The 72,089-nt window shown below is 36.9% G+C and overlaps 4 protein-coding genes across 8 annotated transcripts in view; 1 reads left to right on the top strand and 3 right to left on the bottom strand.

Moving 5' to 3' along the window:
• Window positions 1-505, top strand: part of LOC111480028 (protein GAST1-like) — an 869-nt gene extending 364 nt beyond the window's left edge. The window contains exons 2-4 of the mRNA XM_023124986.1: window positions 1-43; window positions 125-158; window positions 236-505. The exon at window positions 1-43 is cut by the window's left edge and continues 23 nt beyond it. Of these exons, the coding sequence (XP_022980754.1) occupies window positions 1-43; window positions 125-158; window positions 236-417 (259 nt within the window). The 3' untranslated portion in view covers window positions 418-505. The remainder of the gene's footprint in view (window positions 44-124; window positions 159-235) is intronic.
• Window positions 506-9,230: 8,725 nt separating this feature from the next.
• LOC111479870 (PH, RCC1 and FYVE domains-containing protein 1-like) lies at window positions 9,231-15,875 on the bottom strand. 5 transcript variants are annotated; one of them, XR_002717715.1, is made up of 11 exons: window positions 15,730-15,875; window positions 15,356-15,594; window positions 15,163-15,249; window positions 14,520-14,609; window positions 14,082-14,168; window positions 13,877-13,978; window positions 11,000-13,075; window positions 10,733-10,879; window positions 9,994-10,454; window positions 9,505-9,804; window positions 9,231-9,394 (listed from the first exon to the last, which is right to left on the bottom strand). XR_002717715.1 is itself a non-coding variant. In XM_023124726.1 (10 exons), the coding sequence occupies exons 2-10, from the start codon at window positions 15,401-15,403 to the stop codon at window positions 9,627-9,629; spliced, it is 3,276 nt and encodes a 1,091-aa protein (XP_022980494.1). In that variant the 5' UTR covers window positions 15,404-15,594; window positions 15,730-15,875; the 3' UTR covers window positions 9,231-9,626. The 5 variants fall into 5 exon arrangements, 4 of the variants coding, with proteins under 4 accessions (XP_022980494.1, XP_022980496.1, XP_022980497.1 ...); XM_023124726.1 differs by having other exon boundaries at window positions 9,231-9,804; XM_023124727.1 differs by lacking the exon at window positions 9,231-9,394 and having other exon boundaries at window positions 9,712-9,927; window positions 10,058-10,454.
• Window positions 15,876-26,049: 10,174 nt separating this feature from the next.
• LOC111479978 (rhomboid-like protein 20) lies at window positions 26,050-43,115 on the bottom strand. The gene is made up of 8 exons (XM_023124914.1): window positions 42,867-43,115; window positions 42,640-42,740; window positions 41,223-41,363; window positions 40,984-41,050; window positions 27,779-27,930; window positions 27,591-27,692; window positions 26,839-26,961; window positions 26,050-26,583 (listed from the first exon to the last, which is right to left on the bottom strand). Exons 1-8 carry the CDS (start codon window positions 42,889-42,891, stop codon window positions 26,419-26,421), a joined length of 876 nt encoding a protein of 291 aa, XP_022980682.1. The 5' UTR covers window positions 42,892-43,115; the 3' UTR covers window positions 26,050-26,418.
• A 4,986-nt stretch (window positions 43,116-48,101) lies between these two features.
• Window positions 48,102-51,762, bottom strand: LOC111479908 (CDPK-related kinase 7-like). The gene is made up of 11 exons (XM_023124814.1): window positions 50,999-51,762; window positions 50,710-50,840; window positions 50,584-50,625; window positions 50,387-50,495; window positions 50,135-50,213; window positions 49,747-50,043; window positions 49,565-49,677; window positions 48,992-49,099; window positions 48,848-48,910; window positions 48,577-48,744; window positions 48,102-48,494 (listed from the first exon to the last, which is right to left on the bottom strand). The coding sequence occupies exons 1-11, from the start codon at window positions 51,449-51,451 to the stop codon at window positions 48,357-48,359; spliced, it is 1,701 nt and encodes a 566-aa protein (XP_022980582.1). The 5' UTR covers window positions 51,452-51,762; the 3' UTR covers window positions 48,102-48,356.
• Window positions 51,763-72,089: the final 20,327 nt, after the last annotated feature.

The following is a 72,089-nucleotide window of genomic DNA, read 5'->3' as shown; positions in this document are numbered from 1 at the left end:
ACAGCCCCAGAGTGGCGGCAGCAGCAACTATCCCGATCCCATGGTACCATCAAAGTTTATTATCATTTTATAAGAATATCCAATTTGGAAAGTAATGTATGCAATGTTGGGTGCCTAATTTCAGCATGGAGTGACTGAAGGCAGCCTGGAACCTGAAGGTAAAAACAATTTGGTTTAGTTTAAAAAAATATGGGTTTAGAAAGAAAGGAAAAAGGGTAAGAAAATATGGTTGCAGAGTGTGGAGGTCGATGCGCGGGGAGATGCTCAAAGACGGCGTTCAAGAAGCCATGCATGTTCTTCTGCCAGAAATGCTGTGCCAAATGCTTGTGTGTGCCGTATGGGACTTATGGAAACAAGCAGTCTTGTCCTTGCTACAATGAATGGAAGACTAAAAGAGGAGGCCCCAAATGCCCTTGAATACTTATACCATTATACTATTACTTGGCTCTAAATTACAGTTTTATAATTTACCTCTTATCAATCTTTACCTCCTCCTACTTGTAACCTATTTCTTACTTGCACTTTAATTAATTACTTCCAACAATAAACCCATTAAAGGGGACCTGTCGTTGTCACGGTCGTGTTCCTGATTATATGCATTCCATGAAATAATAGCTCAAAGATGAAAATTGAACATAAAGTTTTATGTGGACAAAAAAAAATTATTAAAACTAAAATTATAGTTATAATTTCTTGACTACAACGCTTAAAAATATAAAATTGGCTAAAATGAAAGTTACATTATCATGACTAAGATGTATTTAGCAATCATTGTGAGTTGTTTAGGATGTCTTTACTCTTACGTGAAAGAAGCTTTGAAAAAAGTTTGTATTAAAAATACCAAGTAAATGACTCCACTTCAAATAAGGCGGTGTATCAAAAACATCTTATTGGCCTAAGTCAAAATCATTAGATTTTCTGAATCGATTATTGGTCTAACAATCCTTGAGCTTCTACGGCTCCGTGGTCATGGTATCTGGCTTCACCCCGACCAAGGTTCGTAAAGATCTTTCTAGTATAGATAATCTTCAATCTGTATCACCTAAAAATCGAAATTGAATCCATCAAAACTTTTCAATTCCAATATTTGAACTTTTCATGTGAAATGTCAGTGGTTAGGATTGCACAACAACCCACATAATCAATAAACACAAAGAGAAATAGGAGAGAGAATGTAATGAGAAATATTGGCTAAAAGATTTGTATGGATGACTGTACACAAACAAAATACATAAAATAAATAAAATACACTGCCTAATGGATTATATTATGGATTCAGTTTTATAAATAATGTAACCAAAATATCTACCATATATCTCTATACAAGATTTTTTACTATAAATAGTCATGAGGCTTTATATACCAACACTACCCATATGAAATATCATAGATATCTTTTATTATAAATAGTCATCATTCCATATACCAACAAAAGACTCCATATACCAACAAAAGTTCCAATTTGAGACCTATCTTGCTAATCGCGACTTGAGTTTTTTATATGATCCCTTAGGGAAGATTCTCCATAATTGGTGAAAGAACTCATAGAGATTTTGATCCAAAAACAGAGTAGAGCGTGTGAAGTCCAACAAAGAATGGTAAGAGAGAGTAACGTACCTAATTTGAACGCTCGTAATTCAGTCCATGGTTGCCATTTAATTTCAAGAAAAATGCTAGGGCATTTCCGGATCTATGCTCTATAATCTTGGTGAATGAACCATTTCGATTTGAGTTTGTGTTATAAAATGTGAAATTAAAGGAAAAATCTAATCGGAATTCTGATTTGCGATTGCCCGGAGGAGAGAGAAAGTTTTCGGCATGCCACATGTTGACCAGTGAGAGGAAACAGGGGCTCTGCCAGGTAGAGGACACGCCTCAAGCGCGGTGTGGAGCAATGTGTCTCCATCTAAACGAAGATACGAGACCTCTCTGCCGACCCAATTCAACATGCGGTCTGACTCGAACCAACCATGACTCGAAAACTTAATCAATCTGACCCATAATCCAACCCAAACGTAGATCGGTGATCTGTGACTATGGAACTTTCCCTGCATGTGGCACCTAGGCATGATTTCCACCGGTGAAATCACTCCCGGCACGTGGACCACATGTGTGAATCTCCTTTTAGTTCGTTCGACTTTCATTTGCTAGATTTTTGTCCCAATTCTAATACTATATTTTTTCTTTTTATGTGAAATAGGACCTACTTTAGGAAATTCAATTCTTTTAGACACTCTCCTAATGAAAAATGGTGGGTGACAAGTACGCAACAAGCATGTAAATTATCACACAGATTTAGGAAAAAAAATACTTGTGGGATTCAGTAAACCTGCCTGAGGTGGTTAACTCCTTCCTGTTATATACTTTGGAGAAATGACTAAGCTAGAGAATGGTAGCATTAAATGTAGAAACTCTGAGCATTGTTTACCTATCGTTATCATGCTTTACATTCCGTTGTACATATGTTATATATTATGTTGAAAGGAAGATGAGAGAGATTTTGTAGTTTGCGCAGTACTTAATGGATTTTATCGCCCCATTGAGCATGTGTGAGTGTTTTGCATGAAATGTTGTAGGATGACCTTAGGTGGGAGAATGTGTACTCTTCATTAATTTAAAAGAACTAGAATCATATTAAGAATACGAGTTATGATTAGGTTGGTTCATCACTAAATTTAGATCACTACGCCCTAGTAGCTCGAGCTCATAAGGTTGCGAGTCATTGACGAAGGGTGGAAACCCTAGTGCACGCGATAAAGGTAGAAACCTCATAAGGACTATGACATGAACTCAAAAGGTAAGGGTTTTGAAGGCCACCTAACCTCTCTAGGAGCCTAGTAGACCACCATGGGAGTTTTCTTAGGCTGCGAGTTTTCTTAGGCTGCGAGTAGTGTGATCGGTGTCAACAGGTGCCCCACTCCCCTTTCCCTACTTCTAACGAGAATATAAGATTTAGAAGGTAAGTATGACCCCAGCTTCGTGATATGACCAGGGTTTTTTTTATTAGGACCCAATAGATGCTAAGCCATTTCTATAGAGGGAGGTGAGACCATCTCGTATAGCCCAACAGCTGGATGGGACGAGATGGTCCCCATTAACCGCTCGGGCATCGACCCGGGAAGAATCAATTCCAAGCTTATTGATAATCCATGATCAACTTCCTTTCGTAGTACCCTACCCCCAGGGGAAGTCGAATCCCCGCTGCCTCCTTGAAAGAGAGATGTCCTGAACCACTAGACGATGGGGGCATACTTGCCCGACTGCCATCATACTATGATCATAGTATGAATAGTTTTTTGAAATTGTCAATATAAATATAATCGACTAATATGATGCAATTCGAAGGATTTTTCTGTCTTTCATTATTCCATAGAATTTTGTGATTTGGGATTTATATTTATGAATCGTTCATTCTAATCACTATTACCCATATAATTCTATATAGAAATTCTTTTATTTGAAATTGAATTGCATTTTTTTTCTTTATTAAAAAATAAATAATATATTCAAGCTTCACGTTCGTTTAAATCCGACGCTTAGCTTGCGGTGGGGTGTTAAGGATATCAAATATAATATATATGGTAAACTATAATTTATTACTAGATATCCTTAACACCCCACCGCAAGCTAAGCGTCGGATTTAAACGAACGTGAAGCTTGAATCTGAAAAATTCAAAGAGGTTGAGAAACACTTTTCATGAAGATGCTAACAACCCGGTTCTTGGCCATAAAAAATTGCAGAGGGATCGCCGCTCAGCGGCGATGCTGCCTTGGCTTCGGCGAGAATATGTCTAACCCATGAAGAGGGATTGTCGCTTAGCGACGATGCTGCCTTGGCTCTGGTGAGAATATTTCTAACCCCAAGAAGTAGAAGGGGAAACCTAGAGCAAGGGACAAAGACAATGTTGAAGCTTGAAGAGTCGCCACATTGGGCGAAGGAGCCAATTTTGGCGAGAAGGGCAGTCGGAAGAGTCGCCTCATCGGGCGAAGAAGCCAATTTTGGCAGGAAGGGCGGCGGCAACTTGGTTGGCGAATAGGCCAGTGCGGCACCCAGATTCCGAAGGTAACTCTCTGCAAAAGGTTGATAGGTTTAGGTTAGGGTTTATGTGAAGGATGAAGGTTGATTGGAAAGAAAATGAGAGAGACTATATTGGCCAAGGGGAAAACCGATTGGGTTGGAAAAGGTGAGGTTGTATGTACAGAGTATGACAAAAAGTGATTTGGAGGTCAATAGGGTGGAGCCGAAGAGTAATCAATCGGCTCCAACTACGATAGCCATGAAGACTGCCCCTGCGGCGTCAAAACCAGCAGGGGTGGTGGAGAAGAAGATTAGAGGATTCAAAAGCCATTGAAAAGAAAGGATCGGGGTTGTTAAACCGAGAGGGCTCTGATACCATGTGAATGTTTGATTAATCCACCACACCATAATGGTGTGAAAGTTATCTTATTTATAATCAAATAAATTACAAGGATATGGAAATAGTAATAAATGGAAATAACAATAAATGGAAAGATACCTATGATAATAAGGCAAATATTAGATATTTGCATTATAATAAAATATCAAATATAATATATATGGTAAACTATAATTTATTACTAGATATCCTTAACAAGGACCCAATAGATGCTAAGCCATTTCTATAGAGGGAGGTGAGACCATCTCGTATAGCCCAACAGCTGGATGGGACGAGGGAGGGGTCGCAACCCCCGAACGAGGGTGACTTTATGGACGTGTGGGAGATGCCAATTAACTTCCTAAATATGATGCTATATAGTCTCATAAGAATGAAGCCACAAGAGACCCTAAAGGAGAGACTAAACCTTGATGTCCTAGAGTCAAAGAAAAGTTCATGGGAATCTATTATGCTAAGAATACGATAAGAGTCCATAAGTAGGTGGCTTACTAAGTAACTACACTTTTTTTTTTTTTTTCAGGTGCATAACACTACTGGTCGAAGAAAGGGCGTGTTTGGAAAATGTGGAGGTTACAGAGGGAAGCAGTTTCAGGGCGTTTGTCTAATCCTCTTTTCTTTTATAGTTTGACTTTCATGACTCTTAAAAATTAAAACTGGTAAACGATTTGTTACATTGTATTGAAACTTTCTTCTTTTGAAATCTAAGATTATTGTGTTGATGTTAACCGTTTTCTTGCATACATATTACTCCCACCTTGCCTTTTGGCCATGACCCATGGTAGAAATTTTGGGTCATGACAAATTGGTATCAGAGCACAAGATTTTTTATATTGTAGACATTTAGGTTAGAGAGTCGTAACTTCTATGGCCATGCTTGCTAAACACGTCATTTGCGACCAAGTAGTCATCCGGATTTGGACCGTAGAAAAAGGGGTTGAAGATGTTGTTTTAAGAGTCTTACTCTTTTGTATGACTTCGTTATAATTGCTCATTTTTTCGTGGAGACATGTTAAAGTGATTAGTAACTGTGCTTGTGGTTCTCATGTCGCCAAAGGGGCGAGGAGCTTATGTCGGGCCTGGACCCAGGAGGGAAGAAGAAGGATCGATAATGACGCGATAGTCCCAACATCTGAGGTGGAACAACTTGCACCCTAGGAGGAGATTAGAGAGTTGCCTCAGGAGGACGACAGGGCTATACCGCAGGCACCTGCGCCTAGAAGGGCACGAAGGAGGGCGGTGACCCGTGATATTCCTGATGCGGACTCTTCGGCACCTGTTTCTGAGGTAGTCCCATTAATGCCAGTGACGAACACTGAGGTGCCTCCCAACAAGCCAACAACAGCCTTCATCTTGGAGGTGTTGTAGGCTATCATGAGGACCTTCGTGGAGAATCAGCAGACATTCATGAGGACCTCTATAGAAAATTAGGCTCAAACTAGCTAGTTGTTGCAGGTCTTAGTTGCCAATCAGACCGGATGAAATTTTTTAGACTTGTTAGATCATAGTTTAGAAGCTTAGGGTCTGGAGTCCATCATATCTAATGAAATTTACTTGTCAAAAGAGAAAGAAATTAGTTAGCAAAATAATAATAATAATAATAATAAATAAAATAAAAAATTAATTGTCCCACGCAACACCGTTATTTTGACCTTTCCAATTTGACTATTGAACAGGAGCCCTCTAAACTATCAAAGCGATGGGAACTACCTAGTGTGGATGATTTATTTTGATGTTGTTGCCTGTTGGGATGAAGGAGAGAAATTTGATTTACCTAATTAGAGTGGAACACAGGAGTCTTGCTGTGGAGACGTTTACTCTTGAACTTGAGATTGCTGGTAGGTTTCAAAGTGAAACTTTGTACGGTGAGAAGCAGGTTGTTGCTGTTGGATTGTCACAACTTGGACATTGTTCCCCTACGTCCCCTTTTGTTGTCTTGAAGTTGGTGGGGAATGGGGAGGATGAGAACGTAGAATATTGATATTAATTTTCAATCATTTTCAGTATAGCTCTACTCTCCAGATGAATGAAAGAAAAATGGATAACGATCCATAGATACGAAGGGGAGAGTAGAGTGTAGATACAAGACCCGAAAGAATCAGGGGGCATGACAATTGAATCCCTACTGGGATTTCTAGAAGTGCAACCCACCTTCCTTATCTACACCCCACTATGATCCGCCCATGATGCATTTTCTAACTAAAGCTCTTTCATGAAACTTGCTCAAAACCTTGAAGAGATTAGATGTGAGCTTTTGAATCATCTAAAATTCTTGATTTTTTAGGTTTTAAAATTAGTTCAAAATATTTTTTGGAAGCAATTTTGCACAACTTTAGTAAAGAAATTTTGAGGAGAAACTGATTGAAAAGATAAAGTTTCGATCGAACATCAAAGACAAAAAGGTTTTACTTTTTGGCCAAATTCAAAGGCGTTTATTTTTCTCTATGGTTAAATAGCATAGAATGAAATTAATTTGTTGCATAGCTGGATTAGAACTCTTCAACTTTTGTGAAGGAACCAAGTTGAATCAAGTTCCATAGAAAAAAATATGAAGATCTAAAGAAAATAGAAAGATTAACGAAAACGGAATTCTAATTAATCAAACGAAATTTGAAAATGCAAGCGATAGAGTTGAAGATCAAACACGCGCCCTTGAGGAATCTCGAGCACATGCGTTAGCCAAAAGAAGGAGAAATGTGGCACAACCTCAAAAATAAAGGAAAAGAAATAGCTCGCTAGATTCAAAATTGTGTGCTCGGGGTTGATTAATGAAAAATGAAGGAATCCTTCGTACACTACGCTTTGAACACGAGATGCAAGACTCGGAAAAGTATTGATTTTAAGTTAACTTGAATTAGGATCTACCAGAGAAATTTTGAAAAATTCAAAGCTCCTAACAAGCGGAAAAGTAAGCTAAAAAATACACGCACGCCTAAGTAGCCATTCAAACTTTAATCGCTAAGACATACAAACATATATTGCTGTATGGTAAACTAATGAAATGTCTTAGGGTGAGATTTTAAGATGCATGTTGTTTTAGATGTTTTCCATTATGCTAGAAAAGAAGGATAGGATCATGTGATCTATGCTCCAAGTGATTGATGAATGTTATCTCCCCGTTGAACTTGCATGAATGTTGAAATAAAGTATTCTATATTTTAGGTGATTGATAGGATTATCTCCTCGAAAAAATATGAATGTACTCAGTTAAGAATAGGGTGTAGAGCTAGGCTAGTTTATTGACCTGGGTTAGAACATTTTCAGTGGATCAAACATCTAAAAATCGTGAGCAGTGATCCATGGTCAAGACTATAATACTCCAAGAAATTAGATTAGCCGTAAGGAGCTAGTCTCGAGTATCTTGGAAATGTGAGTTCGAGATTTAATCACCTAAACGCCTTAAGAAGCTAGTAAACCTCTATGGTGCCCAACGAAATTTAAGAAAGTATACAAGGTTACTAGTAGCGTAAATGGTATCACTAGAGCTTGATTGCATCATATTTTCTCTAGTACCTCAATAACTTTATTTGGTGACCTAGGTTAGATCTAGTAGTACCCCTGCCAAGTGACAAGCATCTAGGAACTCATACCGTCAAGTCTGACCAAAGTCAAATAGAATGGCACATCGTGGTTTCTTGAGAAATTACTATTGTGAGTAGAAACAAGTCGAGAGCCTAGGCCACTTTTCGTAAACATGTCCTGAGAGTGGATGAGGGACTACATAAGTAGTTTAGCTCATGATGAGTGTCATTATTGTGTGTGAAAATGATCAAGTGCTCCTTGAATAAGGTCGTTGCACTGTAAAACCGTCTTGAGAGGGAACGAGGGACCACACAGGTAAACTTAGTAGCTGATCGGCACACAGAGTCACTCTCCTAGGTTTGCTCCAATGGTGGTTCATGTGAAATTTCTGCCAGTTAACCTTACATAACGATGTTTAGAAAGATACACCATTCTATTTTATTAGATATGACTATGTTGCGCCTCAACCAAGGACATTGATTGTTCATTGCAAAGAAAAGTAACTAAGTATGAGAATAAAAACGTTAGTTCACCCGAGAGATGAGATACGCCATCCAATAAGTCTGCAGCACTAGAACCCTATGAACAACTTCTAGACCTTGGTTGAGTCTCTAACAAGTGAGAGAATCACTTGAAACTTCAAGATCTTCTTAGAAGCTTAAATAGCTATAGAAATATGCCCAAACTTTCTAGAGCCTAGAGAAGATACAATGACAACTTACTCGAAATTAGATGCGATAAAAGTCTATAAGTAGACAACTTACTAAGTACTTTTATATGCATTGATTCTACATTTCTTCTACAATGACATGGAAGTGCGTTTAGGATCGTGCAGTCATAGAGAGAGTCGTCCCGATGCGTCATTCTGTTTGGGTATTTAAATTTTTTTATTTTTATTTTTTTTAAATTTATATCCCTAGGACCCCAATTTGTAATAAATTTGAAAAATACTTGTTTATACATGATTTCAAATTGTTTTAAAATTGTGGTGTTATTTGTCTTTAAATTAGGCAAAATTTTACCATATGCTATCTTTTTTTATTTAAGGCCAAGATGAAAATTAGGTTGTAAACTCACTTGCAGTAAGAATTTTCGCATGCCATAAGAAACCGAAAAGCTTGAAGTGCATATGTTGTTTTCCTCAGGTCAACGCAATGCCAATAATTTGTAGCAACTACTCTAATGGTCATCTCTTTTGTGTGTAGCATCAGCTCTTATCAATGATTAGTTGTGTTAACGTATCATTTTGGAGGGTGTTAAAACGAAATTTCTCAATATCTTGCATGCTAATGAAAATCAAACATGATTGTTATTAATAAAGTAAGAACAAAGATTTAGAAAAAAGGGGGAAAAATGCTGAAAGAAGAATAAAATCAATGCACAAACAATGAGAAGGAATACATGTTCGCACTCCACACCTTAAGGATGGCATTTCCAAGTCCCATATGCATTCCATTCTACAACAGTACAGTGAACTTAAAAAGCTATAATAACTCTATTCTAATAAAATCATCAGAAACTGAAAAGAAAGTGGTGGTGCATCCAAAAATGAAATGAATTAACAAACCTTCCATGGAATTCACGTTTATCCTTGCCTTCTTCTGGACTTGAATCTTCTCTCCTTGCTTCTGTTGCTAAAAATTAATTCTACCAATTCATCAAGATCTATTGCAAACCTCATCATGCTGGCTATTCTAAAGTCCTTTGGATTTCTTCATTGCTGCTTTCGCTTTCCTCGGTAGATTCTTGAGTTTTAGGTGAACCCGTTGGCGTGGAGCTGCTCGTTGATGGGTTGTATCTCTTAAGGAGCCTATCTTTGTTTTTACTCCACCAATCTTCTGCTTGCTGCCCATCAAACCTCCTCTTGCTGCAACGCATTGTAATTTTCAACCAAGTGACACAAGCAAGGAAAACTAAAATACCAACATAAACTTGTGCTACATTTTTCCAATATGGAGGAGTTTCCAGAGTGGTTCTCATACATCTAAACCTGTAGAGATTTAAACAAAGTGTTGCATAAAGAAGAGATGTTATGCATCTGAGAGAGTAATGATACCTGAATTTAACGCGTTTGAAAATCTTGGTACCATTTGAAAGTACAACTGAAGTTACGTAAATACCAGGTTCAAACTGCTCGATAACTTGCTGTTCACCTTCAGTCAGTGGTGTTGAAGCTACTGGAGATATCGAGCCATTTTCTGTACTCTCAGAAACTGCCTCCCTTGTATTAGCAGAAATTTTCTTACTTTCCAGGAGACTATTCACATTGTCCTGCGTTAAGACCTTCATTCCCAAAGCATCTAAGTGGTCTTCTATCCTATTTGAAGAATCATCAAGTGAGGGAGTAGATCCATTATTGAGTGTAGTTACATTGTTAGCTTTTCCATGACTCGTAGGCAAATAGGACGTTTTTGATGTCTCAACCATATTTAAGAAAGCTTCAGCTTGGGCATACATGGCTTTAAAATTTTCACCATCGGAAATCTCAGGTGGCAGCTTCTCTTTCATTTCCTTCAACTGAAGAACCAAGTGGAACAAATTTACATCAATCAACATGCGTCACTAGTATTTGAATTATTGGTTATCAATTCTAAATGAAGGATACAGAAATCAAACAATTTGACATATTAAGAGCTTAGAAGATTGCTTATCTTATCTAATAAAATAACAGCTCTCCAAAAACCTGTAAATAAACTTAGCTAGGCTACCAATGACGTCAAAAGCATTCTTTCTGGTTATTTGAACAAGCTATTAAACAAACTGAAGTAACTAAAACGGTGAAATATTTGGATCACCTGGTCTGTTATGGTTGTAACTAATTTCTTTGCTACTTTGCACTTGGAGGACTCTTCTTCAACTAATGAAGCTGCTTCCGTCGCAAGTTTTTGCCAATTTTGAATTTCAGTACCTTGAATATCACATTTCTGCTTCAAACTCTTAACCTGAAAAACAGGGGAGGGTGTAATTTATATGAATGATACAAAGTTTCTTTGGGCGTAGGTTTCTTTAGAAAAGACATACGAATCTAAAAAATATGGATTCACTAGGAGTCAAGTTAATACTTGGCTTTGAAGCTTAGATTTATCTTGAGCTAACGTCTCATTTGACTTCCTCAGAGAGTCAATAACACTCCTTGAAAATACTGGAGTAGTTAAGCGTGGTGGGCTTGGCCTCCTTGAATATGGTGATGCAGGTCTTGAGTTGCCCATTGGTGGTGAATGCAGTGCTGCAGCAACTGCAGGCCTCAAAGCATTTTGAATAGCACTCAACGAGCTTGGAAATGCAATGTCTTTCAGTTGCTGAAGAGATGGCACCTGAGAAGCTCTGATCATAGAAGGAGAAGTTGGTCTACTCCCTGTTCTTACTGATTTAATCTCATGATATTTAACAGGCTCTGTGGTGGGAGACAATAGGATGCGAGAGCATCTCACCTCCACTCGATCAAATTTTTCCTTGTAATCTGTTGAACGACGATTGGCCGTCAATTTTCTATTTACAGCCAAATTGATGCCAGCGTCGGCAGCTTTAAGTTTTGCATGACATGAATCACAAACGCGATGTGGTTTGCCTGGGGTAGGTGCCAATGCTGCTTTCAAAGCTTTCTTGGAGCTGCATGAATGACAATGCACCAGCCCACAGTTATAGCAATTGTGCCTCTTCCTTGTGAAACCAAATGCTTGACGGCAACCAGTGCAAACTGACTGATCTGCTCCACTAACCCACTTATGAATACATATACTTGAAGTAAAATTTGACCCACAAGATATGCTTTTAACATGCCTGTCCTTCAAAGCTTCCACGAGTGCAGGGGCCTTCCTGTCCTCTACATCTCCATGTCCTAATCTTCCATTGGAACCCCTACCCCAAGAAAATACTTCATTTCTTGATGTGAGAGCAATTGTGTGATATGCACCGCAGGAAATTTCTTCAACAAATTCACCAACTAATCTATCCTGCACTAAGCAAGGAATAACTCCATCTGCACTTGGATTGCCTAGCTGACCATATGCAGTCCCACCCATGGTAAACACGTGACCTGATGTGGTAAGAGCCACAGTCATGTAGTGTCCACAAGCTAACTGGTGGAAATTGTAATCCATAAGCGAAGGAACGCAAGTAGGAAGCAGATAAGTTTCCTTGTTTCCATGACCCAATCGATATTTATCACCATCACCCCAAGTGAACAACTTCCTAGATGACACATTTGAACCAGTCTGACCCATAACCTCAACAATAGCAGCAGTATGCCAGACTCCACAAGCAACTTTTATGGTCCTACGTCCACTCAATTGTTGCACCTCTCTTGGATATGCCACGCTCTCCCTATCGCCATGGCCTAATACACCATATGTTCCATCACCAAATGTGTATAGTTTTCCATTTGAAGTTGCCAGTGCTGAATGCCACGTGCCACATGCAACAGATAAAACTTGAAGCCCTTCCAGTGGACCGACAACTCTTTTTGGTATCCAGTGACTAACATCAGTGCCATGACCAAGAATTCCAGAATTAAAGATACCATCACCCCAAGTGAATAAATCATTTGAAGAGGTTACGGCACATGTATGGTACTCGCCACAAGCTATAAAGTCTACATTGCTAACTGCTAAAAACTCAACAAGATGGGGCCGACTAAGATCTCTATCAACTCCATGACCGAGACGTCCCCCACATTCTTCACCCCAAGTGAAAACCTCACCTTGCCTCGTTACAAGAGCAATGTGTCGGACACCGCAAGCAATCTGATGAACATCAAGAACAATGTTCGTCTCCAATGGCTTAGGAGTGAGCACATCATTTTTAACTGGCATTGGACTTGAACTTCCATCTGGTAAAACTAAATCAGACCAAATCTCTCCCCATACGTAAACATCACCTAATGACTCTATATCATCTGGTCCAGATCCTCCACTTGAACAACTAGGAGTGCTTGATACACTGCTGCGGAAACCATCTCCTCCACTTGGTCTTAGTTGCATATTTGCACGTTCCAAACCCACATCTGAACTTACCAGATGCAATGGAGACTCACGAGAATTTAAATCAATAGAATCCCTTCCATGAGCTATGCTGTTACTAAATTCTAAAGTTGCACCAAAAGGTCGACTACTTTGACAGAAGTTGCTAGCATCCTGAACCTGGAAAATAATAGTCAATCATAGGTTACAAACTTTTTTGATAGGATAGCATAGAAATTAGGTACATGATAACCAGCTAAAAAGCGTAATCGCCCAACCCAGGTGATCTATGGTTATATAATAAGGAATCAAGATTGTAAACAATACTGCCCACATTTGGAAGATTTTTAATCACGTTCTACAACTTGGGTAAAACATCCACTTTATAACTTGGAAAAGAGAAAAATAAAAATAAAAGATCAACATATATAGTTTGAAATAAGGCTGTATCTACTTTTAAAACAGTTTTATTTTGAGAACAATGAATCACAGAAGATAAATTAAATCTAAAATTATGACACTGTTTTCATATATTCTTTAGTGTGCTAAAGAATGAAAGAAATTGTAGACTTTTGTTTTCCAACAAACCCTTTTATTCTATGGCTCCTGAGTTCTCAATCATAATTTATAGGCTAGAAGTGGTAGGGCAAAGTGACGCCTTTCCAACTTTCCTAACATATTGCAGATAATGTGTGAGAAAATATTGACTCATCCTTGAGCAAGCATTAGAGGCTTATCCATAATATGATGCATCGAGTTCCATCTATATTGCAAGTATGACAATTTTCTGCAGGAAGATTTTCTCTATGAAACCATCGTGCTGTTGCATTAACCTGAAGAAATAGCTCCGTAATGATGTCTTTCATGTGAATTCAACATTGATGCAAGAACAATACCAGAAAAAATCTAACTGCCAAGGATAAAAGCAAAATTGAACAAGACCATGCTCATTATAGAAATGAATGAAAAGTAAAAACTCACAACTGAAAAATCACACCTAGAACGTCCATGATGTGGTCTTGAAGAAATTAAATTCTTAAGTCCAACAAGCCAGACTTCAGCTTCACTTTTGTCCTTGCAGATCTATAAACAGGTAGTAGATGACAGAAATCATTCGATTAGTCTCCAATCAGAGATACTACAAATAAAAAGATGAAACTTGAATATTTTCTTGTGGTTCACTAACCAAATCAAGTGACCGCTCTCCGTTTCTATACAACAATGAAAAAGATAAGTAATCTTTTTCGGGCCTCAAATACCTTCTGAATACAGCCTGTAAAGGGAAAAAAGAAAAGAGGAGAAAAAAGAAGAAATCTCATTGATATTCTTTCAAGTTCAAAACGTAAATTCTAGTAATATGAACGAAGATAAGAGAACAAGGGGCGAAGAAAACACAGCAAAAGAAAGAACACAAGTGGCTTTTGATGTAAGTTAATAAAGCTAATTAAGGTGACAAATTAAGTCATTGAACGAGCAAACAAACAAAAAACTAAATATAGTAGAAATTCTTATTTAATAATAACCAAACGAAATGCAATTCTAAAATTTCCCACATGCTAGAACTGAATAGGATTCTGACATAAATGAACTTCCTAATAAAACATAACTTGCAATTTTAACTCACAGTTCTTTGTCCTGGGATAATTCGTGAGATGCTAGATAGCTTCAAGGTTCTTTCTTCCCCATGTGAAAACCAGATAAGCGTGGTTTCGTCCTGAAAATTAGTTGCAGTAAAATTAAATTTTGAAGACATACATAACCTGACATCGTGATGCCTGTGGACAAGATGATCAAACTGATGAAATGGTCAATAGATGTATTAGTTTTATTATTTTTGTCTATGGTCCATCATCTCGGTCACATGTTGCCACATATGTTGAGCCTGCTATGACCCTAAAATCTGAAATACATATCTTCAACTATCGATGAAGTTACGAAATGAAAGTATTTGGAGAAGCGAAGACAGAATTGCTGAATGTAATATGGAAACTTATTTACGATTTGTACCGAACACACCAGAAATCCAGAGAGTGAAAATTTGTATTGTGTTGGGCTAACCACCAATATGTTCTAATAAATCTAGTTGTTCATCTCATACACGTTCATCATTCATAATAGAACTGAGGGGAATAAAATTTTAATAATGCATTATGCATGTAACGAGCACCACAAATAACAAATCCGTTACCTATGACACTATAGAACAACCCTCAAAAGGAATTAAGTAATAAATATGTTTGAGTCTCAACAAGGAAACTATTACTTACAGTAGAGATTCTGAATGGGCAGAGCTTGGGTTTTCCTTTTCGGCTATACTTGATTAGTTGAGTTCCTTTTTTCAAAGCGATGAGTGCCTTGAAAATGATAAACAAAGAAACGCATTTAAGAGAAAAGAAAAGACAAAACAGATCATCGAGGTCGGTAGGAGATGTATATGAAGGAAGCATGAGAAAAACTGACTTGCTCAATGTCACGCTCGTGATTCCCATAGCTAGCAGGATCTGCCATTCCATCTGAGAAAATCGTGGGGAAACCGCATGAAAAAGAAACACAATAATGTCGACAAGCGACAATTGCATGAGGTAATGCGGTGGGTCTTCTTCATAGATGCATGTGCTGCTTCCTTCTCTTGTGACCTCTCATCAAAATTCTCCAAATTCACGTTTCACATAAAAACACACAAAACGCGATTTGAAGCTCTAATTTGCACAACCGCGACGCCATCGCCAATTCAATGAAGATCAACATTCATAGATCAGACAGTTCTCAACAATACAATCGATTGAAAATAAGAAATCCGGAAAACGAAACGAAAGAGGAAGGAATAATATTACCTGTTATCATGCGAAATGAAAACCAGAGACTGCAATTGTGAAAAGAATTCGGGGAAGAAACGAAGAAGAAGCTGCAATGCAATAGAATGCGTGTGGATTCATGAATTTCACTATTTTTTCGGTTGGAAGAGGAAAAAGTGGTTTCTCGGCCGTGGCGCGATTACGGAAGCCATTAAACAACACCAAAACTAATCATCGTTGGATTTTAAATATTCTATCTTCGCCCTTCGTTCAAACATCATATTGACTTCCCAACCTTACGAGTTTTACTTTTATCTTTTCAAAAAATTTAAACTCATTAGCTAAGTTTAATTTTTAATTAGAGGATATGTTAGTGGGTAAAAATTATTCCGCTAATAAAAATACTTTGTACTAATGTTTAGACGATTTTATTGAAATGTGACTTTGGTCCTAGATCACGAGTTCTTAAGTTCATAAGGCTTCATCAGTCTGATGCCTAGCCCTGGTTTATGCATTTAGTATATGACCTCTCATCCTTGGACGAGTATAAGAAGAGTGAATCCCATTGGGTTGTCCACTTTCATCCTATATAACACTCCCCTAAACGGTCTACTAGGTCACATGGGCTATAAACAACATGAACCTGAGCATAAAATCTGTCTAAGATGCAAACTAGAATTCATAATTTAAATTTGGCTCATGGTTACCCCAACATTCCCCTGCCTCCTCCACGACCTAGTCTAAATTTTGGCATCCTACAAAGCAGTGCATCTTGTAAAGAGTTTAAGTAGGGTATCCCCCGAAGTGAAGAAAACATGTGATCGAGATGTACCGTGTATCAGGAGATTTAAAGTGACTTAAGGCATAAGGCGAGTCTGAGTAGAGTAATACCTAGCCGTTTAAGTCATGATAGGCTTAGAGCTTGAGTTGTGCACTTCTAAGAACAATCATAGAGTAATATCATAGGTGGTTCATCCTAAGAACTTAAAAGGCACCACCTAGACATATGTCATACTATGAGGTTTATAAGCTCTAATACTATGAGGTTTATAAGCTCTAGTCCAAGCATAAGCATATAAGTCATAAATATATCAACACTTCATAATCTCATGCAAACATTATGCAATACATTATAAATTATAAATGTCATGCAAAGTTTCATAGAAGTTCATTAGACTATAAATTCATTGGTGGCATTTTGTCATTTTTTACTATAATTTTGGTTTATGCACTCAATACTCCAATATCTTTGAAATTATTCATAGTAATTCATTACAAATAGACCTCATCTAAAATTTCAAGTCATTGCAAGTTCTTTTGGGCCGAAAATATTGTAGAGCCATTTTGGTCATTTTACCTTTATAATTGGTGTAGGTATTAAGTTCCACAACCTCACTAAGAGAAGGTGGGTTGTGACCCACCATCAAGACAAACCAGGGGCGACCCACAAGTGGCGCCCATCCAGTCAAGTTTGGGTCAAGATTGAGAAGTGTCTTGATGCAACCGAGGAGGACGGTGCATCATCTAACACACTAAGAGTGTGCATTGAATCTAAGTCGAGGCATATGCAAGGTTCAAGAGAACGAGCCGACATAATTGTCGAAGACAAGCTCGAAGAGGGTCGGGTAGGGCCCTGAGCCATAACCTCAAAAGTTGGGGTTTCGATATGAGTTTTGGCATGCGTCTCAAGAATTAAGTCCGTCGATATGAAAGATGAAAACTCACCAAATTTGCAAACAAATACTTGACGGACTATGCACAAGGGCATATGTCTGCTCGCCAAAATGATGTCTACTCGAAAAGGATTGGAAATGCCTCAAAATGTACTATAGGGGGGAAGCACGGTGTTGACTCTCCGCCACCCCTAGGCTCTGTGGCACACGTGGGCGAGCGTCACGGGATGAGCGTCTCGGGGATCTTCCTTTAAAAAGGGTCTTTAAGGACAGTACCAGACGACACGGGTGTGCTGGTATTGCGCCCCAACCCATGTGTTGGAGGTTGGATTATGAACCTGCTATCTAGAACGTATGTCGTAAATGGTTTAACATAGACACGAGAGAGTCTAATGCTCGAACAAACTTGGATGGATGGATGTTTGAAATGTCTCGATGAGATGAACGACACATGGGAACGTTCCCAATGAATGTGTCCTGAGACATGGGATGCCATCACGTTGCATGGATCATGTTGTTGGAAACCGAGATGACAATGAGATGCGACGTTGTGTCGCACACGATTGAGTATGCATGCTCGAGCATTGTGTGTGGGTGAACAAGCTTGAATTCCACACAAGTTAAGTTGGCAAAGGCAAACCTCACTGACGATCTAACGATGCCACAAAATCGAGTGAAAAATGTGATTGGGGATTGAGTTTCCCCTTAATGCTTGTTGTGAGTGTGTCAAGATCACGACGCTGCACGATTGAAGATGTACGACCATGATACTAAGCATGCTCTTATGTCCCCTTTATAATATATATATTTTTTTTTCTTTTTTTTTTAAAAAAAAATGAATCAAACTTTTCATACATCCTTATTAAAAGGTATTTGGCCAACTTCACGGCCACATGTCAAAGCTCACTCCAGAATCCTGACTGTGGTATCTAAGCTTGCTTATGCCTCAACTTCGAAATTACGCATAGTCTTCTTAATGTGTTGGATGATGAACTGTCATTCATGATCGCATCATGACACTTGCCTAGAATAGTGGGCACCAGTTACATGTTGCCTTCTAACTGATCACATTAGGCAGTTACAACCTACTCTCTTCTTAGCACGGTTGTGACAACCCCCCAATTTAAACTTGGCATTATTCTTGATGACTTTGTAGTACGTAGTTTCTACATTCATCTTCTTAGTACGGTTGTGACATTTCTCCACTTAAACTAGCCATTATTCTTGATAAGTTTGTAGTACGCAGTTTTTGTATTCATTTTGAAGCACAATTATTTCTAACCGTTCATCTAGCAGCCACTCTAAGATTTAAATTGTCTTTAGGATGATGCCAAAATTAAATGGCGGTGAGCGTCACAATCTACAATGTGGTTGTGCCCTCAAGAAAGTCGTTAAGGATAATGACTTGTTTAAGTGGGTGAGAATCTCATAATTGTACTTTTGAAGAGAGTAGTTTGTAACAACCCAAGCCCACTGGTAGTAGATATTTTCCTCTTTGGGTTTTCCATTTCAGGCTTCCACTCGTTTTTTAAATGTATCTGCTACGGAGAGGTTTTCACACTTTTATAAATAATGTTTGGTTACCTTCTCCAACCGATATGAGATCTTACAATTCACCCCCTTACGGGTCCAACGTCCTCATTGACACTCGGTTCTCTCTCCAATTAATGTGGAATCTCACAATTCACCCTCCTTCCGGGCCTAGCATTCTCGCTAGCATACCACCTAGTGTCCACCCACCCTTCGGGGCTCATTAGCTTTTCTGGCATACCGCCCAGTGTCTGGCTCTAATATTATTTGTAATAGCCCAAGCCCACCGCTAGCAGATATTGTTCTCTTGAGACTTTCCTTTTCGGGCTTCCTCTTAAGGATTTTAAAACAACAAATTTCACACCCTTATAAAAAAATGATTCATTCCACTCTCCAATCAACATGGGATCTCACAATTCACCCCCTTCATGATACAAACCTTTCTAAATCTAAATACCATCAATACATCAATTAACATTCATATTCTAAGAAAGGTAAGTCATATCATATTCTATATTATAATAAACATAGAAATAAGTCAACAATAAAGCAGTCAACTATAACACAGTCAATGTGTCAAAATTCAATTATGAGTTATATTTGATAATGACTAATCAGTAACAACGTTGTTGGTTTCAGTTTAATCCCAAAATTAACTTCCATCTCTGGTAGCAAACAAGGTAATTCATCAGAGAAGACATCCAAGAACTCTTTCACCACAGGTACAACTAATTCATTTGTATCAACTTGTCTCACTTCTGTAACTCTAGTCAAGAACACCACAACATCATGACTAATCAACTTTCTGGAATTGAAAGCAGCTATCATCTTGGGAATACTGCCCGTTTTCATACCCTGAAACCAAAAGCTATAAGCTATTTTCCATTGGAGGTTGGAATACTATTTCTTTCTTGTAACAATCAATGCTGGCATGATAAGCAGATAGCTGATTCATGCCCAAAAATAACATCATAGTTGTACATATCTAGTACCATTAATAATACATCTAATGGTTGACCAGATACTAACACTTTATCAAATTTCACTTTTTCACATGTCATTAGTATTACTCTTGAAGGTGTAGATACAAACAACTCATAACCTAGAGGTTCTACCTCAAGTCGAGCTTGATGAATAAATGAAAGCGAAATAAAAGAACGTGTAGAGCTAGAATCAAATATAGTGTATGCACAGTAGCCACAAATAGGTGAAGTACCTGTCTCTACAGTGTTGGCATCCTCCACTTCCTTGCTCGTTGTGGCATAGGCTATAAGTCTATCCACCAACACTTGACCACACAAAATTGTCGATGGTAAGCACCTAAATCATCGAATTTCAACATTCCGGACAAAATTGTCGAAAAATTATTGATTGTGAGTTAGTCTTTTTCAAATGACCCAACCAGGGTTTCAAAATTAGGTTTTCAGATTTAGCCCCATACGTATAGTGCTACAGGCTCTCTTCCCTTGAGATTCAAGTCTGAGTACTACTTCCTGGTGGAATATTAAGATATTGTAAAGAGAAGGTAGCTTTTTGGAACTACCGAAGAACACGAGCAAAGAGTCGCCGATGGTACTCCGACATCGGTCGAATGAATACAAGCTAGGAACGAACCATTTTTGGCTGCTGACAGCCAATCATAAGCGTCGAAATCGTTGATTTTCAACACTCTCAAAATATTCGATAAATTATTGACCGTGACCAAGTTTTTTTCAAATGGCCCAACTAGGGTTTCCAATTAGGGTTTCGGTTTTAATCATGTATTTACAGTGTTATAGGCTCTCTTTCTTCAAGATTCATGTCTGAGCATTGCTTCCTAGGGGAATATTAAGATAATGGAAAGGGAAGGAAGCTTTTCGGCACTGCCCTGGAACTCGAACAAAGTACCTTGATGGTACCCAATGTCGGTTGAACGAAAATTGGTCTTGAGCAAAACCATTTTTATGTGTTGGCTACCTACTATGAGCATCAAAATCATCAAATTTCAACGTTCCTAACAAAATTGTTAAAAATTATCGACTGTCACTTAGTTTTTTTCAAACGGCCCAACTAGGGTTTCCAAATTAGAGTTTCGGTTTTAACCCCATACTTATAGTGCTATAGACTCAGCTTTTCAGAACTACCCTAGAACAAGAGCAAAGAGTCGTTGATGGTCCCTTGACATTGATTAAATCGAAACTGGTTGAAAGTGAAACCATTTTAAGGTGCTGGCTGCCGCTCGTAAGCATCGAAACCGTCGAATTTCTAAATTTCTAAACAAATTATCGAAATATTATCGATCGTAACTTAGTTTTTTTCAAACAGCTCAACCAAGGTTTCCAATTAGGGTTTCGGTTTTAACCCCGTACTTATAATGCTACAACTCTTTTTCTATGAGATTTAAGTCTGAGCACTCCTTCCTAGAGGAATATTAATATATTGTTAAAAGAAGGAAGATTTTTGGAATTGCCCTAGAACAAGAGTGAAGAGACACCGATTGTACCTCGACGTCAATCGAACCAAAACTGGCTGAGAGAAAAACCATTTTAAAAGGTGCTAGCTGCCGCATGTAAGCGTTGAAATTTTCGAATTTCAAGATTTCTAAAAAATTGTCAAAAATTATCAATCGTGACTCAATTTTTTTTTTTTCAAACGGCCAAGCCAAGGTTTTCAAGTTAGGGTTTTGGTTTTAACCTCATACGTAAAGTGTTATATAAACTCTCTTTCTATGAGATTCAAGTCCGAGCACTGCTTCTTGGGAGAATATTATGATATTGGAAAGAGAAGGCAAGTTTTCGGAGCTGCCCTAGAATGCTAGCGAAGAGCCTTGATGGAACCCCGATGCAGTCGAACGAAAACTACCATCAAGAAAAAACCATTTTTGGGTGCTGGTTGTCGATCGTAAGTATTTAAATCATCTTATTTCAACGTTCCTCACAAAATTTTTGAAAGATTATCGATCGTGACTCAAATTTTTTCAAACGACCTAACCTTAGTTTCCAAATTAAGGTTTTAGTTTTAACCCTGTACGTATAGTGCTACGAGCTCTCTTTCATTGAGATTCAAGTCTGAGCATTGCTTCCTAGAGGAAGATTAAGATACTGAAAAGAGAAGGTAGCTTTTTGAGACAGATCTAGAACACGAGCGAAGAGCCACCGATGGTACCCCGATTTTAGTCGAACGAACACTGACTTGGAGCGAAACTATTTTTGCGTGCTAGTTGCCAATTGTAAGGGTCAAAATCGTTGAACTTCAATGTTCCTTACAAAATTACCGGAAAATTATCAACCATGATTCAATTTTTTTTTTCCAAACCATGGTTTCCCAATTAGGGTTTAAATTTTAATTTCGTACATATAGTGCTATAGGCTCCCTTTCATCGAGATTTAAGTTTGAGCACTGTTTTCTATGGGAATATTAAGATATTGGAAAGAGAATACAACTTTTCAAAACTTCTGTAGATCACGAGTGGAGAGTCTTGATGGTAGCCCAACGACAATCGAACAAAAATTGGTTGGGAGGGAAACAAGTTTTGGTTGCAGGCTATCGATCGTAAGAAACAAAATTGTCGAATTTTAATGTTCCTCACAAATGTGAAGAAAAATTATCGACCGTGACTCAGTTTTGTTTCAAATGGTCCAAATAGGAATTCAAAATTAGGTTTTGGTTTTAACCCCGTACCTATAGTAAAAGAGGGTCTTTTTTTTTCGAGATTCAAGTCCTAGCACTACTACCCAAGGGATTATTAAGTTATTGGTAAAAATAAAAATAAAAATAAAAAACCTTTCAGAACTTCCGTAAAACACAAGTGAAACCATTTTTTTTTTATGCTGGTTGCCAATTGTAAGCATTAAAATCATTAAAGTTTAACGTTCCCCATAAAATGATCAAAAAATTATCGACTGTAACTCAGTTTTTTTCAAATGGCCCAACTAGGGCTTTCAAATTAAGGTTTCAATTTTAACCCTATACGTGCAGTTCTATAGGCTATCTTTCTTCGAGATTATGTCTGAGCACTTCTTCCTAAGAGAATATGAAGATAATAGAAAGACAAGGCTACTTTTTGGAACTTCCCTAGAACGCGAGCAAATAGTCTTGATTGTACCCCGACGTCGGACAAATGAAAATTAGTTGGGAGCAAAAACGTTTTTGGGTTCTGGCTGACAATCGTATGCATCAAAATAGTCAAATTTCAATGTTCTTCACAAAATTGTCAAATAGTTATCGAACGTGACTCAGTTTTTTTAAAACGGACCAATAAGGTTTCAAAATTAGGGTTTCAGTTTTAACCCCGTACGTAAAGTGTTATAGGCTCTCTTTCATCGAGATTAAGGTTCAAACACTACTTTCTAGGGGAATATTAAGATATTGGAAAGAAAGCAGCTTTTCATAATTGCCCTAGAATGTGAGCAAAGAGTCTTGATTGTACCATGAAGTCGGTCAGATGATAACTAGTCGGGAGTGAAACCAATTTTGGGTGTTGGCTTCCGATCGTAAGTGTCAAAATTGTCAAATTTCAACTTTTCACATAGAGTCGTCAAAAAATTATCGAATATCACCCAATTTTTTTCAAACAACCCAATGAGTGTTTCCATATTCGGGTTTCGGTTCTACCCGTATGTACAGTGCTATAGGCTCTCTTTCTCCAAGATTTAGTCAGAGGGTAATATTAAGATATTGGAAAGAGAAAGCAGCTTTTCGGAACTGTCCTAGAATGCAAATGAAGAGCCTCGATTGTACGTGTCATCGGTCGAACAAAAACTGGCAGAGAGCAAAACTATTTTTGGATGCTTGTGGCCAATCGTAAGTGTCCAAATCGTTGAATTTCAACGTTCCTCACAAAATTGTTAAATAAATATCAACCGTGACTCAGTCGGTCGAACGAAAACTAGCTGAGAGAGAAATAATTTTTAGGTGCTGGCGGCCGATCGTAAGTGTCAAACTCGTTGAATTTACACTTTCCTCACAAAATTGTCAAATAAATATCGACCATGATTCAATTTTTTTCAAACGGCCCAATAAGGGTTTCCAAATTATGGTTTCGATTTGAACTCCATACGCATAGTGCTACGAGCTTTCTCTCATCGAGATTATAGTATAAACACTACTTCCTACGGAAATATTAAGATATTGAAAAGAGAAAACAACTTATCGAAATTGTCGAGCGAAGAGACTTGATTGTACCCCAACGTCGATTGAACGAAAATTGATCGAGAGTAAGCGTCGAAATCTTCGAGTTTCAACGTTTCTGACAAATTGTTGAAAAATTATTGATCGTGATTCAGTTTGTTTCAAACAGCCCAACTAGAGTTTCCAAATTAGGGTTTCGATTTTAACCCCGTACATACATTACTATAGGCTCTCTTTCTTCGAGATTCAAGTCCGAGGACTACTTCCTAAGGGAATATTAAGATATTGCCTTAGAACGCAAGTGAAGAACCTTGATGGTACCCCAACGTCAGCCGAACGAAAACTGGCCAATTGCGAAGCCATATTTGGGTGTTGTCTGCCGATCGTAAGCGTTGAAATTGCCTAATAAATATCGATCGCGACTAAGTTTTTTCGAACGGCGAACCAGAGTTTCCAAATTAGGATTTCAGTTTTAACTCCGTACATACAGTGCTATACACTCTCTTTCCTTGAGATTAAATCCAAGCAATTATTCCTAGGGGAATATTAAAATATTAAAAAGAGAAGACAAGTTTTTTCATAACTGCCCTAGAATGAGAGCGAAGAGCCTTGATTGTACCCTGACGTTGGCTGAACGAAAATCGGTCGACAGTACAATTATTTTTGGGTGTTGACAGCCGATCGTAAGCGTCAAAATCGTTGAATTTCAACGTTTCTCACAAAATTGTCGAATAATTATCGATCGTGACTCAGTTTTTTCAAATGTCCTAATTAGGGTTTCAGTTTGAACCCCGTACTTAAAGTGCTATAGGCTCTCTTTCATCGAGATTCAAGTCTGATCATTGCTCCCTAAGGGAATATTAAGATAATATTTGAAAGAGAATGCAGATTTTCATAATTGCCCTAGATTGCGAGCAAAGAGCCTTGATTGTATCTTGACGTCAGTTGAACGAAAACTGGCTGAGAGCAAAACCATTTTTGGATGCTGACGGGCGATCGTAAGCGTCAAAATCGACTAATTTCTATTCTCCTCACAAAACTGTCGAATAATTATCAACTGCGACTCAATTTTTTTCAAACGGATCAATTAGGGTTTCGATTTTAACACCGTACATACTGTATTATAGGCTCTCTTTCTTCAAGATTAAGTCCGGACACTACTTCCTAAGGAAATATTAAGATATTAGAAAGAGGAGACAACTTTTCAAAATTGTCCTAGAATACAAGCGAAAAGCCTTGATTGTACCCTAACGTCATTCAGACAAATACTGGCCGAAGCCATTTTTGGGTGCTGACTTTCCATCTTAACCATCGAAATCTTCGAATATCAACTTCACTCACAAAATTGTTGAATAATTATCAATCTTGACATTTTTTTAAAACTATCCAATCACGATTTCCAAATTAGGGTTTGAGTTTTACCCAATACATACAGTTCTATAGGCTCCCTTTTATCAAGATACAAAGTCCAAGCGTTGTTTCATAAGAGAATATTGTTCATAACTGCCCTAATGCAAGCAAAGCTAGGGCAAGCAAAGAGCCTTGATGGTACCCCAAGTTGGTCAAACAAAAACTAGTCATAAGTGAAACCATGTTTTTTTTGTGCCGGCTGCCCATTGTAATCATCGAAATCATCGAATTTCAACGTTCTTCACAAAATTGTCGAAAAAATATCGACCGTATCTCAATTTTACTCAAACAGCCCAACTAGGGTCCCCGTACGTACATTGCTATAGGTCTCTCACGATTTAAAGAAACAGCTTTTTTCCCGACATGCATGCATACATACATGCATACATATATATATACTTACATACATATATATATACTTACATACATAATAAATGAAGTGTTGCTCATTAGGCTATGCAAGGCTCAGTCTCATTCAAAGAAAAGAACAGAACAATGGAAGGATTGCGAGGGGCTGAATCAAACATTTTATATACCCAACACAAAACAGAATTCGCATTCTTTGATTCCTAAATGAAAACCGAAATTTCAGTTCAATATCAGAGCGCAGTAACAGAGGAAGTTTGCACATAGTGAGTTAATCACGATTAGCAGCCAATAAAATTTCTGTAAGAATCTGCAACTTTTATAGCTACCACAGAACAAAAGAATTCTGCACATTCTGCTTCCACAAATATTTCTACCAGCTTAACTTCATACGTACAAACTAAGCAATCTTCTGTAGTCAGACATCAAGTACTAAGAAAATTTGACAGCTACGATACGAACAAAAGGGAAACCGAAAAGAGTTAAGAGAAACAGCCTGATGAGTTTCTGCAACCTATCAAAACTCAGTTGTCAGCAAAAATGCAAGTGTGTCGGACCATAAACCCTGGATACTGAATTTGACTGTTCTCAGAACTGGGGACATCAAAGGTTTCATATACCGAGAAAAATTTTCATGAATTTAGTGCGATTGTGATTCGAGAAGCATGTTTGTCGCAATGTTAACGTCATTTCCAGCATGCACAAGGGCCTGCCTCGCTGAGTTTCTGTCGAACCCCATCGAAACAAGTGTGGCAATGGAGTTCTCGGGTGGTTCTGTGGCAGTTGGCACAGGAGGATGACTCCTCTAAAGTAGCACAAGAGAAAGCAAACCAGTTTAGAGGACATAGCATCAAACTTACAATACCAACATTAGCCGTACAGATTATTCAATGGATTATGCCAACATTAGCCGTACAGATTATTCAATGGATTATGCCAACATTAGCAATACCAACATTCTTATAAATACCAAGGCACAGTAAGTTCATGCTTAATCGTTTAGCTTATCAAAATGTGTTTAAACTAACAGCAAATAGAAGCATTCGCCAAATGTACTAACCTCAACCTGGCGGCCCACGAAAGATGGCATGTTTCCTCTAACATTTCTAGTTGGGGCTGCTGGAGGATTTCCCGCGGATGGCAAAGAAAACCGTGAAAAAAATGAACTGACGAACTCTGGAAACTGTAAGAGCCAACAAAAATACAATAATACATTTTTTTAGAGAACTAGAAAGATCTAATGATTGAAAACTAAGTGAACCTACATCAAAATGAAGATGAAATCGTCACATAAAAGATCAAAATTTCGAACATCAGAATATTATAGAAAATTTTGAAGGAAAAAAAAAGCTCGTGTATATACAAGTTTGTCTGTCAATATAGAGGATAAGACTTGTACAAGTAATCAAATGAGCACGAAGGAGACTTTTTTTTTTTTTTTCTTTTCTCGGATAAGAAAAGGCATTATTCTTATATTATATAAAGGATAGATGAGGCAAAGCCAAACCAGTGATTGCATAATCAATCAGAATATTGAAGATAAGACAATTTCAAAATAGCAGTTAGATCTTCGAGCAAGTTAGAAGCATCTAAGTGTAACAATTGCATTCGAAATTTTAAAAATAGGAACAAATTATTGTTGAAAGACATAACCTGATGGCTGATGATGGTAGCTAATCAAAAACTCAATACAAGAGAACTCATAAATTAATCATAAGAATCTTGGATATGCATGCAGAATTAGAATTTTACTTTTGATCCTCTAAATTAGTTTAAAGGAACCAATTTGATTATGCAAATTTTGAATTTAACCTTGGCCTTTCGGATGCCAAATACATTCAAACGATATAAGGAACCAGCAAGAATTCCGCATATCCCTGGTAAGATGGATCTTCTCCACGAGGACAGTAGGAGCTGGCAACATCAACAATAAAACTAGATTAGACAGCAAATAAAGTAAAGCAGGTATCACAAAAAGTAGAAATCAAACAGTCCTTAACCTGAAGACCAGCCAGATATATGAAAGACTTGTCAGAGAAACGAACTCCAAATACACGGAACCGAGTTGAAACAGGAATATCAAAGAAGAAGGGTACGAAGGAAGCAAATAAAAGACCATAAGGTCCAGAAGTAACTAGATTCGCTGCAGGATCTGCTCAAAAAGAATGAAATATAAATATTAACCAAGTGAAAATCATAAGAACATAACTTCTGATTCTGAATCTAAGATACAACAGAAATGAACTCCTATGTTAGCAAGATGGCATAAAATCAACAGTCAGTCTCATATTGCAAAAAGTAATTTGGATAATGATATCATGAATCACTCCTCTAATTTTAGAAGCAAGAACCACAAAGATAGCTTCATATGACCATGAGAAAGGCTAAAGAAATGAAGTCCCCAACCTAGATAAAATCTGTTTTTCAAGGAATGAGGCGTTAACACCCGCTTCAATGTCCATGTGTTTTTCAAATTCAAATAACATCTACAAATAACTTCAACCACTCCAATAAACCTTCATAAATTTTCCAATAAACCATCCAGGCAAAGGCTTGATCTTCAAAAAACTTTTACAACTAATCAGACTATTAAAGAAGAATTAGATGACTACTCAACCCTTGGAATAAGGAAAGAAAGATAAAAAGAACCCAGTCTTTCTCTCCTTCGATAAACTGTTGCAAGCTAAGCTGGCTGTTTTCCTTATTTTATTTTCAGAGAATAACATATCTCTATGTAAGGGAGAAAAGCTTCTGTAAAACCCCCAAGTAAGGTTAAGATACTTGGGTAAGTTTAAGGGCCCAAAGAAGAGATTTTCAATACCCTAACAAAGGATTATAAACATTCAAGGTCTTTGGAAAAGGTTTGGAAAGAAAAAGCAAAAGCATAAATGGCAAAAAGATCATTTTTCCAATTTTTGAAATATGAAGTTTTGGACAATGTTTTGAGACAAGAATCGAGTAACGAGGATTCCTAAAACTTGAGTTTGATGCTTTTGGATTATGGATTTTGTTGCTCTCGAGTTTTCCGAAGTTCAGGAGCTATATTCCTTCAAACCAATTCCTACAACTTCTAAACAAATCCCCCAACAAGTTTCATGAAGGATTCGAGAGCTAAAAGTGGTCCACATCCCCCCATTTGAGTATCCATGGTCGTAAGAAAGGAAATTTATTAAAATACAATTGGAGCCTACGGGCAACGTCGTCCCTCCAAACCAATTTCAAACAATTACTAGGCACTTAAAGAAGTAGTCTCATGAAGACCATGAAGGCTAACAAGCTCGGGAGTGAAAGAAAATTGAGTTTTTAAAATACAGGTAAAATTCAAAGTAATTGGGGGTAACTCCAAATTCCACTCTACCATCCCTTTCGTCCCAAATGAACGGATCCTTTAGTTTTGTGGCATTGAGAGGAGAAGAATTCAGGAAAAAGTCGAGGGTTGTGGAGTTCTTTATTATGTTGCCCAATAACCTCTAGTATCGGCAGAAAAATGGGTTGAATGTCGAGAGGAAGAATTGTAAAATTGAGGGGCATCCACTGGAAGTCACTCTTCGAAATCTATTTCTCAAGCTTGAAGGGAAGATAAGGAAGAGAATTGAAAGTGTCTGGATCATCCCAACCAATGACTAGTTTCTAGGTTTTAACTCCGGCGAAGAACTTGTATTCCGGCAAACTTTAACGGCTTATATCTTGAGCTGTGATACACGAAAAGGTATAAAGCCAATCTCTATGTCTTCCTTGCAACACCATCATTAAGCATCACGAGAAATCGAGGTCCAGTAGTCATTATAACTAGCTGTAGAGGTCAATTTTTAGAGGAAGCTCGAAAGGGATCACATGTCTTGTTCCCCTTGGGGAAGAAGATAGATGACATGGCTGGTACAATTGAACCGGGCACGCCAACCCAAATTTTGATTTTCTCACAATTTTTCTCAAAATTAAACTCCTTCCAAACCAGTTCTCACATGTTATCAAGAATCATGATCAGGTGTGTTATAAACTTCATGTTATACTTAGGACCTAGAAAGCTACCCAAACTCAAGATGAACTCTAGCTTCATCCTTGATTTTTAAATAATCTAAATGTTACCTCATGATAAGCTTTAAAGATGGCTCTTTGTTTTTAAGTAACATAAGCTTTAAAGATAGCTCTTTGTTTTTAAGTAACAAGGAAGCTACCCTAACTAACTCAAGAAGAGCTCCAAATTAGCACTTAATTTTTAGAGAAAGCTCGAAAGGGATCACATGTCTTCTTCCCCATGGGGAAGAAGGTGACGACGTGGCCGATACAATTGAACCAGCCACGCCAACCCAAATTTTGATCTTCTCACAGTTTTTCTCAAAATTAAACCCCTTCCAGACCGGTTCTCAAGAAACTCTTGATGGTTCCAAAAAATAAACTAAAAAATAGATCTACCAAAGAAAATTTGAAGTAATTCAAATACCGAAAGTTTGAGATCATAGGACCTGAGCGTCAACGATAGGGTAAGCAACCAATTTGGACATTTCTTAAAAAATACTTGATGGTTCAAAAAACTAAACTAAAAAATGGATCTGCCAAAAAAATTTTTGAAGTAATTCAGATACCGAAAGCTTGAGATTATATGACCCAAGCGTCAATGATTGGGTAAGCAACCAATCTAGACATTACTTAAGAAATACTTGTAAGAATCACTTGGACTTCAATATGAACCTTAAGTATGATTTAAAGGAATATGGAAGAAATAAGCAAAGAACCATGAGCTAAGGACCTAAACAAAGCGTTTTGCTCGAGAATCAAGTAACGTTAAAATAACCCACTAAACAAACTTCGCTTCTCATAAAATTTTAATACTAGGCATAATACGACATATTAACGTTACATATGAAATTTAGTAGTCGTGGGATAAAGTTAAGTAGCTACACCATGTAACGATACAAATTAACCATAATGCCCCTATGGTAAACTACCTCTAGTTCATGACCCAAATGACCTCCAAATATCATGAAACTATATAATAGGCCTTATTTTATATTGTTTAAGGATTATACAAACTTTTAGAACCATTGAAGCAAAAACCAAATTTAGGATGCAATAATGCCCCTAAGGTTCTTTTAAGACATACACCAATGTACAAACACCCTCCAAATGACTTAAGATTTTAAGTTAAAAGCCTATGTGTAAAGACATGAAAGATCACCCAAATGACTTAAGAATCATGATCAGAGTGTGTTATAAGCTTCATGTTACACTTAGGGATGAACCTTGATTTTTAAGTAGAAAGCTACCCGAACTCAAGATGAACTCTAGGTTCATTCTTGATTTTTAAGTAATCTAAATATTACCTCGGATAGCTCTTTGTTTTTAAGTAACCAGAGGGCTACCCTAACTCAAGAAGAGCTCAAAATTAGCCCTTAATTTTCAAGTAACTAGGATGCTATCTCAAGTTAAGCTTTAAGACACTTCTTGGTTTTTAAGTAACAATGAGGCTACTCAAACTCAAGATGAGCTCAAGGTTAACACTTGATTTTTAAGTAATTAGGAAGCTGCCTCATAATAAGTTTTAGGTAGTTTTTGATTTTTAAGTAATCAATATGCTACCTGAAGGTCGTGATTCAGGTAAGCTTTAGGTAGCATTTGATTTTTAAGTAATCAATATACTACCTTAAGGCCATGAATCAAGAAAAGTTACCACACACCAATGTCCTAAAGTAGCACTATATAAACCCCAAGTCCTTTAAGATAGGACGATGGCTGGATACCACTCAAGAGACAAGAATGAAAGACAAGAACCAAGAACTTTGAATCAAAGACAACAAGAACCAAGAACAAGAACTAAGGACATGAACAAGAATTAAGATCAAAAACTAAGAACAAAAGGATAAGAACTAGAACATGAACCAAGATCCAAGTTATGAGATTTAAGAATCGAGAACCTCAGAACTAAGGTTCTTAGATCAAAGTTAAAGATTAAAAATTCAAAACCCAAGACCAAGGCCCTTGGATTAGATCATAATAAAAACTCAAAACCCAAGAACAGACCCTAAGCACCTAAAATCTCAGACCAAGAACAAGAATATGACAAGTTAGAATGTGCTATACTAGCACACCTTAAGGACACAATTAAGAACCTATAAGTAGGCTACTTACAAAGTCTTTGTACTCATTCAAGCTCTCTAATGTTCGAAAGTAACAAGGAGCTAATCGAGGATGGAATCGGAGCTGGAGCATGTGCCATACAGAGTGGCACTATGTTAACATTTTACGTTGTTTTGTTTTACCATGTCCAATGTATTCAAACTTTAATGGGATTACACAAATATCCTTCGACACCCTTCTCAAGCTGAGTAATAGATATCATTCATCCTCAACTTGAATTGGATAGGTTCATGTCCAATATTCTTTGCATGACTGCAACTTCGAGGCATGATTCAATGGTAGCTATGAAGGCTTTAAATAAACTTATTAGCAGTAGCTAGGAAGGCTTTAAATAAACTTATTAGCAGTAGCTATGAAGGTAATTTGAAACTGACTATCCAAAGGATTATAAAAAACATTTTCAACTGGCTATAAGGTAGCTTAAGCAGTTATTAAACAAGGAGAAATGACTTTACACCAACTAAGAACCGTGTAAGTAACACAAGAAGAAAAAAAAAAATCGAAGTCTTGAATCGTATTGGAGAAAATGAGAGAATTCCTTTCGAGCCATAACAACCAAAGGAAGGCCCTTGTGTAGTTAAGCCAAAGAGTCTCCTTTCATTCTTGAACAAATGACCACGGAGGACAATACTAAGTAGAGCCCGAATATCTGTCGGAGGAGTGACTGACCAACCAAAACTTTGGAAGATAAATTCCCAATAAAATCAAGCAAAGGAACACAAAATGGGAGGAGATTGTGAGTGCCGGACCCTTGTACACATAATGCAGCATGAGGGTGATAGAGAGATGCCCGGAGTTCTTCTTTGCAGCTTATCCTGAGTATTGAGACAAACATGGCTAAGTTCCCAAGGGAAAAACTTTAATGTTTTGGGATATTTTCCAGCCAAATCATCTTATACAAAGCTTCTGCGCCTTGGATACCTGCAGTGGACTGTGTTTCGGCCAAAGATTTAGCGAAGAAACCATTATGATATAAATTCCAAACCCAAACGTCAGCTCTTTCAGCGAGAATAATATTAGCAAACATGTGCGAAAGCCTAGCCCACTCATTGGTTTAAGACTCTGTAAGGTGTCTTCTGAGATTGAGGCCCCATGATGCTTATTCAGAATGCCAGAGGTCAAAGATGACAGCATCTTTGTTAAGAGATAGAGCAAAAAATAATGGAAAATCATCCTCAAAGCCTGTTGCCAATCCAAAAATCAGTTCAGAAACAAGGATTTCCCCCAGTGCCAACCTTTAAAAGTGATGTTGCTGTAAACTGTACTTTTAAAGCAATCACTATGTTTCCAGTGAACCTTGGAAGATACGATGGAGGAAAACCCAGGTTGTTGGTCGAAGTGAACCGAACCATATTTATAAACAATCACTTTTCTCTACAAAGCTCCCTTTTCATTGTAAAATCTCCAAATCCACTTAGCCAAGAGAGACTTGTTTTAATGTTGGATGCTAATGATGCCAACACCATCTTCATCAATTGGCCGGGTGAGCTTATCCCATTTAAGTAGTGGAAACCAGTTTTATCTTTGTAGCCTTTCCATACAAAGTTGCAAACAAATCTTTCAAGCATCTCTTAAATTTCGTGGGGAACAGGGAAAATTGATAAATAATATGAATGGAGAGATGGGCCAACGTGGATTGTAGAAGGGTGCGACAGCAACCCTTTGAAATGTGGGAATGGCCCCAATCATTGAAGCACTTTTCAATCTTTTCAACAATGGGAGTCGAAAAGAAGAAGATTTCGGTTTGTCATTGAGAGGCAATCCCAGATAAGTAGTCGGCATAGCTTCTTTGACCCATAATGAAAAGCAATAGATGATAATATAGGAGATTCGATGCACACTCCCAAGATTTCAGACTTGTGCACATTATTGTTTAAACCCGATGCCTCTTATAAGGATCTTCAAAGGACTTGATGGTAGCAAATAGATTATCAATATGGGACACTTCTAGGGAAGAGAAGAGAACTGACATGAACCACGACCAAGGAATTTATATACCTCAAGGTCCAATTACAAGGATGAGAGCCAAGAAGCTACAACAAACCTTGTACACTTATATTCAAGCTATGGTGAACACATCAAAGGAAATTCTAGAAGACGTTGGAGACCTCCCTTATATGTTGTGCAAAGTTGAGCTTCAAGAAAGAGATGCGTTAAATGCACTTTATGTTGCATTTAATGAACTCAGCTAAATTTATGGAACTAATCCAAGATGACTAATAAGCACATTTCATTCATTGCATTATTTAATTACAATTTAAATATTTGTTTGTCATAATTTTTAATATAGAAGTTAAGGTTATATTGTAACCCACATAGGTTACCATATTCCACCATTAACTAGCCATTTTAATATGGAGGTTGTGGGTATTTCTCATTACTAGTCAATTTAATTTGGGAGTTATGTGTCACATAGGTTAAGGTTGTAAAGGCTATATAAAGCCTTCTTTTCTTTGATTAGAGTCATCACATTTTGGAATTAAAATGAATAGAATTTCTATTTTTTAGCTTTGTTGAGAGCTAAGATTTTCTTTGCAAATTCTTGTGTTTAGAACTTGCATGCTAGAATCATTCAAGTGGAGTGATTCGAATCACGAGTTTTCTTTACTCTTGATCTTGATCATCAAGGTAATCCGTTCCATACTTTCCCTTGAGTTGATTTCATATCATTTGGTATCAGAGTTTGAGGCTCAAGATCGGATATATGTTTCTTTGCATTTATCTCTTTTGATTCTCATCTATATATATATATATATATATATATATTCTAAGTTTGTGTAGCATGTTCACATTTGGTCTAAAAAATTTATAGCAAAAATATATATATATATATATATATTATTTCTGTGCTTTAATTCATGTCGACATATTTTATTAAGTGTTAGATCTCGATCTTATCAACACTTTGTTGTTCTTTAAGATCTTCTAAATCAATTTTCTTGTTGGTAAATTGATTGGATTTAGCCAATCTGTTGCAGAAGAAAAAAAAAAGAAAGAAAGCTTATTAATGTTAAATGTCATATTTTTTTCCTCTATATTGTCTCACATCCCAATTTTTTTGGAGTGTGATTTGTGTGTGCTCAATTATGAGGGTGAGTTTGGAAGGGAGTGATACATTGATTCAAGTGTTGAGTGTTAAACACGAGTGAACTACATTTACGAGTGAACACACGTGAGGGAGCGCTTGTGAGGTCCTTTTTTTTTTTTTTTAACTTTCTTTTGTAACATAGAAAATCCAGACGACAATCCTAACATTACTGATGCACGATGGACAGTAACACAACAACGAACCATGGAAAGACTAATTCGAGGAATAGAAGAGTTGACAGATCGAATAGGAAGATTGGAGATTCAAAATCAAGCTCGAGAGAGGATTCCACTACCTGCGCAATCTACCGATCAATATGAGGGAGACACTTCTGATCAACACGAGGATAATCCACATGCGGTTGGTCGTGGCTTGATGCGAGGGAGAGACCATGGAAGAAGGCATCATAATTTACAATAACGAATTCCTTATGATGATAGAATCGATCGTAACGTGGGGAGCATCAAATTAAAACTTCCTAACTTTTATGGCAAAACCGATCCAGAGGAGTACCTTGAATGAGAGAAAACGGTGGAGTCGGTGTTCAACTGTCATAATTTTAGTGATGAAAAGAAGGTACTGTTATGCATGGCTCAATTCAAACAATATGCTCAAATTTGGTGGGATAAATTGATGTCAAGTAGGAGAAGAAATCTTGAAGCACCAATTGATTCATGGTACGAGTTCAAAGAGTCCATGCGGAAGCGTTTTGTTCCACAATATTTTCAATGGGACATGGCACAAAAGCTTCAAGCATTGAAACAAGAACCCAAATCTGTGGAGGATTATTACAAGGAGATGGATACATTGATGGATCGACTTGATCTCGATGAGGACATGGAGGCTCTCATGGCGCGGTTTCTTAAAGGGTTAAACACAGAGATTGCAGCAAGCCTGATTTACAATCTTATTCTAATATCGAGGAGTTGTTGCACACTACAATTAAGATCGAGAGGCAAATCCAACGAAGGTCTCAACGATATTCTTCTAAAACTTTTTCCAATTCTACCTCTACATGGAAAAAGATAGTAAGAACATTGATTATAAGCATAGAAATCAAGAGCTTGATGAGAAGCCTTAAGCTAAATTTGAGAAAGGTGACAGTTCTAGAACAGGGAAAGAAAAAGTAGAAAAATCTAATGTTCGAAATAGGGATTTAAAGTGTTGAAGATGTCAAGGGGTAGGACACTATAGTAGAGATTACCCAAGGGAAAGTAGGGAATGAATTACCTTGATGAGTAGTGAAAACTCGTTTCTAAACTCATGATTCGAATCACTCCACAAGAGGTTTAATCAATACCACTTGAATGACTCTAGCATGCAAGTTCTAAACACAAGAACTTGCAAAGAAAATCTTAGCTCTCAACAAAGCTAAAAAAAATAGAAATTCTATTCTTTTTAATTCCAAAATGTGATGTCTCTAATCAAAGAAAAGAAGGCTTTATAAAGCCTTTACAACCTTAGCCTATGTGACACATAACTCCCAAATTAAATTGACTAGTAGATGAGAAATACTCATAACCTCCATATTAAAATGGCTAGTTAATGGTGGAATATGGTAACCTAGGTGGGTTACAATATAATCTTAACTTCTATATTAAAAACTAGCTTAAATATGATAAACAAACATTTAAATTATAATTAAATAGTGCAATGAATGAAATGTGTTTATTAGTCATTCTTGGACTAGTTCCATAAATTTAGTTGAGTTCATTAAATGCAACTTAAAGTGCATTTAATGCATCTCTCTTGAAGCTCAACTTTGCACAACATATAAGGGAGGTCTCCAACGTCTTCTAGAATTTCCTTTGATGAGCTCACCATAGCATGAATATAAGTGTAAAAGGTTTGTTGTAGCTTCTTGGCTCTCGTCCTTGTAATTGGACCTTGAGGTATGGAAATTCCTTGGTCGTGGTTCATATCAAGAATGGTGTGGTCCACAAAAAAGAAGAATGAATAATGGATGGAACCAAAGGTGTCGAAGTAAGAAAATGAGGCAACAAAACTAAGATCTCCAAATCCGTCAAAAGGCTAGACTCCAATTTCTGAATGGAAAAAGCAGGCAATACCATAAGAAAAACGCTACAAAAAGCCTACTTTGTAGATTATGAGTCTACCCCTACTATCACAGAGTTACCAACTGAATCATACACATGGAAGTGCTCCAAGGGGATAGTATGCATGAGTTCTGTGTTCTCATGGCTTCAACTGACGGATCTGTTGACAAAAGAAATTCTTAGCTAACTCAAATTTATTCGGAGCATTCATAGCTACCCTTGACAAATTTATTCGAAGCCTTCATAGCTACCATTGACAAATTTATTCGGTGCCTTCATAGCGATCGTTGACATATTTATTTAGGGCTTCATAGCTACTGTTGACATATTTATTTGGGGCCTTCATAGCTACCATTGACAAATTTACTCTAAACTTTCATAACTACCATTGAAAATTTTATATGAAGCCTTCATAATTACCATTGAAGTCATGCCTTGATGTTGAAGTTGAGTTGTCAAAGTCGTGTGATCAATATTGCACATAAACCTATCAATCCAAGTTGAGTAATAGATATATTCATTCTTAGCTTGAGAGGGAGTGTCGAAAAAATAGCCTTAAAGTATGAGATATTTGTGTAATTCCAGAGTTAGTATCCAAGCTGAGAATGAATGATATCTATTACTAAGTTTGTTGAGGGAGAGTGTCGAAAGATAATCGTGTAACCCCAGAAGTAGTTGACCACCCTAATTTATCTGATTGGATTTAATAAGATTTAATCACCTAGTATCTATCTAGTATCTAGAATTATTATATTGATTGGATTTATTTAGATATAGTTACCTAGTCTCTTGAGATTATTATTTAGATTTAGTTATCTAGTATCTAGGAATTATTATTCAAATTTAATGTGACCTATTATCCTTGGATTTATTTAGATTACCTAGTATCTAGGAAATTTAGATTATCTATTGATTTATATTTATCCAATATTTCCCGATAAAAGAAACTGTTAATTCTTAAAAATAAAATAAATAAATAAATAAAACTTGCACCAAAAACCAATTATAAAGTTTTATAACTTGACACAAGCTAATGTATAATCAAACTTCATCTCATCTTAGCCAAGATATGTACCAGACCATTACAAACATTCTCAATGATTAGATATATCCTTCTATAAGAAGACACCTAAGTCCTCAGAGTGGATATTTCTAAAACTCATGGAGATGGTTCCTCCTAGTGGGCAGTTTTTTTGTATGCCCCTTGCTTTCTCATATGCATTCTTTAATTAAATGAAAGTTTGGTTTCTCCTTTAAATAAAAAATAAATAAATAAAAGAAACAGACGTGATTATGCCCATGACACTCAAAATTTATTGCACCTTCAAAATTTCCCGTTATAAAATTGCTAACTGAAAACACAAGTTGTATTATTAAGCTTTCTTCTAACTAGTAAAGCAAATGTCTTCCTCGTAGGATAAAAGTCACGGCTATCATCATTTATAAACATCTGGCCATTGGTTTCTTCTTCCTACACAATCACAGTTGTGTTTTCTCGTTCAAATTCTTAGTTCATTCCAAACGAGTAAAACTAACTTCTTTATGTTAGCTGCTTGCATATTTCCAAGTTCTGCAATTATGATTTCAAAATCTATGCCAACTCGTGTATATTTTTGCTGTCTTCTTTGGCTGCTAAGTGAGAGACCCAATCGTCTTGTTCTTTCAATACTTCAATGAGAAGTTTTTTTTCTTATCTAGAATAAATAAGATAGCTATTTTCTTATTTCCTTTTCTTTTCTTAAATAGAATAACCATTTTCACCCGCATAAATGGAAGTATAAAAGCACAAACAAAAATCAAGTCTAACCAATAGGCAATGGTAAGAAAATGAAAGGAAAGAAGAAAGGGAAAGAACAATATAACAAAACTACAAGTAACAGCCCCAATCATAGGAGTTCTAAAAAGAGGGTAGTTATAAGAGAGCTTCAACTACGACTTTACTGAAAAATATTTATTCTATCCTGTACAATCATGTCCTTGAGTTTTAAAAGTAGCTTCTTCTTTTTTTTTTAACACAATTTCATTGAGGTTTGAAATTGATAAAAGGGATGTAATATCATGATGTTTACAAAAAAAAAAAAAAAAAAAAAAAAAAAAAAAAAAAAAAAAAAAAAAAAAAAAAAAAAAAAAAGTTTCCCGATTTATAATGAGGGAGGTATAATGGTAGGAAGCGACAAATATTGAACAGTTAACACCAAGATATAGTTTGGTAAACAACATTATCAAAGAGTTCTGTATAAGTCTATGTCTTTTCCATGAAAACTCTTTGATTTCTTTCTTTCCACATATTCTAAAAGAAAGTTATGATAAAGTTTTTCCATAGTAGGCCTTTTGCATTCTTGAAAGGATGGTACGTTAAAGTCATATCCAATAAATCCTTTACCTCCCTAGGAAATATGAATGTCCTCCGAAGATATTGAGAACGTTTGTACAGAAATTCTGAGCATATGTGCATGGCATAAATAACGGACTTTGTGTTTCTTTGTCTCTCTTCCATATTTGACACCAATTTGGAAATAGAGTAATGTAGGGCATTCTTTTTTTTAAGATTTTTACCTGGGCTAATGGCTTTATGCGGTTTTCCGAAAGAACCTGCTACTAGTGGAGGAAGACCTCCTAAGGATAAGAGACATAGGGCTAAAGAGAGAGCCAAAAGAGGATTGTGTAGAATCCTGCATAATCTCGAATGTTATCAGTTCCGGTACGTAGACCAAATGATACAATGCGAGCAAAAGTTCTGTTCGTTACTTCTAAAAGGAAAAACTTCATTATTTTAGGGTGATTTCTGTTTCATATTGTCTTTAGACTAAAGTTTGATTTATTACTTCTACTTTTTCCCCTATGTCCATCATTGGACATAAAAGATTTTGTAAAGAAGACCCCTTCAATTCTTGGAAGCCATGTCAATGAGTCTATTTCATTTAACTATACGACTGGGGCAAGGTCGAAGCTCAATTCTGTCAATTATGTAGCTTTATTATCCTTTAGATTCCTACCAAGTTTGAGGTATCATAATTTATTGACATCATTCCACGTTTCTTTGATTGTGACTATTTTGCTATGAGAGAGTCCATACAAAAGTTGATACCACAGGGCTAGCATGGTATTTTCAATCCATAGGTCGGTTCAGAATGGAAACCAGCCATAGCATCAACAAATGCCAAATCTCAAATACACCAAAAGAAAGACATCAAACTACACCAAATCTCAAATCTCATCCACGGCCTATTTCAACCCAAGAGGGCTCTCTGATTTCAAAGAACAGCACAAAAGCCAGCTTGCCATAAAAAACTGCCTATCAAAATGGAGAATCAGAGACCGCTTCTTCTATTATATGTATGCTCACGATAGGAACCAAAATTTTTCTGGAAATGACTCCACAACAAAGAAGCAAACAAAGCCATAACAAGTGGTTTAGATCTTCTAAAGGCCCCTTGCACATAAAGCACCAATTGAGGCCAAGGACAAAGTAAGGGATTCTAAAGGATAAAATCCAAGGTGTTAATAATTCTTTCTAAAGCCACCAACAAGGAAAAAAATGGAATTTCATTCTGAATTTCCTCTTCCAAAGTTTACAGAATATATGAGTAGAGCCTCATTGGAAGAAAAATAAATGAGTAGCGAGAAAGAAGAAACTAAATGGTTACAAACACTTGCCAAACAAAAATCCTAGAAAGATCAAGAGGCCATGCACATTCGTCACTAGGCCCAGCTAACTCCCCGGCATGTTAGCTACTTGCTAAGAAGGATTTCCAGTTCTATTAACAAATTTTAGGGGAGAAAAAGTAAGGAAAGTAGAACTGTTCACATCTAAAAAATAATAAGGAAAGGGATGGACAACAAAAAAAACAAAACAGTAATTGAGCATGAGCTTAAAATTATGCTAGCTCCCAAGCATACTAGTATATTAAACAAAAATGCATACCTTTAAGTAATGATATCGCGAGGACCTCAAAAAGTAAAGAGGTTATTATAGAGAACAAAATAAAGACCTGCATCACAATGGAATATTAATATAAATCTATTTAAGAAAAAACACATCACTATGGAAAAAGAACAAATAGAGTTTTGTTGTGATCCACTCAACTTAAAGATCACGACTGGTTCGTTCATTATAACATATTTTAATAAGATCCTGAAACATGAATTGAATAAAAAACTTACCGAATATTTGTTGGAACCTATCTGTCTTTCAAATACTCGGAAGTAATAGAGCAGAAACAGTCCGAACATCAATTCAGGAGTAGATGAAAAGGCAAAAACTGACGTTACTAACTTCCAAATGCGAAGCTTCACAATCACATCCTGCCATAAGGATGACAATTAACTGGTCAAAAGGGTCCACCTACCAGGAAAATTAAGAGGTAACCTCTACCATGGAAAAGGGATAAAATAAGTCAAATTTAAGTCTTGCATAAAAGGAATATTTGCAACGAAGATGGAATAGAGTCAGAATGATAAAAATAATAGTTCTACAAAGTGGATCCCTTTAGCACAGCTTATTTGAACTTGTGTCACTTCCAAACCCTTAAACAAAAACTTTCCACCTATCCTAGTAAGCTCCTCTCCAAAAGGACCTTCAGCTTCTTGTCTCCAAATCCTTAAAATCCTTAATCCAACCTCCAATATTTACAGCAACGCAGAATAACATTGGAGAAAGGAAATTCAAATGCTGCCCATCCACCCAAATGTCTTCTCAAATTTCAATTTTATCGTTGTCCCACCATCTTAAATTCAAAAACTTCTCAAAATTAGTTCTTAGCTATTTGATGAAAGACCTCAGTGGTACCAACTAATTTCTTCCTTTTCTTTCAAAAACAACCAGGCTCTTCTATCCCAAATTTGTTGACAATAACTGTCAAATTTCCTGAATTCGCGCAAAAAACTTCATAACTATTTTTCCAATTACACTACATTCCCTTTTCTAATGTTCCAGTTCTTTAACCTGCCTTTTTCGCTGGGCCGTGATGTAATATCTCATCTCAATATCTCATTAGCTGGCTTAATTAAGAACTGATTGCACTTCCTTCATTTCACAAATTAGAACTAATCCTTATTTAAATTATACTAAAAATATTACACATACAAGACTCTAAAAATGTCACGGAACGTACATTACGAATGCCTATTTGTTAAATACACTATTCAAATGCCGCATAGCCAACCACAAGGCTACTTCAAACACCCTTTCCTCCTCCAGCAACAAAGAAATTGCTTAAAGAGATATATAAAACAAAGTAGAGCCTAAAATAGCAGGTGGCCACTATAATTCAGAATCAAAAATGCAGAGATCGATTTAACTAAGTCATTACAAATACATGAGGAAAAGAGGATCCCCACGTTCAATTACCAATCAATCAACTCGGCCAGTTCGATCTATAATCTTGGGACTGAAAAAGTAGCTTCCAGTCAACAACTATACGCACAATAAGTCGCGGAATGGATAGTCAAACACTGAACCAAGCAATAAGGCTCATTCAACCGAAGAAGCCAACCTACTCTATCCCGAGATAACCAAAAAAAAAAAAAAAAAAAAAAGGCACCAAAAAGCATCTCGCTAGTCTAAGAGAGAGAAGAGTACCTGATAGGACAAGCCAAGCTTAATTGAACGGCCTTGGATCCCAAAGAAAATGGTGAAAAGAGCGGAGGCGATGACGAAGCTCCGGGTGACAGGGGCATTGGCTGCGGACACAAAGACGAAGCAAATCGATCAAATAGGATAGAAGAAATTGAAAAGGGAGAAAGGAGTAATATGGGTGGTTAAGCATTAGAAGAGAAGAGAGAATAGGGAATTTGAAGAGAACTCACTGAAACCAGACGGGCCGCCGTTCATCGTCTTAGAGAGGAAGCAACGACCCGCTCAGACGGTCAGAGGCTTCTCAATCTGATTCTGATTTCGATTATGATTTTGATTTTGATGTTGTCTGCTGGGAAGAACTCGGGAGTGGAACTCGATTTCTCTTCCTCCTTTCGGTTGGAAACAACTATTTCTATTCCTTTTCCTTTTCCTTTTCCTCGGGAGTTCTCCACATGTTCTACTCATTCCCCACCATACATAAATGTAAATATTTTATAAGCTAGTAACATAACAACAACAATAAAACTATATTCTTTCACAATATTTAATTATAACATATTTCAACTTACAATCCCTAACTCATACTTCGGTCCAATAAAAGATTAACTTAACTTCTTTTGTCTCTCGAACCTGAGAACACCCTTTATTGGTGTTACCTCAAGATCTCTACGCATTCGAGCTCTTTATCTTTTGTGTAGCCTCATTATTCGCTTTGGACTAGGTTTGGACATAACGACAAGCACACTGTGGATCGATACTTTTTTCCATACAAATTCTCAAAAGGTGTCATGTCAATCATGGTTTGATAATTGTGGTTAAACGCGAACTCCAGCAATGTAAGTGAATGTCCCAACTACCTAAAAACTATAACATTCAAGCCCACAACGTATCCTCTAGAGTCTACTTTAGACGTTCAATGTGTCCACGGTGAAACACCATATTAAGCTGTAACCATGTACCCAATGTCTATTCAATACTTCAAGGTGAAGTAAGGATCTTGATCTGACGCGATGAATATTGGTACTCCATGCAATCTTACCACTTCTTTAGATACCATTGAGCCACTTTATTCTTCGAATAGGTAGATTTTCTGATACAGTAACCCTAATCGGTTCAATCTAAGAACCCTAATAAATACTTTAATATGCAAACTCCTAGTCCACAAATGCTAAACCCAAAAAAAAAAAAAAAAAAAATCATTTTAATTTCATTCCAAATGATTCCAACTCTGGAGAATTTGATCTTACAACCAAATTGAAGAATAAGACCTTTAGATATAAGTATATCCTAGAACCTCAAAACTATAAAGAAACAGCTCAAGGCGAAATAAGATTTGAATTATCGTGTTGATCAAATATCTCAAGACAAGAACAATGGTTTGAGATTTGAATCACTTCACAAGTGAGATTGAAGTCAAGTTTAAATGATTATAAGCGTGCAACCTAAACTACATACAACTGCAAAGAAACATAGTCCTTAGCTAAAAATCACAAATACTCTTTTACTACATTTTTCAAGTCTATTTTACAAATATGATATTACATGGTTTTATATAGCCTCAAAATAAAATCATTCACTTTGTAAAAAGTATTTCAAGAGTTGTAACCTCATATTCGATGACTATAATTAGCCATTATGTACGCATTAATCAAAACACCATGACTCTAAATTATTATCCACCCAAAATATGTAACCAATGAAGAATAAATAAAGTTCATCTTAGTTGAAGTTCAAATTTCATGGTTGAGATGGCTTGGTTCATATCATCTTAGCCGCATGCAGTCTAAATTTAATGTCTAGCACAATTCTGACTAAAATGAAGGTGAAGGAGAATTCTTGTTTTGTACGGGAGAGTAAAAGTGTGAAAATTACTCTCATATTCTTTATCTCACTGCTGATATTTCTTTCATTTACTTTGTATTTATATTGACTCTACGAGTGTATCAATCACAACCCATATAACTGGGTACCCTTTGGTCATTCGGGAAAATCTCACGATTAAATCCATAGTGATGTTCTCCATTTTCATTCTGGCATACTACATAGTTGTAATAATCCTACAAGTTTTTATCTCAGAGTTTTGACTAGTTGACAAACTAGGCATTTGCTCATGAACTTAGCCACAATTTGCTTCATATTCCTCCACCAATAACATTACTTCAAATCTTGATACGTCTTGATACTACCTTGATGTATCGTGAATGATGGGCAATGAGCCTTAGTTAGAACATTTGTTCTTAGTTACGCATACTAGGTAGACAAAGTCGTCCACGTTATAAGAGTCCTTTATCGAACGCAAGAGGAAACTCATGAGCTTATTTAATGACTAACACCATCATTTCTCAATCAATTTTTAAATCCATATATTGTTTGCCAACAATGACCCCAATGACAATCACACGGTCAATTGTGCTAATTGTGTCATGACCTCCCTGATGACCATGATTTATTCGGCTTGCTTTAATTCCCTTTGTATAACTCGTTGTTTGGTGGTTAGTGTCGACATATGGTACTACTTCCTGCTCAATGCATATGCTACCACACTCAATTTTTTAGGGTCATATAGTATCTTTACGTCTTATTCCTTGACCACTTCTAACCATCTGCGTCATAGTTTCTCATGCACACGTATGTATGATGTTGAGATTTATATCCCAAAACCTTGTAATTAATTATAATATTTATTTACAATTTAATATTAAGGTTGAATGACTTATAAAACAAATTAAACAATCCGCCTTGTAATTATTATAAATGATTTGATCCAAATCTTTCATGAGAGACATGTGGGTGGAGATATCCTATATAATAGATTTGTATATGATTATAACACAAAATATTTAATCTCTCTTTATAAGTCCGTTAATTTAGAAGATGAATATTTCACAGAATAATTATATGCGACTCGAACTTAATTCTGAGTGAGTTATGAACTCTTTCACGTAAAACCTTATTCTTTTATTTGCATAACTGACAATGATTTTTGTAGCTAATTCAATATGCCTACCATTTCTAAGAGATGAATTCCCTCCTTCCAATATAAAGTAAGTAAATGAGTAGTTTTCGTAAGTGCTAATTTTAGAACTTGAATAATGAGATCTGACCACCTTACCTGCACAAGAAAGACTGGATTATTGTTGGATCATAAACAAATTGTTCATTAAAAAATTAGTGGTAACTAAGGTATCCGATGTCGAAACAACCTACCGAAGACGGTACACATGAATAAGGTAAGCTTTCACACATTAAAAACGTGCGTGCTTTGTCGTCGTAAAAGAGAGTTTGAATTGCGGATTGGTTGGCACTCACAGATCTCTTAAACGAATGTCGGAATGACGTTTTAGGAAGAGAGAGAAAGTTTGTCAGAAAAATCGTGCAAATCGGGTGGAGAAGACGAAGTCTATGGACTTCGGATCGGATCTAAATAGGGTATCCAGACGCCTACAACCCGCCAACACCTTGGCCCAATCTACACAGTCGGCTCAAGCCTGCGGCCAGACCTCAACCCGAGGATGCATGCCTGCAACCCGTGACCACCATTCTCGAGGCCGAATACATGCAGCCAGCCCAGAACCCAAACCAGTATGCAGCAACCCGTGACTCGCGACCGAGACCCGCGACTCGTACACTCGCGTGCAACCCATGCCTTGACCCGAAGCCACCTGCACCCGCGTCGACCTTCTATTGCGTCACGTGTCCACCTGCAGCCCTTCGACTCAATTGGCTTAGACGGCTCGACTCGGCTTTGCGGCTCAAATTTCGGCTATTCGGCTCGGTAAATAGATTTTTGACCCAATTTCATCGCTTCAAACCCTTCCAAACCTAATTTCAACCCTAAATAAGGTAATTTATGTCATTATAATGTTATTTCATAAATTTAAGTTGAAATTATATTAGAATGAGAAATACTAACGAAAAGCGATAAACGACATAATAGAAAACGAAAAGCGGTGATAGTTTGGATCACTTTTGAGGAACGAGAGCTAATGTACTAGAACTGGGGAGAACGTCGACTAAGGCCAACCAAGTAAGTGGCCCCTATCATTATTGGTTATAAATTGTGTGTTGTATGATGACACATGCAAGTGGTTTTGCACATGTCATAGGTCGTACATGTAGACTATTATGTGATTGCTATGTTTTGTTTATGAATTGATATGCTTTATTCTATGTTATGATATGATGTGTTGAAAATATGCTCAAGATTATTATGTGATTGCTATGATATATGATATGATATGTGCACGATATACACTGATATGTTTGAAAGCATTGAAGTGTTATGATATGACTGATATGTGAGATGTATGATATGCTATGATTGACATGTAAAACGACAAACTAGCATGAAATACAACTCCGACATACTGATGAAAGAAATAATAAATGATATGATAAACGTTATGAGAAATGGTATGAAAATATATGATACAAACAAGACGCTAGTGGGGCTGTATTAATGATAATTAAAATGAAAAAATGTTGGGACCTCATGCATTATTGGTGCTAATCCATCGGGGATACTCCTATTCCTTCATGATAGTACGGACGCACACTACCAGGCAGGGAAACATTCATTATGTTTGTCATAATGTTGTCGTGATGGTCGCTACTCTTAACGGGTATCCGACATTAACAGCTACCAAAGAATGCTCGCCCGACTAGAAAAGGACCCAAAAGGTGTACGAACCGACTGGTGGGTCCATACTTGCACGTGGGAGCAAGTCATGGATGATGATGACTGAGTTACCTACACGAAAGAGAGTTTTGTTGAACAAATGAGTGTTAAGAATGAAGGCTGAACCAAATGGAAAAATGAGGTTCAAGGCTCGGTTAGTAGTTAAAAGATATTCACATAGGAAAGACATTGATTCTGCTGAAATCTTTTCCTCCTGTTGTGAAATTAACTACTATTCAAATTTTGCTAAATATTGTTGCATCGGAGAATTACCTTGAGCAAATGGCGTTTTTACATGGAGATCTAGATGCAACAACCAGAAGGATTTGCAGCTCTAAGCAAGGAACACATGGTGTGTAAGCTTAATAAGAGCTTGTATGGATTGAAACAAGCATCGAAACAATGATATAAGAAGTTTGACTCCTTCGTATGCAAGAGTGGTTTCCACAGGAGTGAAAAGGACTAGTGTTGTGATCTCAAGAAATAAATGGATTCTTATGTGTTTCTACTCTTGATTGTTGGATCCTTAAGATAGATTTGCTGGTCCATTACATCTATCCTAGGAGCCGTACATTGAGACTACCTCTTGACAAATCGTATTAAATTGTCAAAGGGACAATCTCCCAAGATAGTTGAGAAACGTGGACACATGACATTAGTTCCGTACGCTTCTATAATTGGGAGTTTGACGTATGCTATGATTTACACTAGATCTGATATAACACATGTAGTGGGGAGAACCCAAATACACGGCTTCTAAGATATTTGAGAGGTACATCGAGTACTCTCTTCAACTCATAATTTATAATGAAATCGAGTAATTTTGAGTGCATTATGTTGTTCCTCTATTCTTCCACTGTACAAATCCTTTCATCAATTTCAACCCCACCAATCACTTCACTGCCAAAACGTAAGAAACAACTTACAAAACTACAACAGATTACACCACATCACATCACAACCTTCCTTCCTTCTCACTAGGATCATATTATTATAGAATCCTCAATGGTTTTGGTCAACACAAAATTTATGTGGATTCAGTTTATGCTTTTTGCAACGGGCGAGACGAAACACCGTGTACGAGTCTCACAAATCCCAGGAAGCTAAGCTTCCCATCCGAGTGTCTGATCCAGTCCTGGACAACCACATGAACCGGTACCGATGGACTAAGTCCGAGTTCCTGACACACATAATACATAACTCATATCACAAAAGAATCCCACTCCAATCACATTAACATACCATCATTGTCGAAAGCATACCGATGCAAGTTCCTCGATCATTATGGGGCGATTCCCGTCCTTATCGAAAAGATCGTAGGCATGTCGGGCATGTTGTTCCCAGTTATCCATTCCCTCTAGTTGATATATACTTATGGCAGCTGCACAGAATTCTTCAAAATCTAATTTTCTGTACTGAATGGAACTAACCTGGCAGAGGCACAGGCAAAGGCATACATACAACAACACTTGTTTTCAACCACACATTAGCAGGCAGCAGCATTGAAACAAAAGAAGAGAACACAAGTCTTACCATGTTGCCGTACTCTACAACTCTCGAATCCTTCATGGCATCCGTTGAATTCTTGATTAAAGCCTGCCAAGTTTTAATCTCATTACAATCAACTTACTTCCAACTCTCTTATTCTTGTGTATGATACCAGAAAAAAGAAGCAACCGTCTTGAAGTTTTGCATGGAAATGAACCCGTTCTTGTTCGGTCCTAACACCGTAAATTGCTTCTCAAGATAACCCAGTTGAACAGAGCTTAATGTCTTTGCAACGGCCTGCGCAAAAATTAATGTCCCAAACTAGTTAGTTAACGGCCCAAGCCCAAGTCCCCTGCTACTAGATATTGTCCTCTTTGGGGAGAAGTTTCTGTTAGGATTGCACAACAATGCACACACTCGATCAAGATGAACACAAATAACAGGAGAGAGAAAATTCAAAGGATGAATATTGGCTAAAAGTTTTATCGGTCACTTTAGGTATGTACCATATATCTCTACCTAATCTTTATGAAGTATCTAACATATATATCTCTGCCCGATGTTTACCAAATATATACCATATATCTCTACATCTTTTACTATAAATAGACATCAGACTCTATGTCCCAATGGTTTCCACACCCTTATAAAGAATGTTTCGTTCTCCTGTCCAACCGATGTGCGATCTCACACAATCACATACTCGTCATAAATCATACAGCTACGTGAATGAGATTGAAGGGAGTACAATAATACACTTACGCCCAATGCCGATTTACGCAGCGAAGATGAGGAAATATAAGCTCTGACAAGCTTGTAAGTGATTGTATCCAATGGGATCTTGATATCTTGATGATCAGCTAACCAGGGATGGCCTACATGCAAGAATTGTTGTTTGAGCTTCACAAAACAAAACAATTAAAGAAAGATCCTCATAAACATACACAGGGCTTGAGCAGCAGTCAATCTCTTGCGGTAGTCTTTGTTCAACAATCTCTTCACAAAATCAATTGCATCAGAGGATAAACTAGGCCATGGGGATTCCTCAAAGTTGGGATCCGCCTTTAGAACAGCTCGAAAAATGCCAGATTCCGTTCGGGCCCAAAATGGTCGACTTCCACACAAGAGAATATAAGCAATTACACCAATACTCCACATGTCTGCCTCCGTTCCATATGATCTATGTAAAACCTCAGGAGCAACATAATAAGCACTTCCAACAATGTCATTCAATCTCTCATCTGCACAAACAATAAAAATAAAAACTCAGAAATCCACTGTGTGCCTTCAGATAGGTGATTTTGAATAGAAACAATCGTTCAGAATCCAGACCTGGTTTCACGTAATCAGAGAGCCCGAAATCGATAGCTTTAAGAGTGGATCTCTCCTCCTTGGATGTAAAAAGAAAATTCTGAAGCAAAAGCAATAATTATCCAAATTTAGAGATAATGGGAAACTGGTTGGTGGCATTCTGCTACAACAATTTTTGGTTGTGGCATCATTATGGCACAACAAGTGGTATCAGAACATTGTGGTAGCATTTCGGCGCACAACAAAATAAGCAAAATTGGTAGTTTTGTATACCTCAGGCTTGAGATCACGGTGAACCACACCTTGAAGGTGACAGTAGGCGACCACACTCAAAATCTGAACCATAATAATTTTTGCATCTTCCTCAGAATACTTGCCACCCCTAAAGAATTGCACAAGAAAAGCAACAACTAATAAATGTGTACCAAAGATCCTGAAAATTCAACCTAGAAGCATATAAGGATAGATACCTCGAAAGTATCCGATCGAGAAGTTCGCCTCCTTCGCATAACCTGAAGCACAAACATAATCAAATGAAATGGGAAATGGTTGTGTGAAGCATCACCAAGTCGTAGCTTAGATGGATATAAACTTACTCCATCACAATGTACACATTATCTTGATCTTCATATGCATCGTAGAATTGCACCAAGTTTTTGTGTCCGGTGAGGGCTCGCAGTATTTTCACTTCCCTTCTCACATCCTCAATAGCTATTGCTGTAGTCATCTGCACATTATTTTCATCAATGTGCATAAACACACAGTCTACTATCCACAACCATAGATTAAACCAAAAATGTAAAGAAAATCATGAGGTGTTCATAAATCTAATAATGAATAAAGATGATGATGAACAGAGATTATGAAGTAAGTTAGTGAAGCAACCTTGGATTTGGGAATGATTTTGACAGCAACTGGGTGGCCTTTGAGGGGGCCTTTTTTGGCGGTGGCAGAGGAAGTGTAGCCGAAATGGCCGCGGCCGAGTTCGTGGGCAAGGTCATAGTGGGCGGCAAAGTGTTTGGAGTAGCCGAAGTTTTTATCCAACCCCACATCGCACTCGCTTCCTTCAGGGATAGAAGCCTCATTGGGCTTGACGGAGGCATGGCGGCGGGCGAGGAGAGCCCGAATGTGCTTGGCCGGAGAGGGCGGCGGAAAGGGGCGCTTGAAAAGACGGAGAGGGGTGGAGTTAGCCGGAGAGGAGTTGTTGAAGAGATTGGACAGAGGGCTGGGGCTGTAAAAGGGGAAATTAGTAGGGGATTCCGATTGGATCACTGAATCATGATTTTGTGAAATGGGTTTTGGGTTTTCTTGAATGGCTTTTCCATGACACAGTCCCATGGAATCCGAAATCCACTTGAACACAAACACACACACACACACACTAAAGCCACTCACAGATTCATACCATTTGCAACACTCACAAAACTTGGCTGAATTCCTAATGATCGACAAAATGAGGGAAAGAAGCAGAGAATTGTAGAAGAAGAAATTAAAAACAAAAGTAAGGGAAAGATGCTTAGCAGAGGCACCAAGAAAAAGCAGAGAGAGAGAGAGAGAGAGATACAGAGCTTTTCTCCCCCCAATGCCCAATGTGCTTACTTCTTAATTTGATTTGCTTTTTAGTCTTCACAATAATGGAAGGAAGTGCATCCTTCCACCCTCTCTTTATTCCTAATAACCAACATAAAACCTTCTTCTTCTTCATTCTTCTTTTTAAATCAAAAAATTATTCATTTCAGCTGAGGTTTGATATCAATATATATCAACCATCAATGATCCAAACATGTTATTTTACATGGCTAAGGTAAGAATCCAAACATGTTTCTCTCGACTCCAAGAATACGCCAACGACCCTCATAGAATTCACAAGCAAAGAAAAATAACATGATACATAGGGAAAACAAGGGAGTAGAAGAAAAGATTATCACGACGCCAACAATCACCCCGTCGAGACTCACTGCGCCGTATAGTATAGATAACGTCATGGAAGAGAGGACTAACATGTCAGGGAACACCATGATGCACATGAGTGATTACTACTGATTTTGTCGACCAAGAGGATGAATTGATAGTCAATTCTAGTCTCTATGTCGTTTTAAAGATGTTTTCAAACACGTAAGTACCATGACAAATGCACAGAGTAGTCACACTTATTTTCTTAAACATAGACTAGAATATGATTTTTTTTTAATTTAAACGTCTAATTAATTCATTTAGTTTATTATTACGACGTAAACACGTCAATCCATGACTGTGTTTTAAAATGAAGTTTATGTTGTATGAAGGTTTAAATGATGTATTTCCACATTCAATGTTGATGATATATACACAGTATCGACCATAAACATAATTAACATCTAATATTCACTAAAAGCATAATGTGCCCCCACAAATATATTCTACTCTTAAGCTCATGATTGGCCTAATCCAACCCAAAATAGGCCAAACCTTATCACTAAAATCATTGCATACAATCATTGAACTAGATACAAGAGATTAACTTGATGAGTCTACAAAATTGACCCCATAACGACAATGACTTCGAGACAGAGATCATCGAAGCACGAGCAACGTAACTAAATTATAATGAGAAATTAGCCACAGTGAATCGTTAAACTTTGATTTGTCAGGGTTCTCTTTATTGTTCCTAGATTAATTTGCCTACGCATGCATAAATTCACTAGACAGATTCATATACATACCTCCTAGACTTGATGGGCTAACACACGATGACGCGGTTAGAACCCACGAAAAAAAGGTACGCATTGCATGAGGTGGTACATTTAAAATCATGGTTCAGTGTAATGATACACGAACTACTTTCATACTCATCAGGACATGAATCTTCTGTGAGACTAAGACGTATATATTTAAATATTTTTAAATTTTATTATAATAAGATATTGTGTGGGAGAAAAATATAGAGATTTAATAGGTTAGGGGTTTTATGGGGTTTTGGGATTTGATTAGAAAGAAGAATAATGTTTAGTTAAAAAAAAAAAAAAAAGAATATATTGAATAAATTGGAAATGTTATAGGGCAGTGTGAGTGTAATAGAATAATATAATATTATTAAATTAATTATTTGGTCAAACATGTTCCGCCAATCACGAGGCCTACTTAATTTAACCATCAATTAATTATTGAGATTAAAGTAAAGTAGCTACCAACTCAGTTACTAATCATGATTAAATAATGTTTTAATTATAATATTAGTGAAAAAAACGCGGAAAAAGGGGAGGGAAAGAGGGAGGTGAAGTTTATAGGGCAAATAATAATTTAATAAAAATAATTTATTAATAATATATGATGGTGTAAGGTTAGGTGACCCACCAATTTGGGAATTTGTATCCCAAAAAACAAGGGTATGGAATGGAATATACCAAGAAATCCCTCACTTCTCTCTCTCTCAACCCTAGTATGATATAATATGTTTGGAAGACACCCTATATTTTGATCACACACATGTTTGACATGATATGATTGACATGCAATATGATGTTTCAGCATGATGCACAACCTCGATATATGCATGAAATGTTATGATAAAAAGGATATGCAAATGTTGGGACCTCATGTAGCATTGTGTGTTCATGTATTAAAGAATACTCCTCGTTTTATGATGGCACGGACGCATAAGTTATTACAAGGTAGGAAAATGATCATTATGTTCATCAGTCACTATACCTATTGGGTGTCTAGCAATATCTCTAGAGAATGCTAGCTCGACCAAGAAAGGTGCCAAGGAAGTGTGTGAACCGACTGGTGGGTCTATACTAGTGATGGTGTTAATATAACACATGCGAAAGCAATTTGGATCTTAGGCACTTTTAAAACATCAATTATAGTAAATAATTAGCATGTTCATAAGTATTAAAACTTAATGAATTTGAATACTAACATTTTGTAGTTCAAATTCATTTTCCCTCACGAACCGGTTTCGAACCACCACTAGTGTCTTCTCCACTATCTTCTGGCCTTAGAACGGGATTGTGGAATCCGGTGAGTGACTAAACTTGGGAGGGATTTAGTATATATGAAGAGAGAGCTTGTGAGAATTTTCTCAAGGTCTTTTTCAAGGAAGAAGACCTTCCATGTACCATGATCACTCTATTTAGGGAATGTGTCTCATATCCTTAATTTCTTGAGGTGTCTTAGGACTTTATTCCTTCGACAAATGAACTCCATGCCTGAAAGGTAATAATCCTTTCTTGGAGTCCTGCATCTTATATCGAATCAACATTTTGTCGATATACGATGCCTGAGACAATGCTAGTGTTTTGTTCTTGCGATTCCGAACAATTTGGATTCCAAGAACAAACTGAGCCTCTCCCAAATCTTTCATTTGGAATTGTGTCGCTAGCCAATGCTTAATGTCAGTTAGAAATCCCACATCATTCCCAATGAGTAGAATATCGTCAACGTACAACACTAGGAAAGCTACTGTAGAGTTGACTATTCTTTTATAAACACAAGGTTCGTCAACATTTTGTTTAAAGCCATAAGATTTGATCGCGGTATCAAACTTTATATTCCAGGATCGAGATGCTTGCTTCAACCTATAAATGGATCTTTTAAGCTTGCAAACCTTATGCTTGTGATCCTGTTCAATGAACTCCTCTGGTTGAGCCATATAAATACTCTCTTCAAGATTGCCGTTAAGAAAGGCTGTCTTAACATCCATTTGTCAAATTTCATAATCTTAAAATATGGCAATAGACAAGAGTATTCTAATCGTTTAAGCATAGCAATAGGAGAGAAGGTTTCTTCACAGTCCACCCCCTCTCTTTGGGTATAACCCTTTGCTACATGTCAAGCTTTAAAGGTTTGTACCTTACCGGTTTGGTCTCGTTTCCTCGTATAGATCCATTTGCAACCAATAGGTTTTACCCCATCTGGTTGATCTACAAGTTCCCAGAATGAATTGAAGTACATTGACTCCATTTCAAGATTCATGGCTTTGATCCACTGATCTCTATCTTCATCATTCATTGTCTGTTTATAGGTCAATGGATCCTCAACGCCATCATCAGGTATGAGTTTCTGCGAAACCCAAGAAATGATCGGGTTGAGTTATAACCCTCCCACTACGTCGAGGCATTCTCAACTCTTGAGAAGGATGAGATTGACCAGAAGTGTCAGCTCCATCAACAACTCTTGTTGAAGGACCAGCTTGATCAACAACTCTTGTTGTATTATCAGTAGCTTCTTTAGAAATCTCACTTAATACTAGTTTGTTGCGAGGTTGATGATTTCTTACGTGGTCTTCCTCTAAGAATGTAGCGTTTGTTAATACAAACACTCTATTTTCTTGAGGGTCATAAAACAAACCACCTTTCGTCTCTTTCGGGTATCCTACGGATAGACATAATTTTGAACGACGTTCTAATTTCTTGGGGTTTTGCAACAACACATGTGCTGGACATCCCCAAATTCTGAAGTGACATAAACTACCTTTACGCCCTTTCCATAACTCATAAGGTGTTTCTGAAACACTCTTAGCAGGAACCATGTTCAAAATGTATGTGGCAGTCTCCACTGCATATCCCTAAAACGGATTGGGTAATTGAGCGAAACTCATCATAGAGCAAACCCTGTCTAACAGAGTTCTATTTCTCCTTTATGATACACCATTTTGTTGAGGCATACTAGGGGCTGAGAGTTGGGACCTTATTCCATGTTCTATCATATAGTCCTGAAATCTTAAGTCCATGTACTCTCCTCCTCGATCTAATCAAAGTGTTTTAATAGTTTTACCTAATAGATTCTCAACCTCAGTCTTATACTCTCTGAATTTTTCAAGAGCTTCGAACTTGTGACGCATTAGGTAAAGATAGTCATACCTTGAATAATCATCAATAAAACTGATGAAATATTCATACCCTCCTCGTGCTTTGACATTCATTGGACCACAAAGTATGCATGAGTTCTAAAGTTTCTTTGACTCTATAACCTTTTTCAGAAAACGATCGTTTAGTCATTTTACCCTCAAGACAAGACTCACATGGAGGTAAAGAGTTGTCTTCTAACTTATTTAGAAGTCCTCTTTTAACCAATATCTCAATCCTATTGAGATTAATGTGGCCTAGTCTCAAGTGCCAAAAGTAGGTATTAGGAGAAATATTTTGTCGTTTATTTTGAGTTTCAACTGTTTTAAACATCTCGGTATTTAAAATAGCTTTTGTTTTGCTCGGTTTTAACATATATAAGTTGTTTTCTAGTTTTGCAAAACAAATATGAATACCTCTTTTGCAAGTGAACACTTTATTGATTTCAAAAGATATTTTATACAATTGTTCTAATAAACAAGAGATAGATATTAGATTTCTTTTTATTCCTGAAACAAAAAGTACATTATCTAATATAATGAATCTATCTCCAAAAAACAACTTTAAATTTTCTACTGATCTTACTGAGACAACCTCTCCTGTTCCAACCCTGAGTGTTATCTCGTCGTCCGCAAGCATTTTCCAGGAGCTAGTTTCCTGGTAAAAAGAACAAATATGATTAGTGGCCCCTAAATCTAGCATCCAAGTTGAGTTATCATACTCTACTAAACATATTTCTACAACGATTAAATCAGCTTTACCTTGTTGTGTCTTTTCAGCTTTCTTCTCTGCAAGGTATTTTGGGCAGTTTCTCTTCCCGTGCCTATTTTCGTTGCAATGGAAACATTTTCCTTTATCTGCCTTTTGAGCCTTGTATTTGTGGTTAGTAGGAAGATTATTTTTCCCTTTACCCTTCTTCATCAAAACACTTTTAGAAGTTGAAGGTTCAGACTTATTTTTGGAGGACGATCCTCGTTGTAATTTCTTGGAGATAGCAACATTTGCTTCTGTTGTACGTCCCTTGTTCGTTAAGAGAGACTGATAAGTCTGTAGCTCATTGAGAAGAGCAGTCAAGTTATATTCTATTTTGTTCATCACCACATTTGTGCGGAACTGGAAGAAGCTCTTCGGAAGAGATTCCATGATAAAATTGACTTGACTCTTTTCATCAATGACAACTTCATTTTCTTCTGCCACATTGAAATGGACAATCATGTCCTGGACATGTTCTCTAACTGGGTTCCTTCTTTCATACGGCAGTTGTAAATGTATTTTATGACTTCATGTTGAAGGGAGAAGAACGGTTGTCCAAACATCCCTTTTAGAGATTCCATAATCTCTTTAGCAGTACCCATAACATCGTGCTTCTTAGCCATAACATCGTGTTTCTTAGCCAAAACATCAGAAATGCTGGCTAGAATGTACACTCGGGCTTTGTCATTTGCCTTTATCCATCTGTCATACGCATCCCGAACTGTTCGGTTTGCATTTAAGCTGGGGTTTGGAGGATATTCCTCAGTTAAAACAAATCTTAAATCATCAATTACCAATATTATGTTTAGGTTTGATTTCCAAGTTGCGTAATTGTCGCCGTTTAATTTCTCAGAAGAGAGTAATTGTACTGTTGAGTTTGTCATGCTGTGATATAAAGAAAATTCTATCAGTGATTTGACTTAATCATGTTTAATCCAATCAGTTTTAGCAAATGTAATAATGTACCCAAAAAATTATTAATTTGCAACGATACTTTAGTGAGTTAGAGTAACTGCTACAGAGGGGCAGTTAATCACTCATTCACTAAACCAAGACATTCTTGACTTAAACACTAATCCCAGAATAACTCTTGTTCCTATAGTGTTTTAGTTATCCCTATTTTGGTCAAGAATATACTAACTCTTAGTAATTTTTCGCAAGTGTGACCCACTAATTTCAGACCTCATAGATCGGTCCCAACAACGCTATCAAATGAAAAAGCCAAAGTCGGGAATGGACCTAAGAAATCCTATCCATTTCTGAAGTTTGCGTTGTTTCGACTCCCATGTTACGACCCTCCGAATGGGTAGTTGCTCTAGGGAAACATGCAAGCGGAACATGGGAATCTCAAGGTGCAACCTAGTGGTGGAGACCATAGGACGTGTTTGATATACTTCCTTCTTCCACTTACTATAAATACTTTCTCTATTCACCTTGTTATTGACTCATGCAAATATCTTCCGAATGGAGGACGCTCCCAGGGCGACAAGAGGCCGAGCATGAATCTCACGGTGTGAATTTTTCAGAGAGTGTGAAAAGGAAAACGATGTATCTCATATACATTTTTCCTCCCACTAAGTATTTTAGATGGTTGGGTATACTCATTACTTAGGTATATTTCGGCTAATTAAATATAACCTTAGTCTAGGTGATTTTTCCAAAACTTACATCACTCAAGCATGCTCATAAAACTGGGCTAACTAAGCTCAAGTACTGGTCCGATCTCCAGGTAGTAGGTGTTCCGTAAACCGTCAACTTAAGTACCTCCAACCGTCAACTTAAGTACCTCCAACCTTAGACAAGATCGTGTCAAGTGAGCTTTCTTGTAAGCACAATTTTACAAGGCATCGACCTATTTTAACTATTAAAATTGATCGTGCTTGGTTCTTAACCTTAAGTGAACATGCACTTATCTTCATTATAGATTTTAACGTCTATCTCGTTTTATGACGTTGAAAATAACCTATAATATGCATCTAACATGCTTTATATAACAATTATATAATCATCCATTCCATGCAATAATATAACAATTTATATCTATCACTCATGGAACCCTAAACATGCATACTATACATTATAACACTTATGCCATACTTGGAATGCATGAAACATGCTTAGCCTATGGTGGGATTTTAAATCTATATGACATACTTTATGCATATACATTTTCTATTTAATTAAAACATACATTCATAATGCATAATTAATTAAACACGCCAAAGTGGATTGGTTTTGGCATTTTAAAACAAGCAATTAACTAAATTATTACATTAATAATTAAAAATAACTTGAATCGCTCCCGAGGATCACGAACTGGATGAACCAACCCTTAAAACTGTTGAACCGGACTCCAAAGACAGAAAAAACACCCGAACTGCCTCTTCCATCTTCTTCTTCGGTTCAGCTTGCTATCTCTTCCATTTTCGATCAATTACAACCTAAAACGGACTCTAATGACTCCATAAAAATTAGACCTTTATTCATTCATTAAAGCCCATACACATTAGGCTTATTACAATAATTGTATCAAATGGAAGCATAAAAAAAATGTCAAAACCAAAACCATCCACTTTAGCAACCACAAAATTTCATTCATGAAATGGTACCCACCATGATCAAATTAATGTAAATAAAGTGCCTAAAACTTGCTCTGATACTAATTGATGGTGTTAATATAACACATGCAGAAGCAATTTGAATCGTAAGCACTTTTAGAACATCAATTATAGTAAATAACTAGCATGTTCATAAGTATTAAAACTTAATGAATTTGAATACTAACATTTTGTAGTTCAAATTTCTTTTTCCTCACGAACCGGTTTCGAACCACTACTAGTGTCTTCTTCAGTATGTTCCGGCCTTAGAACGGGATTGTGGAATCCGATGAGTGACTAAACTTGTGAGAGATTTAGTATATATGAATAGAGAGCTTGTGAGAATTTTCTCAAGGTCTTTTTCAAGGAAGAGGACCTTCCATGTACCATGATCACTCTATTTAAAGAGTCATGTTTGCATGTTCATGCAAATTTGAGATCACCAAATATTGACACTCAAAATTCCACTTAATTGTTTGGGATTATATGGCAAGCATGCATGTTTGAGTTAACCAAATTTTGACACTCAAAGTTCCACTCAAACTTGTGGAGTTTATTTGGCAAGCATGCAAGTTTGGTTAAACCAAATTTTGACACCTCAAAATTTCACTGACTCAAACATGGATTTTTCCATTAGGTGAAGTCAACATTTTGACTTTCTTCATTTTAATTCAACAATTAATTTGAATAATTAATTTCAAATTAAAATAACATTAAATGATTAATTAAACTATTTAATTAATATTTAATATTAATTCAAATGCCAATCCCAATCAATTCCGACACATTATTGATTAAGATATTTAAATCTTATTTAAATATCACAAATTCTCTATTTTTGTTTAATTTGTAAATAAAACAAAAATGCGGTTAAATATATCGTATATATGTAGCGCATATTCCTTAATTTGAATTCTAACACTTCGAACTCACTCGTCACACTATTCTATGGTTTAGTCCAATATGAGCTAGTAGAGGGTTCTAATGGACCTATAGATCATGGGCTCCAACGATCAAAGATTAACTGGTTAAACTCATTAACCTTGTTAGCCAACATTCGTTAACTATTAGGACACTCCACTATAGCTTAGTAGTTGCACTCCCCTCACTATAGATATATTTCTGTCCATTTGATATAACCATGATTAGTAAGTCGATCCTTCACAGGTTGTTCGTAACTAGAGCTGGGTCAATTAGCCGTTTTACCCCTGAAGTTAGTTCTTGTTCCTTATGTCCCACTAATCCTCTTATGAACAATTGGTTTGTGATCCAACTAGTAAACTAAATCCCTCTTAGGCCAATGGGTGGGTGGGGCCCCATGTTCAAGACCTTGAGTTAGTACTTAAGGGAACTACCTCTCTTCTATCCCTAAAAGTGGGTAGGAGCGAATTCCATCTTGCACCCCACGTCCCCAACTATTCACCCAGTCTTACCCCTGAAATGGGAGGCCTACTGAGTCGGCGAACTCGAGCCACTCTCACCCATGCAAATCTAAGGATAATTCCGAATGAACAGGAGTTCATGGTTAGCTCAGGATTAAGATCGAGTTACGTAGGTCATCGAATGAAAAGAAAATCAGTCTCAACAGTAAACGACATTATAAAGAGAGAGTGATTTTCTTCATGGTCCGATCTTATACAATACTCATTGCATAGGACGCCCCTACTCACATGTCTTCACATGTACAATTTAGTGATCACATTGTTTATATCATATACAAAAGTGGGTCGCAACCATAGTGTCCCTAGAATAAGGTACTCAGCCTTATCCTTATACTATAGATCATTTGGACTATATACTTGAACTTGATCCACTTTTATGTCTCTACATATAGTTCAAGTAATCATACTATAGCTAGAGTGTTCTTAGTTTATTGGATTTAGATTAATGATCGTAAAGTTCACTTTATTCAATAACAATATTTACTAAATAAACATCAATAATAACTTTATTGAAAATAGAATATGTCTTTGTTTACAAACTATGAGTTTTAGAACATAAAACCCAACAACTAGCACGTGTACACCGTGTGTAGAATAGTAAATATACATCAAATTACCCACTTAGGATAGTCACCTCAGGGAATATAGGTTGATATGATATGTCTCACTCATGATTGTATGTGCTTGCATCTAATCGCAATAGCGGAGTCCGGTACTGAGTATTTCTTTAAATATTCAAGCCATGTGCTACTCTAATTTTTCAGGTAAAGACAAGTCTCTCTTGTACGACTAACAGTGGTATCGCAACTCAGGAGACCACGACACATGCATAAGGTAAGTTGCATTTAAATTTCGAGACAGCAAGTTAGTATATGTTAGCATGCATTTAAATTCGTAGAATATAGGTTAGTATAGGACATTCTGTTTTGTTAAACGGTTTAAAGACCTTTGAGTAAACATATAAGTTCATGGCGATATTTTTATGGTAAAGTTTTGAATGACTTATTTTTGCATAAAATGACTATGATATGTACACAATCGACTTTAGGTTAAGTAGAAATTATAGTCGATACAGATTGACTTGTTTGTAATAATTGTATCAATGGACATAATTTGTCCTATAAGAGTGCAACTCTAAACCTTAGCCCAACCCAACATCTTCCAGCGGTCTAGATGTATTTTGAGTGACTTGCACCCAATCCATGACATGCGTGCGGGTCCGCTTCACAACCCAACCCAAGCTAACTCCCAAACAAATGTGGCTCAATCCATTCGCCTTTCTCGTTGGATCGCGTCCCTACAATTGGCATGCACTCGATTCAACGGGCTCAACCAACTTATTCTGCTTGAGTTGGAGATTTTGACCCCCACTTAACCATTTTAGACGATTTTGGAACTACTTTAGACATATTAGAGAGCGTTGAAGGTCAGTATAGCCACTAATTAGCCAATTTAAAGTAGTTGTAGACACGTTTGGATTAATTAACCCTATTAGGTGAATTAATTTTTCCAATGACTTCAATATGATGCCATAGTATCATGATCCAATTTTCAAGGTTTCGAATCTCTGTCCGTAGTAAAAAAGAAAAAAACAAAGATAAAAATAAATAAAATAAAAGTAAAATAAATTAAAATATAAAAATACGGTAATATTTAAATAAAATTAAAAAAAAAAAAACAACACAGTTAAAAACCAATGAAAATCAATAATAAGCTGATGTTTTTTAAATTTATTACAAATAGAAAAAAAGTTTAGGGATACCATTACAAAAAAAAAAAAAAAAAAAAAAAAAAAAAAAAAAAAAAAAAAAAAAAAAAAAAAACCCCAAAATAGNAAGACGAACTAACGCTCCAAGACGTCCCCTTCTATGATCTTAGTGCTCTCGGACGTTCCCCCATCTCGATTTGTAGCATGCGAACACTCACCTAAAACAACGACCCCTTCTATGGTCTTATTGCTCTCGGACGTTCCCCCATCTCGATTTGTGGCGTGCTAACACTCACCTAAAACAAAAAAAAAAAAAAAGAGTAGGTATAAAAATACTCATTAAGCAACTTATTTGTATGCTCTCATCACATCTTTATTTAGTAATATCCCCTAGATTTACTCTAAGCTTTATTTATTTCGGGCTTAGTCTCTACTACTATCTAAGCAACTTGGAAGGCTTTCCATTTTTTGACCTAAGTAGCTTGTATAGCTTAGGTAAGGACTCAAAATTCTCTACTTTAACCGAAGGTTATATATATCATATCATGAACATTTAACGCGAAAATACTTAATTTAAAACTTTATAATTGAATGTGGCATTGGTCTTACCAGCCTCATCCTCCTTCAAATAAACTAATACAATTTGAAATAAGAAGAAAAATAAGATAAAATAAAATGTTCTATACGAACCTATAGGCTAATGCAACTAATTTATACTAACTTATAGTCTACTAAATTCAAATTACGAAACTATCCTAAGCATGTGTCGCGTTCTTGTAGTTGCAATGCCACCCTCAATCATACACGGGAGCCTTGCCTTTACCTGAAAAATAGAATAGCACATAGCTTGAGTATTTTAATAAATACTCAGTAAGCGACCCCGTATTCGGGTTAAATGAAAACACATAGAATTTCATGAATGAGACATATCATAACAGTCTATTTTCCTACGACGACTATCCTAACGGGCAACTTAGATGTGTACTTTATTTTCCTACACATGGTCCACACGTGCGAGTATGAACTCAGCTGTTGATGTCGAACACCCGTTAGAAATAGCGACCGTCATAACACCATTATGATATACATAATGATCGTTCTCCTGTCTCATAGCGTATGCGTCTGTATTATCGTGAAGGAGTAGAGGTATCCCCGATGCATGAGCACACAATAATTCATGAGGTCTCAACGTTTTTCCATTTTCATTGTCATTTATTACAACACCGTTAGCATCTTCTTCACATCATCACATTTTTTTCATATAATTTCTCATGTTGTTTATCATCAGTTATAATATCTTTCATGCATATGCTGGGGTTGTATTTCATGCTAGCTCGTCGTATTTCATGTTAATCATATCATATCATTCATGACACACATATATCGTATCATAACGTTCTCATGCTTTTAGAATAACAATTTCATCATGCACATATCATATCATATCATATATCATAGTAGTAACATAATATATTTCGAGCAGGTTGGGCCTCTGGTACTCAAGTGTCGATCGAGCTACAGGCGCACGGTTGGGTTGAGGCTATGGATTGGGTTGTAGGTGCGCAGTTGGGTCGAGGTTATGTATTGGGCTGTAGGTGAGTGGTTTGGGCTGAAGACGCGCTGTTGGGCTTTGGGTTTCCGTATACTCTCTCTCTCTCTCTCGTTTCCTCTCCGTTTTTTCTTGCAGGTAATCTCTAAGGTGTGTGGATGAAGGATGGGGACGTTACCCCCTCTCAATATGTGTTTTAGTGCATAGTGGCCCGTTGAGGAGTCTACTAGCCTTTTCCTCTAGGTAAGGGCATTTGGTCACCTTGACACACTATACTAAGGCCTTGCTCGATGGTACCTTTATGGCTACTACATGGCAAGGCGTTGCTGTGCTAAGAGTATACCAGAGGAGATAGAGGAGATAGGAGATAGAGACACTAGTGACTCCTTGTCGTAGAGATCTACTATGTTCTTACGAGTGTCTAGAGTAAATTAAGGACCTCTCAATACCTCCCACAGTACAACATGTTCATGACTCAGACTATGTTGCTTGGAACGTATGAAGCCTTGAACGTAGGTATTCAGACTATGCGTCTTGGAACGTATGAAAACTTGTACATGGGTATTCCGGCTATATCGCAAGGAAAGCCCTGGCTGCATGATTAGATTATATCACTTGGAACGTAAGAAGCCTTGGACGTAGGTTTTCAGACTATGACGCTTGGACCACATGAAGCCTTGGGCATATGTTTTCAGACTGTATCGTAGGACAAACTGATATGAACCACGACCAAGGAATTTCTATACCTCAAGGTCCAATTACAAGGACGAGAGCTAGAAGCTACAACAAACCTTATACAGTTTTATTCAAGCTATGGTGAGCTCATCAAAGAAAATTTTAGAAGATACTGGAGATCTCCCTCATATGTTGTGCAAAGTTGAGCTTCAAGAAAGAGATGAATTAAATGCACTTTAACTCCGCTGAATTTATGAAACTAGTCCAAGGATGAGTCAATAAACACATTTTATTAATTGCATTATTTAATTATAGTTTAACTATTTGTTTGTTATATTTAAGCTAGTTTTAAATATAGGAGTTAAGGTTATATTGTAAGGTTATTATATTCTACCATTAACTAAAATATGGAGGTTATGAGTATTTTTCATTTATTAGCCCATTTAATTTGAGAGTTATATATCACATAGGTTAAGGTTGTAAGAGCTATATAAAGCCTTCTTTTCTTTGATTAGACATCAGATTTTGGAATTAAGAATAGAATTTCTATTTTAGCTTTGTTGAGAGCTAAACTTTTTTTTGCAAATTCTTGTGTTTAGAACTTGCATGTAAAGTCATTCAAGTGGTATTGATCAAATCTCTTGTGGAGTGATTCGAATCACGAGTTTAGAAACGAGTTTTCTTTACTCTTGATCTTGATCATCAAGGTAATCCGTTTCATACTTTCCCTTGGGTTGATTTTCCATATCACAAACCCTAGACGCAAGTTAACACTACATCGCTTGGAATGCATGAAGTCTTGGACATAGGTTTAGACTGTGTCGCTTGAAACGTATGAAGTCTTGGACACATGTTGTCAGGTTCATGTCTAGTATCACAAATCCTAGGGGGAGTATCTTGGAGAATGAACAAAGAACCGAACAAGAACCTAGAAGCGTAACAAAAAATTAGACAACGATCAAGGACTAGAACACGGATCAAGATCTAAGTCCCAAGAACAAGAACTTATAACCTTAGTACTAAGATCCTTAGACCAAAACCAAGGCTTCAGAATCCAAGGACCAAAATTCTCAAAATAGATCATGATAATAACCCACAAGTCAAGAATAGAACTAAAGGGCTTAAGTACTTACAACAAGAACGAGAACAAGAAAAGAAAGTGTGTAGTATCATAAGGACACGACTAAGAGCCTACAAGTAGGCTAGTTATTGAGTCTTTGTACTCATTCCATGTTTTTCATGTTTTCAGGTAAATAAGGAGCTGGTCGAGGTCAGGAGCGGGCTCTGGAGCAGGTGCCATAAACAAGCGTCACCCATCGTCTACTAAATTCAAATTACGAAACTATCCTAAGCATGTGTCGCGTTCTTGTAGTTGCAATGCCACCCTCAATCATACACGGGAGCCTTGCCTTTACCTGAAAAATAGAATAGCACATAGCTTGAGTATTTTAATAAATACTCAGTAAGCGACCCCGTATTCGGGTTAAATGAAAACACATAGAATTTCATGAATGAGACATATCATAACAGTCTATTTTCCTACGACGACTATCCTAACGGGCAACTTAGATGTGTACTTTATTTTCCTACACATGGTCCACACGTGCGAGTATGAACTCAGCTGTTGATGTCGAACACCCGTTAGAAATAGCGACCGTCATAACACCATTATGATATACATAATGATCGTTCTCCTGTCTCATAGCGTATGCGTCTGTATTATCGTGAAGGAGTAGAGGTATCCCCGATGCATGAGCACACAATAATTCATGAGGTCTCAACGTTTTTCCATTTTCATTGTCATTTATTACAACACCGTTAGCATCTTCTTCACATCATCACATTTTTTTCATATAATTTCTCATGTTGTTTATCATCAGTTATAATATCTTTCATGCATATGCTGGGGTTGTATTTCATGCTAGCTCGTCGTATTTCATGTTAATCATATCATATCATTCATGACACACATATATCGTATCATAACGTTCTCATGCTTTTAGAATAACAATTTCATCATGCACATATCATATCATATCATATATCATAGTAGTAACATAATATATTTCGAGCAGGTTGGGCCTCTGGTACTCAAGTGTCGATCGAGCTACAGGCGCACGGTTGGGTTGAGGCTATGGATTGGGTTGTAGGTGCGCAGTTGGGTCGAGGTTATGTATTGGGCTGTAGGTGAGTGGTTTGGGCTGAAGACGCGCTGTTGGGCTTTGGGTTTCCGTATACTCTCTCTCTCTCTCTCGTTTCCTCTCCGTTTTTTCTTGCAGGTAATCTCTAAGGTGTGTGGATGAAGGATGGGGACGTTACCCCCTCTCAATATGTGTTTTAGTGCATAGTGGCCCGTTGAGGAGTCTACTAGCCTTTTCCTCTAGGTAAGGGCATTTGGTCACCTTGACACACTATACTAAGGCCTTGCTCGATGGTACCTTTATGGCTACTACATGGCAAGGCGTTGCTGTGCTAAGAGTATACCAGAGGAGATAGAGGAGATAGGAGATAGAGACACTAGTGACTCCTTGTCGTAGAGATCTACTATGTTCTTACGAGTGTCTAGAGTAAATTAAGGACCTCTCAATACCTCCCACAGTACAACATGTTCATGACTCAGACTATGTTGCTTGGAACGTATGAAGCCTTGAACGTAGGTATTCAGACTATGCGTCTTGGAACGTATGAAAACTTGTACATGGGTATTCCGGCTATATCGCAAGGAAAGCCCTGGCTGCATGATTAGATTATATCACTTGGAACGTAAGAAGCCTTGGACGTAGGTTTTCAGACTATGACGCTTGGACCACATGAAGCCTTGGGCATATGTTTTCAGACTGTATCGTAGGACAAACTGATATGAACCACGACCAAGGAATTTCTATACCTCAAGGTCCAATTACAAGGACGAGAGCTAGAAGCTACAACAAACCTTATACAGTTTTATTCAAGCTATGGTGAGCTCATCAAAGAAAATTTTAGAAGATACTGGAGATCTCCCTCATATGTTGTGCAAAGTTGAGCTTCAAGAAAGAGATGAATTAAATGCACTTTAACTCCGCTGAATTTATGAAACTAGTCCAAGGATGAGTCAATAAACACATTTTATTAATTGCATTATTTAATTATAGTTTAACTATTTGTTTGTTATATTTAAGCTAGTTTTAAATATAGGAGTTAAGGTTATATTGTAAGGTTATTATATTCTACCATTAACTAAAATATGGAGGTTATGAGTATTTTTCATTTATTAGCCCATTTAATTTGAGAGTTATATATCACATAGGTTAAGGTTGTAAGAGCTATATAAAGCCTTCTTTTCTTTGATTAGACATCAGATTTTGGAATTAAGAATAGAATTTCTATTTTAGCTTTGTTGAGAGCTAAACTTTTTTTTGCAAATTCTTGTGTTTAGAACTTGCATGTAAAGTCATTCAAGTGGTATTGATCAAATCTCTTGTGGAGTGATTCGAATCACGAGTTTAGAAACGAGTTTTCTTTACTCTTGATCTTGATCATCAAGGTAATCCGTTTCATACTTTCCCTTGGGTTGATTTTCCATATCACAAACCCTAGACGCAAGTTAACACTACATCGCTTGGAATGCATGAAGTCTTGGACATAGGTTTAGACTGTGTCGCTTGAAACGTATGAAGTCTTGGACACATGTTGTCAGGTTCATGTCTAGTATCACAAATCCTAGGGGGAGTATCTTGGAGAATGAACAAAGAACCGAACAAGAACCTAGAAGCGTAACAAAAAATTAGACAACGATCAAGGACTAGAACACGGATCAAGATCTAAGTCCCAAGAACAAGAACTTATAACCTTAGTACTAAGATCCTTAGACTAAAACCAAGGCTTCAGAATCCAAGGACCAAAATTCTCAAAATAGATCATGATAATAACCCACAAGTCAAGAATAGAACTAAAGGGCTTAAGTACTTACAACAAGAACGAGAACAAGAAAAGAAAGTGTGTAGTATCATAAGGACACGACTAAGAGCCTACAAGTAGGCTAGTTATTGAGTCTTTGTACTCATTCCATGTTTTTCATGTTTTCAGGTAAATAAGGAGCTGGTCGAGGTCAGGAGCGGGCTCTGGAGCAGGTGCCATAAACAAGCGTCACCCATCGTCCTCCACACCCTTTAGTTTTAATGTTTTATTTCGCAAAAAATTTACTCGTCCTTTTTAGAGTCATCAGGTCCCAATCCTTACAGGATATTTTCGATGGATTATCAGAAAATTTAAATCTCCCAATCACAATGATTCTGGAGATTTCAACGTCGGTTTAAGCTTCCCCTACAAAGTATGAAGTTGGGGCAATAGTATGGAACAAGGATCGAGTTGAAGCGAGCTTCTAATTACAAGGAATAAGCATTTAGATTTTGGTCTCTACTCTCGGATTTCTTCTAAATTCAAGAGAAATCCCCCACCATTTCCCTTCAAACTTGTTCCTACAGCTTCTAAACTAGATTACCCACAAGTTTTATGAAAGAATCAAATGATGAAAGTGCCTAGAAATCATTTCTCCAATCTAATTTGCCATTGAAGAACTTAGAAATATGCTTGCAAATCAAATCTGAGCTTACATGCAAATGCTTCGAGCAAGGCAAATCTCAATTAGTTTATGCACCTCCAAGGAGTGTTTCTATAGAGACGATGAAGAGAAATTATCTCAGGAAAGTGCCCAATTGAAGAAAATAAATTTTAGGCTTAAATAGGGGACATGGTCGAATTCTTGTCTACAATCCATTTTCCTTCAAATTGAACATTCTTTTAGGTTCATAGAATCATGTTGAGTAACTTTGATGAAGGAATCGAGAACTAAAACATCGTAGAATGAGCTGCCCAAGAAAACAAAAATTGCTGCTTCTAGGTGAGTTGGAGACTGAGAGAAGTTTCTGAAAATTAAGGTGCTACACTGAAAAGACATTCCTCCAAATCAATTCCTTTAATTTGAGGAAAGAATAAAAAAGAGGTTCCATGAAAAAATTGGGTCTTGAAAACCCTTAGAATGGACCGCCCAATAAAGAATCACCTATTTTGAACTCTAGGGAGAAATCAGATTTTGGACGAACTTTGGAGGTGAATATCTTAAGCTACAATCCATGATAAGGTATGAAATCAATCCCTATATTTTTCTTGTAACACCATCTTTAAGTTTCGTGAAGAAACCAAAGAAAGAAACATTGTAAATGGAGTTGTGGAAGACGAGTTTTGAATGGCAGCACAATACAAAAAGCACGTCTTCTTCCGGTCAAGAGCAAGACAATGACGTGGCCGATTCAACTGAACCAACCATGTCAAACCATAATTTAACCTTTTTTCCATTTTAACCCTCTTTCAAACCGGTTATTATGAAAATTTTTATGGTTCCAGAAACTAGACGTAATCAGAAATCTGTGGAAGAAAATTTGAGGTAATTTGGATACCGGAAGATCCAGAACGAAGATCTCGAACGTCGATGATAAAGTAAGCAGCCATCTTGAACTTTTCTTAGGAAATACAGGTAGAAATTGCTTGACTTTCTGTATGACCCATAATCTAAGTGTGAATTAAAGAAATATTAAATAAAAACATAAAGAACTGAGTTAAGGCCCTGAATTGATCAAATTGCTCGAGATTTAAATAACGTTAAGATAACCCATTAAATGAACTCCGCTGCCTAGGAAATTTTAATGCTGAGCATATTATAGTATATTAATATTATATATAAAATATGATCATCATTGGATAAGGTTAAGTAGCAGTGTAAAATGACCATAATGCTTCTAAGTTGATCGACTTTCATTTCATGATCTAGATGACCCCAAATGCTATTAAACTTTGTATTATACCTTATTTTACGATTTTTGATGATGTTGTGGAGTTATAAAATAATTAGAACTCTCAAGTAGCTAAACCATGAATTTAGGGTAAAATGACCAAAATGTCCTAGGATTTCTGGTGATATTTTAAGGTTTAGACATAATTATCTTAGGGGCATTATGGTCATTTTAGACATTTACTTGGTTTATTTACTTAACCTTGTCAAATGACCACCAAATTTCATATATAATCTTAACATGTCATAATATGCTTAGCATTAAAATTTCATGGACATAAAGTTTATTTATTGGGTCATTTTAATGTTACTTAAATCTCGAACAAATCGTTCGACTCAGGGCCTTAACTCTCGGTTCTTGGTGTTGTTCTTTTATATTTTTCTTAATTCATATTTGGTCTAAGGTTCATACTCAATTTCAAGCGATTCCTACAAGTTTTTCTTAACAAAAGTTCAAGGTGGCTACTTACCTCGTTGTCTAGGTTCAAGACCTCCATACTCGAGCTTCCGGTATCTGAATTAATTCAAATTTTCTTTAACAGAATCCTTAGATTTTCTAGTTTCTGAAACCATAAATTTTTTTATGTGAACTAGTCTAGAAAAATGTTAAAATTAAGAAAAATTGAGGGAGGATCGAGTTTTGGTTTCACAAGCCTTGTTCAACTGAATCAACCATGTCATCGTTGTCGCCTGAAAAACTCCTCCTTCCAGCTTTGCTCATGGTGGTTCTCCTCTCGATTTCTTAACGGAACTTGAAGATGGTGCTATAGGAAAGAGCTAAGGATTGATTTCATACATTCTCGTGGATTGTGTCCTATGTTATTCACCTCCAAATTTCGTAAAAAGTTGTTTCTTCGCCACCAAGAAAATTTCTATTGGACAACAATTTCTAGAGGTTTTCAGGGCTCAATTTCTTCATGAAACCTCTTCCATCCTTCCTTCTAGTTAAAGGAATTGTTTTGGTCGAACTTGTTTAAGTGTGGCCTCAATTTTGAGAATTTCTTCTTAGTCTACAATTCAACCGAAAACCTATAATTCAACTTTCTTGGGCAGCTCTTGATTTCTTCATCAAATCTACTCATCTTAACCCTTTTAAACTAAAAAAATGCTCCATATAAAGAAAAATGGAAATTCGAAACATACCGCAATTTGAATCCAAAACTGACTTTCTTTAATCAGGTACATATTTGAGGTTCATTCTCTTCGTGGCCTTCGAGGGGTAGAAATTGAATCCCTTGCTAAAAGAATTTGAGAGTAGGCTCATATAGGATTTTTTTACTAGGGGAGAAGGTTTGAGGCACTTTCAACCCTCAACTCCTAGGAATAAGTTTGAACGGAAATGGTAGAGAAATGCTCTCGAATTTAGAAGAAATTCGAGAGTAGAAAAACACAAAAACTTAACAGCTATAGCTTTCTGTTGAGAGCTCGACTCAACTTGGTTCTTGTTCAAATGAAAACCCCAACTTAAGAATTTATAGAGGGAGCTTAAATCGATGTTAAAACATCCAGAATCTTCATGATTTAGAGATTGAGTTTTCTAGATTTATCATCCCAGTCGGGAGGATGAAAGACAAAGAAAGGGAGAAGTGGAAATATC

The sequence above is a fragment of the Cucurbita maxima genome, unplaced genomic scaffold (assembly GCF_002738345.1).
Source record: "Cucurbita maxima cultivar Rimu unplaced genomic scaffold, Cmax_1.0 Cma_Scf00005, whole genome shotgun sequence".
In the NCBI taxonomy this organism is placed as follows: domain Eukaryota; kingdom Viridiplantae; phylum Streptophyta; class Magnoliopsida; order Cucurbitales; family Cucurbitaceae; genus Cucurbita; species Cucurbita maxima.
This window is presented reverse-complemented; position numbering and strand designations above follow the sequence as displayed.

Coding starts and splice junctions, on each gene's coding strand:
- LOC111479978 (XM_023124914.1), bottom strand. CDS start 42,891: ATGAACGGCGGCCCGTCTGGTTTCA. Junction 42,741..42,866: donor CGGCGGCCCGTCTGGTTTCA/GTGAGTTCTCTT, acceptor TTGTGTCCGCAG/CCAATGCCCCTGTCACCCGG. Junction 26,962..27,590: donor TTGGCATCCGAAAGGCCAAG/GTTAAATTCAAA, acceptor TGGCTCTTACAG/TTTCCAGAGTTCGTCAGTTC.
- LOC111479870 (XM_023124726.1), bottom strand. CDS start 15,403: ATGGCAGATCCTGCTAGCTATGGGAATCACGAGCGTGACATTGAGCAA. Junction 14,610..15,162: donor GCCCATTCAGAATCTCTACT/GTAAGTAATAGT, acceptor ACTAATTTTCAG/GACGAAACCACGCTTATCTG. Junction 13,979..14,081: donor GAGAGCGGTCACTTGATTTG/GTTAGTGAACCA, acceptor ACCTGTTTATAG/ATCTGCAAGGACAAAAGTGA.
- LOC111479908 (XM_023124814.1), bottom strand. CDS start 51,451: ATGGGACTGTGTCATGGAAAAGCCATTCAAGAAAACCCAAAACCCATT. Junction 49,100..49,564: donor TGCGTAAATCGGCATTGGGC/GTAAGTGTATTA, acceptor ATTTTTGCGCAG/GCCGTTGCAAAGACATTAAG. Junction 48,745..48,847: donor TTGTAGAGTACGGCAACATG/GTAAGACTTGTG, acceptor TGCCTCTGCCAG/GTTAGTTCCATTCAGTACAG.